Below are 60,948 nucleotides of genomic sequence, written 5' to 3'. Positions count from 1 at the left end.
TGTTATAATTGATCATGGCTGATTTATGCACTAATTGAATATAATCTATTTAATTAATTTATAAAAATACTTGATAGTAACTAATCTAATTGTTAATAGTTATTTGATTAATCGATTTAATTGATTGTGATATAATTGATCATATTTACTTAATTTATGATCTAATTAATTGTGTTACACTTAATTAATTGATAAAATATCCGATAATACTTAATCATGATGCAATTAATCATAATTAATTAATTTATATCTAATTGATTATGATACATTTGATTAATTAATAAAACATTCGATAGTACTTTATTATAATCTAATTGATCATAATTAATAGATTTAAAATTTAATTGATTAATCATTACTTGATTAATTGTTCTAATTGATTATAATGTAATTAATTATAATTACTTGATTTATGATCTAATAGCTTAATGGTTACTTGATTAATTGATCTAATTATTAATAATTACTTAGTTAATTGATCCAAGTGATTATGATCTAATTTGGTATAGTTACTTGATTAATGATCTAATTAATTGGGCAGTCCGATTTTCACAAAATGAAGGAAAAAAGGAAAAAAATATTATGTAATCTTTAAAATCGAACTGAATAAACCAAAAAATTCAAAACTAAAAATTGAACCGAACTGAATTTCAACAAAAATATAATCGAATTTTCAAATTAATTTGATTTGGTTAGTCAGTTATTTCAATTTGAACTAAATAATGCTCATCCTTATTAATTGTTTATAATGTAATTGATCATAATTACTTAACTTATAATCTAATTAATTATGATCTATTTAATTAATTAATAAAATATTCATTAATACTTGATTATGATCTAATTGTTAATAGTTATTTGATTAATTGATATAATTGATTATTATATAATTAATTAGAGTTACTTGATTTATGATCTACTTGATTAATTGATAAAATACCCGATAGTACTTAATTATAATATAATTGATCATAATAAATTGATTTATGATCTAATTGATTAATTGATAAAATATCAATAGGACTTGATTATGATGTGATTGATCATAATTACTTGATTTATTATCTAATTGATTAGGCGATTTGATTTTCACAAGAGGACAAAAAAGAAAAATATTATGTTGTTTCCAAAACCAAACCAAATATATCGAAAAATTTATAAATAAAAATTAAATCGAATTGAATTTCTATAAAAACCTAATTGAATTTCTGAATTAATTTGGTTCAATCGGTTATTTGGATTTAAATCGAATAATGCTCGCTCTTATTTAATTGATTAATTGATCATGACGTAATTAATCATAATTACTTGATTTATAATCTAATTGATTATAGTTACTTGATTTGTGATCTAATTAATTATGATTTACTTGATTAATTGATAAAATACACTATAGTACTTGATGATGATATAATTGATTATAGTTACTTGATTTATGAGGTAATTGAATATGATATACTTTATTAATTGATAAATACTTAATAGTATTTGATGATGATGCAATTGATTATGGTTACTTGATTATAATCTAATTGATTATGATATATTTAATTAATTGATAACATAACTAATAATATTTGATTATGATGTATTGATTATAATTACTTGATTTATATTTTACTTGATTGATTGATAGAATATTCGATTGTACTTGATTATAATCTAATTAATTATAGTACTTAATTTATGATATACTTGATTAATTAATAAAATACTCAATAATACTTGATTATGATCTAATTGATCATATTTACTTGTTTAACATCTAATTAATTAATTGATCTAATCGTCATTAGTTACTTAATTTATTTATCCAATTGATTATGTTATAATTGAACATAGTTACTTGATTCATGATCTAATTATTATTTACTTGATTAATTAATCTAATTGATTATAGCTGCAACTCCAATTTGCTAAATAAATGGATTAAAGCTCGAACCGAACCAGTCATTGACTTGGTTTTCATTTAAATTGATTTGATTAATTCGATTTGGTTTGATTTTAACACACTATATAAATTAATTGTGATTGATTAAATTTTTAGTGTGATTAAACATAATTGATTAAGTTTTTGGTGGGCTATGATTGGTTGACAGATTAATAAGAGCTCTTAATTGATTAAAAAATTGATAAGATATGAAAGGTTAAAAGATTGATAAGAGCTAATTCATAAAAAAAAAAAGAAAATTATAATTGATTGAATTTTAAAAGGGAATGATTTTAATGAGAAACTAAATTAATTTTGAGTATAAATGACTTAAATATAAAATAAATATTTTATTTTATTTATATAATTTTTATAAATATTTTTTTATACACGGAGCATTTTTCTTACTTCTTACCTTGATTTCATCGTACTTAATACACACAATTAATGGTGTTTTTTTTATATATATATATATTTTACGGCAAAATTGCACCAACATATGGGCTTTCGGCATGAAAAAGGAAAACAGGAGAGAAAAAAAGAGGGATAATTGTGAACCCCTCGATCCACTTACTATTGAGTGATGAGAAGGGCTGTCTTAGATTTTGACGAATCAATCACTCAGTAACGTGCACGTACGCACACTCTATCCTTTCCACCCTGTTACATTTCCAAAGGAAACACGCTCGAGTGGATAGAACATCAGTTGCTTGATTTTTGTTGGTTCTTGGAAAACACAGTAATGGCCTCAATACCATCATGTACAACCCATCTCCCATTCACTTCCAAACCTCAAAAGTCTCCATCTTTTTCTCCCAAATTCAGTTCTCAGTTTCTGGGTATCCAAAATAAGGTTGGTTGGGTAAGACCCTGCAGAATTGGACCCTCCAATGGGTCAAGAGTAAAGTGCTGGTTCAAGTTTGGTAAAAGTGGTGTGGATGCTAAAGGAGCTGGCATTTATGGCAGCCAATCCCGTGATGACTTTGATAGAGATGACGTTGAGCAGGTTCTCTCCAGCCCTCTCTCTCTCTACAAATGTTTGAATGTGTAAATTTCATGCTTTGGAATTTGGATTTAATTTTACAATTGGGGTTTGCTTGCTAGTTAAATTGTATTTTGGGATTGAATAGCTTTCTGATATATGCTGAAATTGCCATATTCTTCAACTCTTTGTCACCTTATGGTGGAATAGCTTTATGATGTATGCTTAACTAGAGGCATTAGAAGCTTGCTCGCTCTCTCTCTTTTGTAATTTGAGAAGAGGAATAATTCGAGGCTTAACAGAGTTGATGAGTGGCCTTTCAGTACCTTTCATCAACAAATCAAGACGTTTAAAACAAAAAGTAAAGCGCAATATGGGTTATGCAACTATCAATGTGCTCCCAGTAACATTTACTTTATGGGTTTTGCTTGATGAGATATGAAGAGCCATTACATATGTATACCCCACCCAAGTTATGATTTGTGAAAATACTGTCTTGACTGAAAAAAAAAAATTCATAATTTGCAGTACTTCAACTACATGGGAATGCTTGCTGTGGAAGGTTCATATGATAAGATGGAGGCTCTCCTAAGTCAAAATATACATCCAATAGACATCTTATTAATGTTGGCTGCTTCAGAAGGTGACAAGCCAAAAATTGAAGAGTTATTAAGAGCTGGAGCAAATTATTCTCTCAAGGATGCAGATGGACGGACGGCTCTGGATAGAGCCAATGAAGAAATCAGGGAATTCATCCTTGAGTTGTCAGTTCAAAAAGCATGATTTAGATAGATGCACCAATCCATTTGCTTGTTTATTCTCAAGCTATATGTAAGTTTGACCATCTGGTCTTGTCTTCTGCGAAGAAATATAAAGCATTGTTTTGATGGTAAAATGAAAATTGACATCCAAATGATAATAACACAATAGCTAAGCAAGAGTACATAATGTGAATGACAACACCAGGAAGATGTTCATAATGTGTACTTGACGATCATCTTTAAGAGTGAATCAGTTATTATTTTGATAAGCAAGTGTCAGGTTCGTTAAATTGTGAACTAAGAAGAGCAAACAATCATACGGGTTCCAGCAATTGTATTCAGAGCACATTTCTTTAATTTTCGTTTTATGCATTCTATTCCTGTACTTATAACCATATAAATTGGAAAAGAGTAGAAAGTTTCTAGGCTGAGTTCATGTAATTGCTGATCATACAAAATTGTTTTGAATCATATTCTCAAACAAATTTATAGCACGTTAATTTAAAAATCTACAAGATTCATGGCATCCAATATAAAACACTAAAAGACCAGCTTCTATATCAAGTTTTGTAGTTAACATGAACAGTGCAAGACGACAATCAGCCGGCTCATCCCAGGCTTCACACAGAGACCTCCTAATTGCTAAAGTTGTGCCTTTCACACGGACAGAAGAAGACCTACCAGGTAGTTGAGGTTAGAAACTTTGGAAGAAAACAAATACTTCAAGCTCAGCATAGGATGAAGGCAGCGGCCTTGTAACCACATTCAGTAATGTGACGGGTTTTCCTGTTGACCACGATACAAGGAAGATCATTGGTGCCAGCTCGAAAATATCACAAACAGTAGCGAAGATCACCAGCATTAAGAACAAATCTGTATCTGTAGCTCTGTATACAATACAAAAGCAGACTATAGCGCACATAATTTCATTTTCAGTTAGAAATAATGAGCCAACAACGCTCATAAAGGAGCTAAGCTCGATTTTAGGTCAGCAGAACATCAGGAACAGTTATTTCTTTAACATAGAAATCATCTCATCTAGTTGACTGTTAGACATTACTTTGAAACTTGTGGGCACTTTGAGATTTGTGGGCTATTGTTGATTTTGGATGGTCATACCCAATGTTCACCAAGTAAGCTTTCTGGTTTTTCTATGAATTCAGGTCCAGGGTCAGGTGAACGTCAAATATATCTGAAAAATGATGCCAAAACATATTTTAAGTTACAAATCACATTTATAGTCAGATTAATGAGAAATAAGAAACAGAAAAAATATGATTCCAAAGTTCTTTGACATTAAAAGCAAAATTAGCAACATTCCAATCCAATCAAACCACCTCCTGCTGCTACCTAACTAAATGCCCCCTGTACAATCTCCCACTCCAGATAAAAGAAAATCTTCACCAAGCAATCTCATCAGCGTCACTTATGTAGATGCATAAAACTTCTGAGGTATAATACCTGAGAATCTGGGACAAGTGATCCCTAGGAGTACTGGAATGATGCTAGGCACATTTACCTTTTGTTATTTGCCTTTTCTATTTATTCTCAGGTGTAGCTGTGTAGGCACACCCCAGCTCCTTTGAAATCTACACTTGAAACTTAGAAGACCTCACATTTTTTACTCTGTTGGACTTAACCAAAATCTTTAATTTAAAATTATTGTTTCTGCTGCATCAAAAAAATTTTTTTTTTGTCTGAACACAAAATAATTAAAATTGAATATTCATCAAATTTAACCTTCTAATATATAAATGTGCACAACAAATGATTAGATAAAATATGCAATGGGCTTGAATAGATCAGTTTTCGCTGGAAATTACAAAGTTGAGCAATGAAATCTGCAATTAGTTTGAAATATTCAAGGGAGGCCAAAAAAGCAACCTTTAGAAGGCTTGAAAAATATTACTAGCCGAAAACAAAATACAGTAACAGAATTTAGGGCATGCTCACCTGTAAAAAACTGGAGTTGTTTTCTCAAAAAGTTACAAAGAAATAAAGAAAACAGAGTTTGTATTCACGTGTGTCAGTTTTTCAAATAGAGAACTGAAAAACTAGTATTTTAGTTTTTCAAAATTTAACTAAGATTTTAAAAACATTTTAAAGTTGTTTTTCAATGTTTTCCAAATGTAAAACAATGACTTTCCTATGATCAAAATTATACTATAACTTTCTACAACTAAATTGAATAATTATTTAGGAAAATATTTATCTAAAATAATAAAAAATTAATCATATTATTATAAAATAAACGAATAGCACACATTTTAAAAAAAAAATAGAAAACTAAGCTTCTCAATGTATTTTACAATGACTTATTATCTAATTATGAAAGATATGGATTTTTTTTTTATTTTTTTAAATTAAAAAATTATTTTCCATTATTGATAGGTAAGTGCATTTTTCATGTTTTTCTTTGTTTTCTTTAGAAAATAAAAGGTTGAGTTTTATAAGAAAGTGAAAAATAAAAAAACAAATAACTATTTTTCACAAGTAAATATGCCCTAAAAGTTCCCAAGCCTTTTGGATCTTGTAGACTTGTACAACTAATTACCTCTTTGTAAATATAAAGAGTAGCACAAGCATGTCTAACACAATGAATTTTTTAATTGCATTTTCAAATTAATCACTCTTGAAGGTCAAACATGACTTTGCATGAGCTGTTCAATAAACCTAAATATTCAGATATCATCCAATACAAGAACTGTCTTACAACTACAGCATAAAGCAAAAATAAGTTCCATCTCAAAAACTATCAAATAAGCAACAATAGCAATAACAACACAACAAAAAGCAAATTCCTTGAAGATTGTAGAAAAAGTGAAAAGAACTACTTAAAAACAGAGCAAATCAAGCCAGGTATCCCATCCCAAAGTACCTATTGACAGCATGAACTGAAAAGCACCAGGAACATCAATAGCCAATGTAACTGGGATCTCCAATGTACTCTGCAATTTGTTCAAGTTTGACATTGAGTAATTCATGAGTATCAGCATCTTGCACAACCCCAGTCTCTTGGTCCAAATCCCTCTGAACCAAATTACCATACACCCCCTCATGCTTCCCATACAGAACAAGGACAGGACCCCCACGACGTGGTAATGCAGTCTCAAGAAGATCCTGATCTACCCCTTGTACCAACTCCTTAGTCTCATCCATGGATATATCACATGCATATGGACCAACCACATCTACCACCTCCCCCTTCTTCAAATAAAATCTGCCTCCTTTCAGGTCCTTGCTTATAATTCTGACTCGAATGTGATTTCTAAGCCATCGCTTTCCATCATCTTTCTCTTGACCACCGTCTCTCCTCACAGTCTCTCTGTTTTCTTTACTTGATTCAGTAATGCGCTTTTGATTATCCCTATACTTCGATTGCTTGCTTTCTATCTGTAAAGCTTTCAACTTCCTCAAGCACTTCTCTTCTTCTTTAGAGCCCAAATCAGCAATATCAGAAATATGCAGTTTAAGCTCCTCATCGCTTCCTGAAAGCTTAAAAACAACCCGACCATCATCTAACCTCTTTGAAATTCTACCCTTTAACCCCAAAATACCTCTTCCACCAGCAATAACTCTGACATCTTTACCAACGAAGAAACCATCACCATGATCATCTCTGACTCTCTCTATTTTCCTCTCCTTTTGTCTATCTCTATCGTTAATACTAGCACTAGTAGTATTGGAAGCAGGAGGAACAAAGCCTAATCCTTCTTTATCAGTTCTCTTGTGGTATTGCTTGACTTTGACATCTTCCTTAGCATTTCTTCCGATACCTCTGCCTTCATGCCAACCATAGCCAGCCAGCAAAGCCGCACCAAAACCTTCCACAGGCACATCCTTGAACTCCTCAAATCCTCGATCCTCCGGCAACCGCTGGAGATCGTACTTCAACTTCTCCAGCAACAAATTCTCAGTAGTTTCTGCTGTCTGATGAGCTTTGGTTCCTTCGACACCAGCGTCGAAACTGCTTTGCTGTCGGATATTGAGGCCGTAGGACATACTCTTATCGTCGTCGCCGTGGCCATCGGTGGCGACCTCGAAGCGAAGGCCTTCAGAGTCGGACTGGAGAGTGGGAAGGAGGTTGAGGTTCTTCATTCGCTTGTGGGGTCTCCATTCGTTCTCTTTTGGGGGGATAATGAGATTCCGATTGGAATTGGCTAGGGTTTTTGAGGGATCAAATTCTGTGACGTATTCTTTTACGGTGCCATTGTTTTGGGTCACGTTAACGCTATCGATTTCAGATGAGGTTTTAGGCTTAGGTGTGGGTTTGGGGGCTGATTTTGGGATTGAGAAGGAGAGTTTCATTGCCTCTATTATTTTTTATGAAGATGGTCAGAGCTCCGCTCCGGTCTGCCACAGTTCCCCTTCCCCGCTGATATGATTCTTAAAAAAAAAAAAAACTCTCCTTTACAGTAATGGGCCTTGTGCTGGTCAAAAACCCAATGGGACCACTATTAGTCCAAGCAAAAGAAACCGCCGAAGGAGGTGTATTACTACGGTCAACTATAACAGTCAATGGTTCAAAGGCTGAAAAATGAAAATTAACAAGAAATTTCAGCTCTCAAATTCTCACCACGCAACCAGATAAACACTTACTAAGCATGTTTGTTCTACTGTTATCGCATCTACAATTGTAAAATCGAAGTATGTTAATTACTTTTAAAACTAGTACAAATTAAAAAACAAGATTATTTACAGCTTTTGAAATAGATCATGATATCCAGAGGAGTAAAAGTGGTAAGAAATGATTCTGCATTTGTCTGCTGTATGCGCAAATAAAATCTGCCCACAATATACATAATTTCATTTTCTATTTGAAATAGAGTTCAAGAAGCTTCTTCAAAGTGTCAAACACACTTGTAAAGGGGTTAAGTTCAATAGGTCTCTTTAGTTCTAGATCAGGGAACTGATTTGTTAAGGCCTGTTGCATCCCGGACATAGACATCATGGCAGCTAACTGGCTGTTAGACATAACTTCACAGTCTTGTGGGGTGTCCTTGATTTTGCGTGGATCATATCCGAAGTTTGCCAAGTAAGATTTGTATTTCTCTATGAATTCAGGTCCAGGATCAGGTATCCTTGAATATATCTGCAACATTTATGCCAAAACACATTAGATTCCACTTATTGCTGCCGCGTCCCCGAGCTCTATGAGTATGATATTTGTAAACACCAAACAGCACTTTCTCATGGTTCCTAAACTTCAGTATGTCAATTACACAAACTGTTGTTTGCCAATGGCAAGAGTTCATATGATCAATAAAGCGAACTCAAGACGCACTTTCTGTTTTTACCAGAATATTATTATACTTCATGAACCACATGAACTCAGATGATCAATAATATCCCAGAACCCAGATATTACGTGCTATATCTTCTTCAAATGTGCAATTACCTGAATAAAACTGCTGTCCTTCGCTCCAGAGACAAGAGAGAAGTTGTCATAGTCAGTTGCAATCACATCATAAGGCTCCTTGGGGATAAACGGCAGTGTTGGAAACCGAAGGTAACACTTCGCTTTAATCATCTCTTGCTTTTCTAGCTCAGTCCCATTCTTCTCCAAATCTTCCTCTGCCAAACATTGGACCTTTCCCCTTATGCCAGTAATGTATCCATCAGGGCCTCCATGAACACAAAAAGTGTCTACCTGAATAGCTGGTGCCTGCATATCGAATGTATACACGCCCTGCTAGTTATAAATTACACATGTTAGATGTTACATATTTTTAGACATAAAAGATTTGAGAGAGAAACTCTAGATTAAACAAAGATGAGAAACAGCCATCATGTGTTTTGGACAAGGGCAGAATAGTTTTTCACATCCACCGCAGGAGACCAATCAGTAAAGTCCAATTGTTTGCCACAGCCTAATGTTATATAAAACACACATAAAAAGCATATCATCTGACATTGCCCACCACACAGTGCCAAAACTTTAAATACCAGGCATGCAATGTTATATGAAAGCTGAGAAATTAGGGTTTTCATTCAGCAAGTGAAACAGTTCAAAGGGATGAATATCTTCATTAAAACTAAATACCATTTATGTTCCAGCATTTACCTGCGTACAATGGCAGTCTTCTTGACCTTGTCCAGCAAATCCACGTTTGAGAGAAGCTACTTCAAACCACCTTCCAGAATATCTGACTGGATCAAAATCTTTAGCTGTCATACCTCTCATCATCATTAGCTTGCCACTTCTCTCATCAGAGCTCTCATCAAGTGGAAGGGTTACTTTATTGTCTGCAGCACTTGCAAGCTGGCAAATATTGTGGGAATGAGATATATTTGTTGCAACAGCCTGACAAGAAAAATAAGGATTTTTCTTAGAGGGAGCTCATGCTCATTATTGAGATTACTTGTATCCTTTGACACAGCAAGACCACAGAGAAATCACATCTTGGATGAGATTACTCGTTAGTTTTCCATGGAATGAACCTATCTCGAGTTTACCTCAAAGGAAGAGTAATGTGGAATCAACCTATCTCAATTCTACCTCAAAGGAAGAGTAATGTATTTAAAAGCAAGGCATGAACCAAACTTCTAGGAAGAAAAGAAGTAAAAAAGTCAGTTGAGAGGGTACGGAACCTACAATTTAAGAGTCCACAACATAAAAATGTTTTCAATGTAAACTTCTGATTTTTTAAGATAAAGTAGAGAAAAGGTATACAGACTCTGAACTATCTTAGAGTTTGGTTCTTGCTAGAGGGTTGACATTTCACCTGTAAGTATATGTTAAGTCTCTGACTACGCTATGTCCAGCGTCTGAAACACTGCATTTACGTAGTATGCCCTTAACCACATCAGTGATAAAGATTTCCTAGAAATTTAGACTGCAAATCATGATTGAAAAATGCCAAGGTAATAGCATAAAGTACTAAAAGAAATATAACCAACTAACCTGATTTGTTTGGGAGAGAAAAATTAAAGAGGAAGCAAGCCCGGATAGCACACGTCTAACCACAACCTTACTTGAGATAGGATTCTCAGGTAAGCATTTTGAGAACATTTTTCCAGGCTCTCTCCTATAGAAGAAAAGAACAAGAAAATCTGATAAATTAGGAATTACATATATGCAAACCAATGAATTCTAACGTTACAAGATCTCCAAATGCGGTATAATTTTGAGAGACGCAAAACTCTAGTAGGCAGTAGCATTTTTGTTCCAGAAAGGTGCATTAAAATGACTGAATATCATAGTCAGAGTCGTCCAGCCACACACAGTTGCAAATTATTTTCCCACGCTTTCTCAGCAACCAAACAGGCATAATGGCAACTAACCAAACCCCAGAATTCATGACGAGTAGACAAAGAAATTCTCATCAAAGTTAAAACCCACAAACAGACATCTAAGGAAAAAAGAAAAAAGGATAAGCCCAGTTCATAAAAGCAAGAAAACAAGCAATGAAATCCCCAAAAAACAATTCAACACGAAGTAACAATGAATGGGTCATGGGTGTGAGATTTTGGTACCTGTAACTGAGCATCTTAGGAGGAAAGGAGGAGCACCATTGAAGCAGAGGTGGCGAAGTTTGATGATAGATAAAATTGATAGCATTCACCATTGCTTCCTTCTCAACACTGCCCTGGCTCTCTCTGCTCTATCTCCTTTTCTGGGTCAGGGGACACTGAGTGATCACTCGCTAGTCAATTGATTCGTACCCACTGTCGCAGGGCACTACAAATATCCTTTCAACGTCACCGTTGAACTTATCCAGAAACAAACCAACGTTAGCAGTGGGAAACTGGGAACCGCACATCCTAGTTTTTTTTTTCTTTTTTATGAGAAAACATCAGCAGCACATCTTAGAGTTGACCTTGACATATAAAAACAGACCCAAATTAATTACTGATTTTATTTTGAACAACTAATTTAAATTAACTAATTCATCATTAGTGATTAAAGAAGGGAGGTCCTAATCTGTAATCGGTAAAATTCACCCTATCGAGATTTAAACCCTAACGATCACTTGTATATTATATTCACAATTGAATGTTAATAATTAAAGTAATCAAAATGACATAATAAATCGGATTCACTCTCATGAATCAAATTTCAACCATTTCAGCTTTGACATGTTCTGTTTTTCACTTGTAATGACAAAGAATAAGTCCTATTTAACCTTGTGTGTCAAGTTGATGAAATCTCCTCTCAGTAAATAACTTCGGCAATTGGAATTGTCTATTCTCACCTAAAATCCCATGCCCGTCGTGTAAAAACAAGATAAGCTAATCTCAGTTTGAGAGCCGAAAATGAAATAAAAGAAAACAAATCGAGATTTATAACAGTTTATTATAATTAAAAATAAATGCGCCACTTATTGAGTAATACAATGGCTGCTTACACTAATTAACATTTTCATTAACTTTCTGAGCAAAACTTTTTTTCTTTTTACTTTTCTGAGCATCCAAATATTATTTTTAACCTCAGAAACAAGAAAAATCCAAAAGAAGCAGAAAATTCAAACACCCCACCAGCTCAATAGAAGGGAACCTCACCCTTTCGTAACAAAGCAAAGCAACACAATACAACACAACATCACAAAGTTCTATTTTCTTTTTCTCAATTTTCTATACAGCAAACAAAAGCCAGCAATCATTAACATGAGAAAACAATACCAAACCGCACAAAAAATTTTGTAGTAATTCTTTTCCTTTAGGAGATACTGAAAATAAGAGCTTCTTCTATGCTGCTTTGCTTTGAGCTGCCCCAGAAAATATTTCAATCTCTCCTCTAGACTTTCTATTTCATTGCCCATTCTAGAATTACTTATATTGTTGATGAATTAAAATCGAATACTTAAGTTCATGTTAATTGATGGAGTTTAGGCGGATATTATAATTTTAATTAGGCCAAATATTAGAGTTTAATTTCATATTAAAATATAAAATTTAAATAAAATTAAACTTTCTCATTTTAATAATTAACTTTTTAGAACGGTAATATCTCAAGTCAATAATAGACTCATTGATTAGAAATTTCATATTTAATTTTTAGAACGAGAGCATTGTGAATTTAATAGTTGAATTATATTTTTAGAGCAATTTTTTTAATTTCATGAAGAGATACTTCTCCATTATATTTACATTATAAAAAAATAAAAAATAAATAAAAATAAAAATCCTAAGCATATATCTTGTCGATGCCTGGTAGAAGCCGTCGCTAATAGTAAGGTTTTGGGGGCAATGCTTACACCGTTCAAGTCGTTTTAAGGCTGTGAATATGACAATGTTGAGGACTAAACGATGCTCATAGTTTTGGTGGTCCTTCAAACGATTTGCCTTCTTCGATCACCTCAATAGCCGCCATCAACTGCATTTGAAAGCTAAGATTACAATGAGACTGGGTCTGATCTGATGTGTACTCTCACATTACCTTATTCATTAAAGGCTGTAAATGGCTTTGAAACTTCTCCCATTGTGTCACTCTCTTTCCTCGATGGCGCCATGAAACTATAACGAAGAGAGGTATAAATAAGCCACAAACCATATCTAGAGTGTCATAACGTCAATATTGAAACGATAAAAAATAATTAGAAATCACACACATCGACAATGGTTTCTTCATTATACATGAAATGAGTAACTTATAATTTAATTTTTTTAAAATATGATAAAATTATAGTTTAATTTTATTTTTAATAAAAAAAATAATTAATTATCGAATTGTGTTTTATTTTTTTTATTAATGAAATGATTTTTGTTAAATTTTTTTTGTTAGTTAATGACAAATCGAACAAGTCAACTAAAAATTTAAAATTATATTATTATAAATATTAAAATTATATGAATTAAACTATTATGAAAAATTAAAATATGATAAATTAAATTAGAATTTTTATCAGTAACTAAATTATAAATTATCCAAAACAAAAATTTCAGATATAATCCATCGCAGGGCCAGACTCGCTCCCTTAGGATTCATTATTGAACAGGTGATTAGCTGAATATTCAAGCTCCCAACTAATCTTTGAAAGCATGCATGGTTGTGAGAAAACTCAAATTTGCTTCCCCTTCTTTGACTAATGATATTTTATTTCACTGACCATATATCTCTTGCTTAATCTTCCAAATGGTAATTAGGCATTGTTGGGAATCATCGCCATAAACACCAAAGCTTTTGAAAAGCAAAGAAAATACCATTACTTAATCTAAACTCGACACCACCTTATTTTCTATATAGAAAACCAATAAAAAAAAAAAAAACCCTTATTCGCGTTCAACAACTTGATTTTGTTACTAAATTTTGTAGCTAGAGGGTCCATCACTCAATATTCATGTGTGGTGGCACCATGATTGATTTCGTAGGCTTTTTCATTCTCTTTTGATGTGCCAACACGTGTATTAACATATAAAAAAGAGTTAGGCAACAACAAAACTCTAAAATAATAAATCAATCAAAAAGAAAACCCACACCTAATCATACTTGGTTAAGATGTTTAACAATTTTTATTAATTTATTAATCAAAATATCAATAAGCTTTGACATTATTACACATACTTGCTTGATAAGAATAAAATTCATTCTTTAATCATTATTTTTATTAATATATATATATATAGTTTGGCATTACTTTTTCATATCCTAACCATAACAAACACCAATACCATTACCACCCACCCCAATGCACTATATATTAATTTAGCCACCCAACAAAATAGTATATCATAGGTGGTTAGGTGGTTTTAGTCTAGATGTCCACCTCTTAGCCTTCCCTACTAAATGAAATTGTCATAAATATTTCAATTAATTTTATTAATTTATATATTGTTGATAGAAAAAGGGGGATTGGAAGTATTAATTTGTGTGCTTGAGTTTGGAGTTTTGCAATTGAATACAAACTCCAATTTTGAGGAACATGGAAATTCTCAATCGTCAAAAGCGCTTTGGCTTACCAAATGTGAACTACAAACTTTGAGACCATTACTTTGTTCTTATCAAAAAGCTTAGTTTTATGTATGGTAGTGGGCTTCATGGAGGGTATTTTTGGAAACTAAGTTCTACCAAATGCTCGTGTCCCACAGATTTTCAGGGCAACGGCCAAAAACTGTTAGCCAGTTTGTAGCATCATCATAACTATCTAATAGGGATTCATTTTTAAATAGGTTGATTCATGATAAAGATTCAATCTTTCAATCCACCATAACCAACCTAATATGACCACCAAACTTCTTTCTTTATTATTATTATTTTTTCTTTTATAAATCATACGATATTTCTTTAGTATTCACAGAAGAATAATTTGTTCAAAATTTTTATTTTATTTTTAAGGGTATTTTAGATATGACTAGAATACGTAGTTTTAAATAATTATTTGGTTTTCAAATGAAATTCTAATAATATTTTATAAATAATTTTTATATTAATTTAAATAGTAATATCAAAAATTTTTTAATTTTAACTTTCTATAAAAATTGTGAAAATATAAACTTTCAAATATATAATGAGGAACTGTAAGTTTTCCGAAAAGTGAGCTTTTTTTTTCCATAATTCATGTCATTATATGATTTATTAAATTTTTAAATAAAAAATAATTTTACCTTTAATTTCTTAAAAAAATAGAAAAAGAATGCTTTTAATTTTAGAAATTTTTTGTGAACTAGACGGCTTTAGCTTTGGTTGTACTCTTAAAGGCTTAAACCTCTCCTCTTCATGCTTAAACCTCTTCATGCATGAAGAGGTTTAGGCCTTTAGGAGTACAACCAAAGCTAAAGCCGTCTAGGCCAAAAAAAATCTCTAAAATTAAATATATATATATAAAAGCATATACGAGTTAGCGATAAGAATGAATTACTGTTAAAATCAATATAATTTTAATAGAACTCTTATTTTTATAAAATTCACACACATGTACACTTCACATTAAATATAAGATTTCGAAGGATTAGTCATTGTGCAAGCCTGACTCACTCACGAACCTCAATTAAGACTACACTAGGACACTCAACTCTACCTTATTTTTATTCAGACACCTTCTTTTCTTTTTTTTTTATAAATAAAATATACGCACATATAAATTAGTGACAAAAATTGATAGCTATTGATAATTTTAATAGAGTATTTATTCTTATATAATCAACACACACTTTATATTTAATGTAAGATTTCGTACCACTAATTAAAGATAATGATATTGTACCACCCTAAAAATATCATACATATATTATCACACTAAAAAAATCAATAAATGATAGCTGAATGGATAAATTCTTATTTATCTTTTTACATTCATTGATCCATCACTGCTTTGTCATTTTATTATGTAAGGGTAAATATCACATATGATCATTTAATTTTATGAGTATTTTTATAAAAGTTATTAAATTTTAATTTATTTCATAAAAATCATTAAATTTCAATTTGATTTCATAAAAGTTACTGTTATTGAAAATTAAAAATTTTCATATTAATTTACTAATTTATCAATTATTTTACAAATAAAATTATATTATTTAATTAGTTTCCTAAAAAAAAGAAAATATAATGAATAAAACATATCCTGTTACCTCTCTCGCTATCAAACTCCTCCTTTTTTCTGTTTCTTCTTCATCAGTAATCAGTAGTAAGGTAATTTTATTTGTAAAATAATTGACAAATTAATAAATTAATTTGAAAACTTTTAATTGTCAATCACAGTGATTTTTATGAAATCAAATTGAAATTCAATGATTTTTATGAAAAAAATTAAAATTTAGTGGCTTTTATGAAAAAACTCATAAAGATAAGTGGTTGAGTTCTCCATTAGTAATCAGTAGTTAGGTAATTTTATTTGTAAAATAATTGATAAATTAATAAATTAATTTGAAAACCTTTAATTTTCAATCACATTGACTTTTATAAAATCAAATTGAAATTTAATAATTTTTATAAAAAAAATTAAAATTTAGTAATTTTTATGAAAAACTCATAAAGTTAAGTGGTTGCGTGTGATAATTACAATATTATGCAAGGATAATCCATCATTATTGGTGGAAAGTTGAGCACATCGCCACATAATTTAATTTACTCAAAATTGATATGATTATTACTATTTAAATTATCATCTAATAAATAACATATTTATTGTATAATCTAACAAAAATATTTTAATAAAGGAAATTGTTGCTGGATTGCAGTCAAAATTTTGAATTATTGAAATTTCTTTAATCCATAACTCTTTGTTTGTGTGCCATCCTCTCTCTCTCTATATATATATCTTAATTGCAAATAATTATTTTATTTCCTTAAAAATTTATGGAGTTTTTCATTTATACATTCAACCATTGAACCGAGATTTATTTTTTTATTTTTAAATGAGGAAAAGGATGAGAAAAAAAAATTCCTCTATTTTATTCAAAAGGAAAAAAAAATTTAATATTTTAAATCATTTTATTTTTGACGAAATTAAGTGAAAAAAAGAAAAACAGTATTAATTTTATAATACAAATTAAAAATTATGAGAATAAAGCATTATTAAAAAAATTATATTGCAAATAATTATAATAAATAAAAAAATTTTTCAACTATAAAATTGTACCATACTATTCAAAATAGTCTTTTTTTTAATATAATTTTATTTATTCAATACGAACATAAATAATAAAAGTTAATAATTTTCTCAGCTTTCTATTAAAAATATGAAAAATACACAAATCATTTCATTTATTTTTCTTTTATCATGAAATAGTTTTATAAGAAAAATAATAATTTTTCTTTTCATAAAGATTTTCCTTAATTTTCTAATTTTTCTTTATATAATAAAAATAAATAATTTTTTAAGAAAAAAATAAATATTTTTCAATCTTATATAACTAAATTGAATTCTTTCATGAGACATAATTATTCAAAATACAGAATAACGCATCTCTTTAATTTATTTACCAAAAAATGAAAACACAATCCATTGATATAATTATCGTCTAAAATAATTCTATTTCCCATGTTAGCAAATCAAAATTAATGCTCGCACCTTTTTTTCAGTGTGTAATTGGTGTACCCTAAAGATTCTTCCTTTATGATAAGCATAATCTCTCTCTCTCTCTCTCTCTCTCTCTATATATATATATATTTCTTTTTTTTTTTTTTTCTTCATCTGAAAACACCTTACAAGATGCTCGTGCTCTATGCATATAGACAAAGCACATCTTCCTAAAATACCCTTTTACCGAAATACCAAAAACACCCTTACCAATCACCCTTTAAATGACCACCATTCTTATCTCACTTCTCAGGGCCCCAAGATTGACCATGATGCCCATAGTGCATTAGAGAACCGAGAAGCCGGCAATTTGGACTGTATTGGCATCCACAAAATACCGGTCAACCGCCCCTCCTATAATTCTCTAGAGCTTGGGATAGTTACATAGAAAAAAAAACCAGGCCTCATCGATAAGAGACAGACAAGAACAACAGCAACAGACCATGACAAAGCTTCAAGCAAACTCTTTGTTCCTTTTTCATGGCCAAGATCGTTCGTGAAAAGATGACACAGCTTTGTCGGAAGATTAATGTTCATGTAAATATCAAGTGGAGTATACTCGAACGTGTATCGGTTTTTAGACAGTTTTTTCAGTTCATTTGGGATAGGATTCTCGCTTGCTCTATAGGGAAGCCTGTTAGGTATCGCCGGCTCACTCGCCGGCCTTCTTCTCCAACGCCGGAGTTAATTGAAGACGGTGGGTTGGAGTCATCGGAGGAACCCACCACCACGTTTTGTGGGTATAGCACGGATTCGGATTTAGTCACTTTGAAGATCAGTTTGTTGGGTGATTGCCAAATTGGAAAAACAAGCTTTGTGGTAAGAATTTTCTTTTTCTCTCTTTTTTAGAATTTTCAGTTTTTATGTTTATTTGGATAGATGTTGCACCAACCAACAGTCATTAATTTTTTTTTTTAATTTTTTTTAATTATGAAGATCAAGTATGTGGGAGATGAGCAGGAAAAGAAATGCTTGCAGATGACAGGATTGAATTTAATGGATAAAACATTACTGGTTCAAGGTGCCAGGATTACATTTAGCATATGGGATGTAGGGGGTACGTTGATTAATTAGTTAACCAAGTTAATTTGGATTGTTTATAGCTTTAAATTACACATATTATAAGATTTTATGATACTAGTTAATGAAATAATCAATCTGTTTATTTGAATGCAGGTGACAGTAACTCACTTGATCATGTTCCTATTGCCTGTAAAGATGCAGTAGCAATTTTGTTCATGTTTGATCTTACTAGTCGGTGTACTCTTAACAGGTAATTGTAATTAATAGTTCAATTGACTGTTTTTAGTGGATAATATCATATACTTTACTAAACTTCAAGACATGATTTCTGTGGCTTGATTTGCAGTGTTACTGAATGGTATAGTCAAGCCAGAAAATGGAATCAGGTACCTAAACTCTCAAAATTTGAACTCTTGATCTCATGTCCTATAGATTAGGTGCTCTGCCATTAAACTATTAGCTCAATGGCAACCAATCCCTGTCATTTACTCTGTCAAATGAGTAGCTAATTTATTTTTCTGGTGAGGCTTTAAATGTGGCCATTAGATCACAATGATTAGCATTTAAAGGATAAGAGTTCTTGTTAAATTAGTAGTACACTAGCACCATCAAACAGAAGAACACAACACAGGTGTCATATTCAATTTACTTGGCCCATGATATTTAGTGCTAATTTAATGAGTGGCCTATGTTACTAAATGATATCACCAAAAATCCAATTGAAAAGTGGTGCCCTAAAATTGGTGATGTTATATATTAGTTTTTGTGTGTGTTTTCTTTCACTTTTTATTTAATGTGATGGTCTGCATAGTAAATTGATATGGCTGAAAGACTTTTGTTTTTTTTTTTCCTCTGTTTCAAATAGTGGAGCCCTAAAGTTATTAGAGGATGGACCAGGACCACAGTGTTTTGATGTAAATGATGTTTCTATCTATAACTTTCTTTCTGTTTTGTTATGTTTCTAGACGGCGATTCCCATATTAATAGGAACCAAGTTTGACGATTTCGTCCGGCTTCCCCACAATTTGCAGTGGCCAATAGTGACTCAGGTGACCATATATTTCAATATGTTGATGCATCGTTTGATTAAGTATTTCTTTCTAAAGTTATGTATTGACGGAAGTTGATTGTCAGAGTTTGAACCCTTAATTTTGCTACATACAACACAGATTTGATCTGCATGTCTTGTGAAAGAGGAGAAGAACTTCATATTGAAGAAGACAATGAGTGGATTCCAAAAATAGTTTAAGAAAACTGTAGAGGTCATCAATCATGGCCTGCAGCTAAACCCAACAATTAATAACTTGATAGACTTTGGTGGTTAATTTTCATGAATGTGACAGACGTTTTGGCTGGCATGTGAATTAGAAGAATGTCCTTAGGATGACTCAGAGATGACCTTTATAACATGATCTGAGTCTTTTGAGTCTTCATTTGTCAATTTTTGGAAAATTGACATTTGTGACATTTTCTTCCCTCTCTCCGCGTTTAAAGATAAGCAAAGGGGGGCCACATAATATTGGAGACAGCTTCCTTTTTAAAGAATATAATGCATACTTTATATATGAAAATTGATAATTTAATATGTTTTTTTTTTTTTTAATTTTTATACAGGCAAGGGCATATGCCAAGGCAATGAAGGCGACCCTTTTCTTTTCAAGTGCTAAACATAATATAAATGTGAACAAGATATTCAAATTTATCATGGCAAAGCTCTTCAACCTGCCTTGGTCGGTAGAGAGAAACTTGACAATTGGAGAACCCATAATTGACTTCTGAAGCGTACTTTAGGCACTGATCATGTACATAGCCAAAAGAGAGACACACAAACAAATTTGAAAAAGAAAACAAGAAAGCAGGAAAATTCAAGCTCATCAGTAGATTCTTTCCTGAGGCATTTTCTTTTCTTTTCTTTTCTCGTTGTTTATTGTTTAATCTTTTCCTTTTCCTTTAACTTTACATTCCATGTGCAAGTAGCATGGCTGTCGTAGGGAGTTTCTTGATGCAAAAGAAGAAAAAGATGTGAAATATAAAAGAGTAGAAGCTGTTTGCTAGTTATATGCTTCACGCCAATATTCCTAATTCCAATTCAAATTGATGGGTTCCCAATTCTCTTTTCTTTTTGGAAAGCGGAGGAACCAATGCCCAGAATCTACCAGCATGGAAACTTGGCAATTTTAAATCTTCTATACACTTTTGAAAAACAGGAAAGAGAGAGAGAGAGAGAGAGAGAGAGAGAGAGAGAGGGAATAGATGAGCCCACATCCACCATTTTAGATAAACCCAAAGAATGAAGAAATGCAGAATCTACATTTATTCTTGCAGCACTAAAAAATCCCATCAGATATGCCTGCCTTGCCCTGCCTCAAACACAGCTAACCAATGAAAGTCCTACAACTATTTTAGATTATAGTATGAGGTTTTTAATAATATATGAAAATGTAAGATTTGGTGGTGAGATCACTAATTTGCTGTCATGCTTAGACTACTAAAAAACTATTCGCTAGATATATGTGCATTATTGTTAATGCCAATTTATATCCTTTTTGCCAGCAAATCATGAAGTTATCTGGCCATGATAATTAGCCTTACATGCTCCTTTATCAGGTAACCCAGAATTTTATATATTAGGGTTCTGTCGTATAATTGCATAGAAACAAAAATTACAGCCGACCATCAACTTAAGGACAAAGTAATTCTCTTCCATTCAGAGTCAGATCTGATTCCAGTACCCCTCACCTTCACCCATCATGACTTAAACTAAGCCATTTCATCTCTCTTCCCTAATTAGTCGTCAATGGTCTTTTAACATTTATTTTAAAGGTGAGCGGAAAAAGATCATATATAAGTTTAACCAGGGAGTGAGAGAATCAAACATCATGTTTGTAATATTATTGTCCATACCAATTATTGGGGTGGGCCGGGCTCAAATTGCTCTGCAGTGCCCAAGCCTGGCTCACCCAAAAAAAAAATTTATGTTAAATTTTTTTTTTTGTATAAAATAAATATTTTCAGGCAGGTCGGGTCCTGGTCTTGATATCTCCGCTCCGCATACTGATGTCAAACACAACCGATAGCTCCTCCTCTCAACGCCTAATAAAATATGGATTGTTGGGATCAAACACATGATGACAACAGCCATTAGTGTCAAACGACAAGCCGTTTCAGATTCTTGAAAGGACAATGGATGTAGGTAAATGAAGACTGGAAGATTGGTGAACTATACAAATCAACCAGGGAAACATCAATGCAACGATGCACTACAGCAATTTACTTGAAACATAAAGCTGAAATGGTAGAGAACAGTTACTTGAAAGATAAAATCTATGATGGTTAGATGAGATAATCCCTCTATTTGAGAGAAATAGTTTTTAGTTCTAACACATATATATAGTGCATTACTGCTGAATAGTTTCACGTAATAATTTTTAACAAACTCATATCAGAATTATCATATATATATAGAAATAGACTAATTCAGGAGACCAACATCTGCAGTTTCCTTGAGAAGCTTCGGAACTGCTTAACAAGGTGAGCTCTTGCCATATAACTCTCCCTGTTTTGTCCATTATCATCTTCTTCGTTGGCAAGAAAGAGATTCACTTAGTTTGTGACGGCAGTTGATTATGTGTCTCAGGACATACAGTTCATTCGTTGTGACATTAAATCCCTTGATGTTCACCACCTTCAAGCTTCTATTGATGCACCGTTGAATCATTGCGTTCCTTGACCAAAATTCATGAGGATTTAATTCAAAGGGAGGTTCATAATCCAGCAATCAACAAACCAAAAATACAAGATAGTATAACACTCTAAATATATTAAATATTTAACATTAATTATTACATTTGCCATATCTATTTATATTTTCGTGTAGAATAAGGTTTCTTATTATCTTTATGGTGAGAAAGAGAAAGCATTACCTTCCAATTACCCCTATTGTACAATACACCAGTTGTTATTCATACATCGAGTCTATTAAAAAAAAAAATACGAGCAAATAAGCTTTCTTAACTCTTATTGCATAGATAATTATATTTTTATATACTATTCGCTATTTACAAGAAAACAAGCACATAAACTCTTGTTGTATGGTATACTAACTGTTACTGAAACCATTGAGTTTTCATTTAATAATAATAATAAAAAAAAGCAAATAAAGGCTCTAACTCTTATCATATTAAACAATCACATAAGCACATCTCATGTGACAATTTTCATATGATACTCACTATCTTTAAGAGGACCGATGAACACATACAAATTCTATATGATAAACTCTCAATTATCATCACTTAATGTCCATAACAGATAGGAGATGTTACACCTTAACCATATATAAGGGGCAAACAAAGCTGGGCATTAATCAAGGTCAAGAGCTAACCCAATCCAACTATATATATATTCATACAGCAATCATGATCACCTTATTTGAGTGCAAGAGAAGTCAAATTGTGTAAGTACCCAAAGAGAAAATTTTTGCAGGGCCTATGTCAAAAGTAAGGGTCTCAAGTTTTGGACAACTCCTAAACATGAACCTAATTCCATAAAATTCACAGGAGTGCATTGCAGTTTTCAGAATCAGATCGCGGACATCAAGCGAAGCTTGCAAACTAAATGTTTCTTCTCCTAAGGAAACAACCTGCACTACCACATAAAATTTTGAGTTCCAAAAACTATGACACAATTGCAATTTCCGATTCAAATGGTGTGTGCAGTGTTCACGGATTATATATGATAAATATTATTAAATGAAGTATTAGATAATATAATACAATTCACCTTCTAAATTTATTTTAAAATAAACAAAACATGTGAACAAAAAATTATATGATTCTAGTATGATCACATTTTCTCAATCTAAACTATAATATCAATCTATAAAACTTTGAAATCTCAAACTTTCTTATTAGTATTTAATAAAGTTATGAAAAAAATAATCAGAGCTTTGCAATTTTTCAATATAAAATATGTAATCGAGGCGTCCACATGCGCTATAAATACCATTAAATGAAGTATTAGATAACAAAATAAGATATTCATTTTATTTTCTAAATTTATGATAAAATAGATGTAATACGTGAATGAATACAACTAAGATTTGAATTTTGTGCTTTTCAAATATAAATTATAATCGAAATATACATGCAATAAATAATCATAATACTCGTATAATGAACAATCATAAGTGAGTGATTGATCTACAATGATTTAATAATATGACATGTGAGCAAATAAGATCTACATAAAGAAATGGAAGGATTAAGAGACTAATAATAATAAATTATTATTATATATAAATTAAGTTGTCTCAACATAAGGGGCAGAGATGCATACAAGTTATTTTATAAGGGAAGAAAAAATACCTAAAGGAGTACACTGCATACAGTCAAAACTTTAGCAGCATAAAACTTTTGCAAGAAATCGTTAAGAAGTGAACCAAGTATATCAAATTCAAGCTCCATTCCAAAGTCAAGATCAGCCTCTACCATTTCACGCTGATTATACATGTGAAAGTGGCAAATTTTGCCTGAGTACTTCAAAAATTGTAAGTTTGGTCCCTTAATTCAGAAAATTTTGAATGAAATTGCATTTATGAATGGACAGATTCTATAGCCTCAAGTTTGGTAAACAAATCTCGAACCAATCGATGTTCCAACACTTCTTTAAACCCAAACTCTTTAGCAAAGGACAACCCAACAATAAATCCTTGATAGAAGTCAAACTTATCTCTATCCACCCTAAAAAGAAACCCCCTTCAAGACTGTAAAATTGTTGAATTTAGACACATCAAAATTGCATGAAATAAACTTCAATGGCTCAAGACTCACATGTTGATAAACCTGGAAAGGCAATTCAACGATTGCTAGATGTTTCTTAGCATCATCTTCTTCTCTTCATATAGGATAAGAGAAATTGAGTTCTAACTCATTCACTTTCTTGAATGGTGAAAATAACAAAGTCTTACACATCTACAAGGAAACCCTCTGGTTTTGAACAAGACATTGTAAATTTCTGAATAGCCCTTTGTGGGTAGCATGCAAGGAACTTCCTAACAAAATCAAAGAAGGAACTCCTTTAAATCCTCTGGTTCTTCTTATCAATTTCTTCAAGATCAATAAAGAATTTCTCATGAAACTCTAAGTTTGTTGTCTCACGCCAAACATTGCGCCATTGCTTAGATAGGATGCTTGTCCTTAATGCTTCTTTGAAAGGCAAATAATTGACAATAAGCACAAGACGAGAGCTTGTGAGTGTTGAGAACATATTACGATTATTGTTGTCCATGATTTTGAAGGATTTGTTGGTGGTGAAGAAAAAGATGAAGATGCAATAAGTTTTTTATATTAGTAAATGTGAAATGTTGAGACCATAGAACAGTTGCAGTTTGTATGTATTTTAGAAGGTGACAATTAGCAAATGGTGAGTATTTTTTAATTGGTCTATTAAAAAGAAAAAGAAAAATAGAAAAATTATTTAATACATAATTGTCTAAAATGGAAAGCTATCATACAGCCAAGAATTGTTGTGGCCTAAGGCTACTGGATTTCAAATGAAATTCAATAGCCTTCAATAAGAAAAATCCTGACAATCAATTCATTACCATAAATAAAAATAAGAAAGAAAAGAAAATACCATTGGTGCCTTGTGAATTTTTTTGGTCATTTCCTTTTTTTTTTTTTTGATAATTACCTTTCTTTGCAACAAAATTTATATCAAGGGCGGATTTGTCCTATGATGAGGGGGGTTAATTTTTTTTTTAATTTCATAAATACATTATATTTATTTTTTTATATATATAACCTTATTAAAATAATTTTTTGCTCCATTGAAATTTTTAAAATACATTACATTTAATAAATTTTGACTTATTTGAAAACTCTTGTATTTATTTTATAATAATTGGCATTTAAATTAATAATTATTGTACTTATTATTTTGATAATTTATAAGCAATATATGAAAAATCAGTGTATCCATTAGTTTGTTTATTTGTGAAATTAGCGTTAATATGATCTTTTGTAACTCTAAGTATTGAAAGTGTATTTTCTATGAAATGAGAGATTAATTGTTAAATGATTATTTGATTACATTTATTGAAAGATATTTTTGATAGTATTAATAATAAAATAATCAAGCAATGTTTTCAAAATTTGAAAACTCACAATTGTAAAATTAAATTACATCAAGAATTTATTATTTTATGGAATTATTTTTTTATACTTAGTTGCTGCTACATATTAAAATTTACATGCACTATTATTTTTTAGTTAATAATTTATTATTATATAAAATACTTACATTTTTTTCTGAATTGAGCAAAACAAAAATTTTGACAATATTAACTTAATTTTTTGGCTCCGCCCCTAATTTGGATAATATGTTTTTGACATATCATAAAAGAATAATTAATTAATCAAATAGGATACTCATTACCTCCCCAATTTTACGTTAAATACACTCCTGCTAGAATCTTGAAGAAATGAAATAAAAACTCCGTTTGTTCCATAGAAAATAATTTACTCATGAAAAATATTTTTTCATGAAAATTATCTTCTAAGAAAATGTTTTCCATAAAAATATTTTTCATTATTTAGTTGTAACATTAAATTAATAGTATGTGTTTATATTATATATGTATAAGTGTTTCATATTTTAATAAAATTGTCAAAATTCAAAAAATAATTTCTTTTTTCAAAAGAAGTCATTTTCCGTAAAAATGGCTTCACCCTTTGATCAAGAAAATATTTTTTGTTAACACATTTTTTGAATACACATAATGCTAGAAAATGAGAAAAAAATTTTCTAAGAAAATATTAATGGAGCTAAACTAATCGTTTTAAGAGAAGAAAGTGCTTAATTGCCTCATCGAGCTGAAATTACTAGTATTAGAGTTGATGAAATTTTGGGAGTGAAAATATGTGTAAAGAAAAAAAAAATCACATTTAAGCATGTAGCAAGTATGATATTTGTTGACAAAAGAAAGCAATCTTTTTCTATATAAAAAGGAAGAGTCGCTCTTGCGTTCGTATAGAGAAAAAAGAGTGAAAGTGAAAGAGAAAAAATTGAGAGTGAGCTACAAAGAAAATGAAAAGGGAAAGAAAATGTCTTTGTTTTATGCTTAATTATTACTTATATGTGACATAAAATAACACTACCGACCCAATGATTACACCACATGTCCCTTTTGATATTTACCTTCTGCATGTATACGACACCCTACATTAAGAAGAAGGGTTGTTGAGCTCGGATTAAAGGTCCCACAATGAATCTGAGTCATCAGGGCCCCAAGGGTAGAAAAGGTAGTCGCAAGGAGGTAAAAGGCTTATAGCCGTCCTTTGACACATTACCTAGATGTATTAAATATTTCTATGAGTTACAAACCTATTTAATGAGTGCTTTAAAGGCTATTAAATTTATATTCTAATGTACTCATCCTTTTGAGATGGTTAAACTCGGTTAGTTGCATTAAATGAACTGGCCACACTACTAGTTTATAAATAACCCATTTTGACCTAGCAACATCAAATGGATATATCCCAAGATAGTTACTTAGGAAAATCAATTTGACTCAGTGTGCAAGTAGGAATGACATGACAACCATTAGAAAACCTATCATACATTATTGTCTAACTTGCACTGACACTTCACGTTGAGTGACCCTATCGAATTTCTTGGAGTATATAATCTCTTTAGTACCAAGCATAGAACATTCCTCATTCAGATAACCCATCAATTAACTCACTTTCTCTCTACTCCTCATAAATCATTGTTGACTTAACCATCATAATGCCAAGTAGGAGAGTCCCACTAGGCTCTCTAACCATGTTTCTTTTGCAGATACACAAGCCCGCTAAAGAGCCTAGACTAATTGTCCAATAGCTTGTCTTGCCTGTATGTTGCTCGACTCATATTCTACAACCGCATACTAAACTTTCTTTGACACGTGACATCCAGCAAACTAACCTCGAGTTTCAAGATTATCAAGAGTATCCCTTAGTACATGATGTTTGAGGATGATATAGTTCTGATAGATGAGACACGAGGAGTCAATAGAAAGCTAGAGTTTTGGATAAGTACTCTAGAGTCAAAGGGCTTTAAGTTAAGTAGAACGAAGATAGAATACATGCATTGCAAGTTCAGTGAAGGCCGAACTGGTGATAGGGAATGAGTTAGTTTGGATAGAGTGGTATTGCCCCAAAGTAATCACTTTAAATATCTCGACTCAATCCTTCAAGTAGATGGGGGATGTAAAGAGGATGTTAATCATAGGATTAAAGCCGGATGGTTGAGTTGGAGACGTGCCACGGAGTTTTATGTGATCGCAAGATTCTCAATAAGTTGAAAAAAAAATTTTACCGTACAGCTATACGACCAGCCATATTATATGGTAGTGAGTGTTGGACAATGAAGGAGCCATGTTATATGGTAGTGAGTGTTGGGCAATAAAAGAGCCATATGTGTTTAAATGAGAGTTACAGAGATAAGAATGTTAAGGTGGATGAGTAGCCATACTAGACTAGATAAAGTCTGTAATGAGAGTATTAGAGAAAAGGTAGGAGTGGTGCCAATTGAGGATAAGTTAAGAGAAGGAAGATTAAGGTAGTTTAGTCATGTAAAACGTAGATATACGGAGGCTTCAGTTAAACAAACAGAGCACATTGGGTTAGAGGATAGAAAGAAAAGAAGGGATAGATCTAAATTGACTTGGAGAAGAGTAATACAATATGACCTAGAAGCATTACACATTTTCAAAGATTTAAGCCAAAATCGTTTAGAGTGGAGAAAGAGAATCCATATAGCCGACCCCAATAAATTTTGGGATAAAAGCTTAGTTGAGTCAAGTTGAATTTTAAACTTTCTTTACTCTATTTTTATGTATAACTTTTGGCTTGTTTTGAGAAATTAAAATCAAACTTTCTCATTCTCCATAATCCAACAACTAATATGTTAAGAAAACCTCATGATTTGTTCCTAACCTATGTTAATATATAAACTTGCAAATTTTCTTTAAAAAAAATTGTAGTTTATTTATCCGCTTGTCAAAATCTAATCTGTTATTCATATTTTTATTATTATCCAATTTCATTCACTCAAACATAGAATCTCCTAACTCAAATGGCGATTCACACATATATATATATGTACACTATTTTTTAGCACATTAAAAGCATCCAATAATTATATTCATATGAAAAAAAAGGAATCCACCTATAATTTCAAATATTGACTAGGAAAATATGGTTAAGAATAACTTTTTTATGTGCCAAGAATATCCAATAATTACATTCATACTTGCTCTAGGAACATAGGGTTGATTGAGTGCATAAAAAGATATAATTAGAAAACAAAAAGTGTACTAAAGATAAAATTAGAAATGGAAATTAGCTAGTGTTTTCTTTTATGCAGGGAGAGAGGGGAGTTGAATCTGGACATGCCCAGTGGGTAGTAGCGGAAATCAGCCAGTGTTGATTGAGCTGCATTATTGCCACTTATTTAGAAAGTGAATTTTGCTCTCCGATAAGCTTTTTGCTGTGACCAGGTGTGTCGTAATGCCACAGTTGTCTTCTTTCCATAATTTCCAAGGAAATCTGCCATCTCCATCTAATTAGAGTTTTTTTTCTTATAAAAAAAAAGAAAAGAAAATCAAAGATAACAACAAAGAGCGCAGTACTACTCTGGCAAAAGGGTGAAAACAAAGAGAACTTGCTGAATGCTCAATAGGACTGTTAATAAATTAGGATGAGCTTTGTAAAACTCGGGAGGCTAGAGAATGAGCTGCATTATGGCAACTCCTCTTAACAAAAGTGAAGGAAACTAACTCCAAAGACATCTTTAGAGCTTATTAGCCGCCAATTGCAAGTACCCATTTTTCTTCAAAAGACGATGATAGTATATAAACTACACAATTTACCTGGTGGTGTTGCGCAAATACTCTTAATTTTTAAATTATTAATAGAAAAAATAATGAGATGTAGTAGGTAAAAATTAGAAAAAAAAAATTAAAAATATAAAAAAAAGTTAAATTTTAAGAATAAACATTATGGATATTAGTTGAAAATTTTTGTTCATCATCTCCGAATAAATTTTTATTATAATTTTCAAGATGCATATATCTAATGATTTTAGATTTTATATAGGCTTCTTTTTCCATTAAAGTTCTAGAGTTATTTTTTCAATGGCAATTTTGCTTGATATTCATTTATTATTACATATTTGTGATTGCAACTTTTTATATACTACTATTATATTCATTAATTATTTTTCATTTGACTTGTTATTATCCTGTTCATCTTTCTATTTATCCACAATTAAGCTTTATTTGATCATGAGGCAATTTTATTTTGTAACCTTATTTCATATAACTCATCAGTTATATAATATTTATATAGATATTAACGTTATGTTACGAATTAGGTAATCGAAAAGTCACTAATCTCATGATCATAAATTTACTAAAACCAATAAATTTTATTTAATATATACATATTAATTAATTATTATCAATTAATGACAAAAATATAGCTAAAAAATATAGAATAAGATGCATTATGGGCAATCATTTAATTATTTGATTGTATTTTTAATTATTTATACTTACTGATTTCAAATTTAAGATTTTTTTTTTGTAATTATATTTTATAAATATAGATATATATTAATTTTATTTGCATTTTTATGTTAAGTATTAACAAATTAAAGCGATATAGGAAATTATGTTAAATGTATACTAAAACTACATGTAATATTTTATTTATATAAGATGAGATAGAGCTTGAAAAAACAAAGAGACAAAATGACATGTTGCAATCCAAGAACGGACGATCAATTTAATCAGCAACATGTAGTGAAATATTTCAATATATCTCTACTAAAGATCATGGAAGTAAAATGTTATGAAGGAGAGGAAATTAAATATGTGCAGAAACCATTGTAGTATTCCATGTGACCAAAAAGGCAAAATTTGTCATAGAGAGACCATCGAGTTGCGAAAGTAGTATCACAATATCTCAATGTCACATTTCTACCAGTATCACAATAGCAACATGTCATATAGGAGAGAGAGAAATTGTATGAGAACCATCGTTGTACTTCATGCCTTTTACATAGCTTGAACCCATGCTAGGTGAAACTGTAGCTTCTGGAATGCCAATAGAGTGACTGCTATCTTGCAAGTCTTTGCTTGCCACAACATCAGAATCAGTTTTCTCACACATTGTCTTGAGAGTAACATTCAAGAAAATTGAGGCACGCTCTGTTATAATACTAGACTCAAAGCACTTCCCTTCAGATCATATTAGCGCACATACGCAACAAATAATATCCAAGATGGAATATATGCATCCTTGATCTCAATACTAAAGCATAGACCAGAAGATGAACCTTGTATGGGTGGGTTTACCAATATCATTAACTTCAAATTCTTTTAAGGAAGCAGCAATATGATCAACTCTTTTCATCTCCACGCTATTTTATCTCTGGCGCGGAAAGAGTAGCATTTTGAAATGAAACACGTGAATACAAAATTTAGTAAAAATTAGGATTGCCTGCACCTTTGATGTCAACACAAGAGACTTTATAGCTTGAGCTCTCCATGAGACAACAGATTTTGGATCAGCCATCGCTGAAAATAAATAGGCATTTTATCTTGTAACATATTATAGAATTTGAATGGATTAGGAATACCAAAAGAATAACACATAGTAACTGAAATTTTAATTTATTTTGATTGTATAAAAAAATTGAATATCGAAATTTTATGATGCCAAGTGACAGTAGTATATGAAGCCACTTGTCAATATATTGTGCCCCTACTTCAATACCCAGCTTTATAATAATCATTTATATAGATTTAGATTTGAAAGGATATTATCGAAGCATTAATACTTCTTCTCGCTCCTATAATGATGTTTTAATCACATATCCCTGATATTAGAATTCGCATTTGAGAACCAACGTCAATGTTTAATTTGTTATTATGTCAAATAAAATAAGCCAGCAAAGATGAAGATAACCACAAAAAAAAAAAAAAAAAAAAAAAGGGGTCCTGAAGCGGAAAAGGTTAAAACACGCCCTTGAATAGATACCTAAGTACCAAAAACCTAATGAGCAATGGAGAGAGCAGGATTGTAGTATGAAAATATTCAATTTAGACCAAATGGTTGCTTTAGATTGACACAAAATATTTCCAATCCTAAATAAAGTCAAATGACCTCTATAACAAGGTATCCTATTTCTTAGAACAACGGTGTTGTAGACAAACAAAATGCTCCTGAATCTCCCACACGCTGAAGACAGAAAAACATCTTGGAGATGCAAATTGACAACCATCAGCTTGCTGAATTCTCGTGCAATAGTACATATTCCCGGCTGCAAAATTCAGGCATATTAACTACTTTGCTAAATTAAAAAAAGAAAAAGAAAAACACACACACACACACACACAAGAAACAAAGAGTACTAGCAGAACTGCAGAACTGCAGAACCTAGTCTTTTTACGATAGTTCTAAACTATCATCATAATATGCTTGTGTATGGGTTAGTTCTAAACTAACATGTTTCATACTTTCATTCATAATGCATGTTAGCAGACAATGCAAATTCAGCAACATTTAACTGTTTGACTTTATGACCACCTTATAATCAAAACATTTGGGGTCAAAGTACATGTTCTAAACCAACACAGCACCACCCGAAGATAGAAGAGTTATGCCTGAGATACAGACAAACATCTATGGGTATTACGAATATACAGCTGTTTCAAAGAGAATATAATCTTTTTTTTTTCTTCGATAAAAAAAGAATATAAGCTTTTGAGGAAGAAGATTTAGGACTCAACTTTCATATAAGCACAATGTATTCTTTATTATTTTGCAGACCATGGAAAATCAATGCCAATCACCTGAAGAGAGACACATTGAAGTTGCAGAAAAGGAACAACATGCAAATTCCAGTAAAAATTAAACTACTTTAACTGGTACAATCAGAGTGAAGACTTAAAAAGCAAGAATACTCTATATCATGATCCATGCAAGGAAAATGCAGAAATGGAACACTGACTAGCTGCCTACCTACTGTTACCAAATTTAATTGTGTCTTTTTCAAAAAGCTCATAATAACGTTGAGGTTCAATGGGATTATCCTGCAAATGCGGCAAAAAAGATTAGAAATAATAACTCTATAACAAAGTAATATAATAAACAAATAAACAAGAAAAGAGATGAATCAGCAACTAGATATCAAGATATGTTACATTGATGAAAGTTTTGTTTGTGCTTCCAAGATCCATTAAATAAGGCCTAAAATGGCATATAGATATCAAAAGGTTAGACAAGGGATCAAAATGACATGCTCAAAACTAATGCCAATAATTCCAGTGACCACAAATCAGCGAAATTCTCACCTTACTTGCTTAGATAAGTTACCATCATGCTGCTCCTTTTCTACTTGACTGACAAAGCAGAAATCAGAAATCAGAAGAAAGTCCAGAACATCAACTGGAAAAATAAAACTGCTGATAATAGAGCTACCGGAATTGAATGACTGCATGTTGCTTGCTACAGGATGGGTGGTCTGTAGGAATATCTGCAACCCTTCTTTCTCTCCCAAAAAGGTAACAGGTCTGACGATGTATATAGAGGGGCTCTGTTTATCAACACACACGTTAGCAACATAAATATAAGCCAACGGGATATATTAAAAGCTCTCTCTCATAATCCATAATTCTATGACTAAAATGGATCAACCATTAAGAAAATAAATAGACAGGTAACATAAGCACTTAAGGACTGCAAAAAGCTCCAAACAAACAAACAGAAACTTATACCAATTAAAGTTAACCATGATATATTATATGCTTAATTTTAAACAAATTCAAATTCTATATCTAATACCAAACAAATTGAATTTGTATCAACCACACTTCATAACGTAATGGGACCAAAGCATAAACACCTTTAATTGACAAAGAGAATGAAGTTATGATTTGAGAAAGGTAAGAGATGTTCTGTCATGTGTATAATATACAAATAAACAATGAAAGAAGATCTCCAGGATTTACCATTCAGCACATCACCATTCTTAAAGACATAGAGTCGCCATCTTATATCAGGTTTGCGAGCATCTGGGGGCTCATTGAACAGTAGTGTAACACCTAGTGAAGAAAAAACCATATTGGCATAGAAATGAATAAGAAAATTAAACAAAACAGAAACAGATATTAGTAAAAGGTTTTCCAGCACCACCAATTAATAAGAAAATTATGCAAAACTGAAACAGATATTAGTTAAAGGTTTTCCAGCTCCATCTAACCCACATCAAGTCAAGATAAAGGAAGCAAGAAAGGAGCTTTTAACCATATAAATATCAAACACAAAAGAAAATGACAAAGCAAACAACCAAAAACAGAATCTCCACTAGATCAGTAAATTGTCTAGCAAGATCAAGCTCACTAGCAATCACAGAGAATTACAAGCACTTTGTGCCTTATGTTCACATCCCAGAACAACCAAAATACAATATATCATATAATACCTATAAAACACTATAATTTTTTTTTTAAATTATCACATGTACAACATAAGCAGGGAAAAACCAAGGATAATTTTGTATTAAAAACAATGATATCTAACTTTTAGGTCAATAAATGATTTCAACATGAGCTGCTTCCCACTCATGCATTTTAAATTATTTAAAACATCTACTACTAGTTTTTGGCCAAAGGAACAGAAGAACTAAATGTTTAATTTTTAAATAATTTCTGTTTTCCTAAAAAAATTCATCAGTTTGTTCCTCAAAGAAACTAGAAGGCAATACATACACACAAACAAGAGAGAGAGAGAAGGAGATTCAACAATACCACCAAGTATGTAAGACATGCCAATTCTCTATGGTTAAAACAAAAGCAGCCAATATCACCTACCTCTAACTCTGTTGGTTTCAGCAGCAAGTTTTCCAGATAGCTCAAATGAAGGTTGTTGCTGCAGTTGCAATGATGATGACCAAAATAAGGCAACAGAATCTAGATAAAATGAACATTTTCACTGGCCAAACAGAATAATGTACACCACTTTAATGCTCAAAATTTAGCATAAGCAAAACAAACTCACAAGTTGTTCTTACCTTTTGCTTTGATTCCAAGGCCTCCTCAGCAGCCTTCATCTTTGCCACAGAATCATCATCGTCATTCCTGCCCAAGCATAAAAGCAGCCTCAACACTTGCTCGAAGTATCGGCAATGCTACCCCAGCATTATCAGATAAAGATTAAAAGTAAAAGCAAAACAAGAAAATTAGTGCAACACCATTGTTTATCCTCTCTCCTACACTTCAGTACAAATAAGACTAATGTGAAAAACACAAAATGACTGGGAAATTGTCACAGTGATTGTGCAAATGCCATCCTCACTTTGCCACATTTATCAAGTATAAAGCTAAGAAGAAAAACTTAATAGACCAATGAACATAGATTGCTTCTTTCCTGTGCTCTCCTTTTCATGGTAAAGACTATCAAAATATGACGAGGCTATCGTGTTATGTTGGAGAAATCATATTGCTTCAACTGACCCATTGTGCTTAGATTATTCCCATCCATAAAAATTGGAAAAATGTGCCTCCCCAACCTGTTGCTTTTGCTTATAAATTCATATCATTGTGGAATATGGCCTACAGAATCTAATGCAAAGTTCTCAGCCCACTATCATTGCTATTCATAAAAAGAGATGGCATTTCACACTGAACGTATGTTACCAACACTTAGGTGCAAATCTAAAGGGAAAACAAAGGTGAAGAAGCAGCTAACCATCGTTCTGTTCCTCTAGAGTTGGTCACCTGAGAAGATCAAAGTTTCATCAGGCACTTGAATTAAGCATCAATTTAAGCAAGAAATGTAACTCTTAACATGCATGAAAGAATTGAGAGTTTAGAAAATACAAATGTTCATCATTTTCCTGATTAAATTAAGTTCAAACTTCCTTCATGTGACAATGATTAAGGGGCCAATTTTCTGACAATTTTATAGAATTTTGACAATTTCCATCTAAAAAAGGAATTATTTTGCAGTTGTAAGTGATAACAGCGAACAACAGTTTTTCCATGCACCAAACAACTTAAGACACTCAAGTAAAAGACAGAAAAGTAATTAGTTGTGGATATCACCAGACACCTTGTCACGTTGTCTCCTATGGACATCTTGTTGAGGTGGTGATAAAGATCTATGTTTGCTCCTATGATGGTCATCTGATGGAGAAGTTGATCTCCCATTCCTGGCTCTAGAAGACTTTCCATCAATTTCATCTCTTCCTGACCTTCTCTCCTTTCTCTCAGCTCCACTTTCCCTATCTTCACCTCTCTCTCTATGAGTATTCTGGTCACTAACCATCCCAGGATTCCTTTCACGCTTTCTCTCAGTCATTTTCTCAGTCTCTCTTTCTCTACGATCACCTTTATCACTTATCCTGCCATGACTTTTTTCATGTTCTCTTATAGAAAAATTTTCCGTCTCTTTTTCCCTATGTGTACCATCTCCCTTTTCATGATTCCTTTCAAGGTCCCTCTCCACTACAGTCTCAGTCTCTCTCTCAGCTTGTTCCCTCCTTAACCGCTTTGTTCTCAGAGACGGAGAGCAAGACCTTTCACGACTAGAATTTTTCTCTCTTGCCGGTGCGGAGCTATCCCTCTGGGATCTCCTATGCTGTGATGGAGGAGAATGAGACATCTCATGCCTTGGAGATCTGGCGTAACTTGAGCGTTTCTCTCTTGCTGGAGAGCTATCCCTACGGGAGCTCCTGTGTCGTGCTGGTGATCTTTCTCTTTGATATGGGCTCGTCCTATGTGGAGAACCACGACTTCTAATGGGAGATTGAGAATGATTAGATGAATTACGCCTCATTGGTAATTACTGTCTGTGCAGTTATGAAGATACCTAAATTTTAAAAAAGCAAATGTTAGAAAAGCAGGGTAAAATTAGCGAATCTGATCAGAAATTCAATGCTAGAGCAGCAAGAACATTACTATTCAATGTCTTTAAGCATATAACTTAGTATTAAATAATTTTAATTGCAAGTTTGTGTATCAGTTGACTGATGAGCCAGACCAACTAGGGGTTTGCAATGGTGCGTTCAGTCCCAAAATCACCAAAACCAAAATAATGAAGTTAGTGGAAGAGGAAACCAAACTGAATTCTTTTATTGGTTTTCCCAATGTTGAAACAGTAAGTATATCGCAGCAAGAACACTGCTGGTTTTCAGCAAGGTATAATCCTCTGTTCAGCATTCAAAGCTCATATTCTCATCATTGAATTGAGGAAAAAAAATGCAGAACGAAACTAGTATCCAAATTACAAAAACAATTAGTAAATCGCAATAAAATTACTACACAATACAACACTGATTTGCAGGCAAATTAGTACACAAATCACTAAACCACAATCAAACGCAAAAGACCATCCATCGCATAGAAAATAAATTGAAGATAAAATTTAAAGAAAAACCTTATCTAGTAAAAATGGAAAGCAAAAATCAGAAATTAAGCAACAAGAACAGAATCAGAGCTAGGAAATTACACACGCCAAACCAAAATACAATAGAAGCTGAGCGAGCGAGAAAGGAAGAGGAGTTACGGGGGCTATCTGAGTAGTCAATAGAGCATTAGCGAACGGCATTGTCTGAGGTGCCGCAAACGGGTCTGAAACCATAAACCAGTAGTTGGCTGCTGAAAAAGAGAAGCCTCTTGTTGCCGCTAAAAACCTTTTCGGTCTTCAACCAATTGGGATAGAGAGAGAGGCAGAGTAGAGGGTTGGTCGTGACTGTCGTACGCGAGTCACAGAAGACGGACCAAGTGATGATTCAGGAAGCGAGCATGCTACAGTTTGACTGGCTGGCTGTGACACAGGCAGATAGGGTTTTCTTTGTACAGTAAGAAAAACGACATAGTTTTAAACATAATATAAAAATATGTTAACTAAATTTTTTTAATTTTAATTAAATTTTGTAATTTTATCTATTTAATCTTAAATTTTTATATTAATTTTAATTTTAATAATTAATTTAATTAAATAAATTATTTAATAAAAATAATTTAAATATTTATTAATATTAATTAACATTTTTTACAATTTTAACAAATATTCTCAAATAATTAAATAAAATATTATTTTACTAAATCAAATACTTATTATTTTATGGGTTCTAATTATATTTATTTTTTATTATATTATTTACTAATATTCTATGTTCAAATATTTGATTTTTTTTTATCTATTAGACTTTAAATTTAAGATAAAATAATAAGAAATATATGAATTAAAATTATAATTAAAAAAAAATTAAAAATTAAAATTACAATATTAAATAAATATTCAATTATTATATATATTTTTGTATTAATAGAAAGTTTATTAAAATTAATGAAAATATTAAAATTATTAATAATTAATAAAATTAAATAAATTAACTATAACTGAAAATATAAAAAAATATTAAATTAATAAAGCTAAAAGATTTTATTAAAATTAAAAATTGACATAAATTTTTTTATTTAGTCTAATATATTTTTATTTATATTAAATATTTCGGCTAGCTTTTTATTATTATTATTTTTTAATTTGATTCATTATTTTAAACTCAATATCACAAAAAATCTTTGTTTCCAGATAAGAGGTAGAATAAAATAAAACTTTTAAAGTAAAATTTACAAGAAGAGTTCTGTCACGACCTAACCTATGGGCCGGACCGGCACTAGGACCTGGGCCAGCCTAAAGCCCCCGAGGCCCGTAGTAAGCCTAACTGTTCATTAACCCAACTCTAAGGCCCATTTGGGCCCAGTATCAAGAAAACAAAGCGGGACAGTCGGCCATAAAATGGACTTTCCAACGGGGAGTTTTCGACTCACCCGACCTGTAAACACAATAAATACTCAATTGGGGAGCTCAGCTCACCCTCCACATACTCATATCCTCATAATAATAAATGGGAGCTCAGCTCCCTCATCCAATCCATCAAACATGCATATCATTATACGTTTACAGGTCCAACATGATAATAATATTACAGACCATAATCAATAAATACTTCTAACACATGCGGAAATTCTAGGAGTAAATAAAATTACACAAATATTGATAAACAACCTGCGAAGTAGAAAAGCAGGTTAACCCAGAATAAAATATCCTCCTGTGGCCTGTAAAAATTTTTGAACAGGAGTGAGCGTTCGACTCAGAGAGTAAAATATCAATTTTAACCATAATCTCTATAACTATCTAAAACTAATGCACCCTGTAGAGTGAAAAGCAACATCAACAACATTTTCACATCATAACAGCAAAAAGGTAAAGTTGGAGCACTCACGCACCTGTAACATCAATCATAATATATGGGAGTGATCTCTATCTGACTCTCTTAAATCCAACTGGTGCCGTGAAGAACTCATTTCGGACTTCCACTTAATAACCAAATCGAGGTCCCAGAAGAACTCAAGCCGTGACTACCCCTCGAAGGATCGGGTCCCAATGAAGAACTCAAGCGTGACTACCCGTCCTATCCATAGTCCACACCACATCACGCACGCTTTGCTCCAAATTACCGCAACAACATTCATGGCACTTTATGATTATCAATGCAACATAAATCGTGCCTAGAGTTTAACTACATAATTATATGCATATAAGTGATGCATGGGCATCTTGACATATAATAATATCGAAATTACAATTAAAATTAATATTTTACTCCACAGACTTGTGTGATCAACTTTGTGGCGGTGGGCGGAGGAAGAAAGGCATCTCGGCTCACGACAATTATATTACAATTATTTAATACAAATGACTCAAAACAAATCAAGAAAAGACCCAATACGTCCTAAGTCGTGCCGAAAATCCGGCGGAGTCTCCCTTATACCTAGGACCTACCCAACCTGCAAAAGGCCTCAAAACACACTTCTATATCCACAATCCATATATCCACAACTCATTCACATCACACAGCCCCTCCTGGGCCCATCAAATCAATCATTCATCACAATATGTAAAATTTCAATTTAGTCCTTATAATTAATCATTTTTGTAAAAACTGCTCAAATAAGCTCTAAAAATTATAAAACTACACTTGGTCCTTATAAATATTACTAAGCTATTGCAAAAAGATTCTTAATTTTCTAAGCTAACACGAATATTTTATGTATTTTAAATACTATTTTAGCACTATAAAATTACGAAAAAGTAAGTTTCGGGTTTACCTTTGCAGATTCCGACTTGAACGCTCGGGATGCTGACAATGGTGGGGTAGCCAAAACCTCGATCCAGTTCGGAGACTTTTTCGGTAGCGGGTATGTCTGGCCGGAAATTCACAAACCCGGACAACTGTCGAATTTTCGCGAATTGAGGATACCTACACGAAGCCCAATAATAATATATAAAAAAATCAGGGGTGTTACATTCTTCCCCCCCTTACAGAAAATTCGTCCTCGAATTTTACACAAGACAAAATTAAAGTACATGATTACACATTGAACAGATAAGGGTACTTGCCACGCATATCCCGTTCTAACTCCCAGGTGCCCTCTTCCACTGACTGACTCCTCCACAAAACCTTAACCATAGGGATCTGTTTTGATCTCAGCTGTCTCACTTGGTAGTCCACTATGGCTCTGTTGCTCCTCAAATGTCAAGTTCTCTTTTAGCTCTATCACATCCATTGCGATACATGAGAAGGATCGGGAATGTATTTCTGAGCATGGAGATGTGAAACACGGGATGAGCGTGAGAGAGGTTGGGTGGTAGCTCCAACCGGTGAGCAAGCTGCTCCAACTCTATCGGTAACCTCAAAGGTCCAATATACCGAGGTGCCAACTTGCCCTTCTTTCCAAATCTCATGACTCCCTTCATTGGAGAAACCTTTAGGAATACATAGTCGCCATCAGTAAACTCCACATCCCTCCGTGCAGTGCATAACTCTTACGCCTCTTGAAAGTTGTTTTGATCATTCCACTGATTAAAGGAACTATCTCTGAAGTGTCTTGCACTAGGTTTACATCATGCACCTTCGCTTCCCCATTTCTGTCCAACACAGAGAGACCTACACTTTCTTCCATATAGTGCCTCATAGGGTGCCATTCCTATCTTTGGAGTGATAAGCGTTGTTGTAGGCAAACTCCACCAAAGCTAGTGATCATCCCATTGACCTCCAAAATCCAAAACACTCATGCGAAGCATGTCTTCCAGATGTTTGGATTGTCTTTCAATTTGTCCGTGCATGCGAGGGTGGAAAGCCGTACTAAAGTTCAGCTGTGTGCCAAGTGCCTCTTGCAACTTTCTCCAAAACCAAGAAGTGAATGGGGCCCTCATCGGATATTATGGAAGCGGAACTCCATGCAATCGACTATTTCTCGAATGTAGAGCGGGCATCTTGTGCCACGAGTATGTAGTCTTCTGAGTAAGAAGTGAGTGATTTGGTCAAGTGTCTACAATTACCCATATCGAATCATATCCTCACGTGGTAGTGCGAGGCAACCCAGTCACAAAATCCATAGTGATCATTTCCCACTTCCATTATGGGATAGGGAGCTCTTGCAGCTTCCCTGACGGTCTCTAGTGTTCAAACTTCACCTTCTGACAAGTCAAGCACTTGGACACAAAGTCTGCTATGTCTCTCTTCATGCCATTCCACCAATAGATATCTTTCACATCATGGTACATCTTGGTGGAACCTGGGTTGACACTATCCAGTGTGTAGTGTGCCTCTCGCATGATTTCATTCCTGAGGTTGTCCACATCGGACACACATATCCTAGAACCTTGCACTAGGGCGCCATCATTGGCAAATCCGAACTCACCACCTTCACCTTCTTTGTACTCTTTCTATAATCTTCATCAATTGTTGGTCTCGTGTTTGGAAAACTCTAACTCTGTCCCTCAAGTCCGCCTCACCGAAAAGTGAGCCAACAATACCCCTCATCTGAAAGATCTAGGATTAAACCTTGATCCATCAACTCATGTACCTCTGAATCAACGGTCTCTTCTCTGTGAAATGTGCGCCAAGCGCGGAAGATTTTATGCTTAAAGCATCTGCTAATACATTGGCCTTCCCAGGGTGGTTCTGGATGGGGCAATCATAGTCTTCCAGAAGCTCCATCCATCTCCTCTGTCTCAAGTTTAAATCCCTCTGTTGGAAGATGTACTTCAAACTCTTATGGTCGGTGTATATCTCGCACACTTCACCATACAGGTAGTGTCTCCAAGTTTTTAGTGCAAAGACTACACCGCCATTTCCAAATCATGGGTGGGATAGTTACGCTCATGCCTCTTGGTGCCTTGAAGCATAAGCCACTACTTTTCCATTCCGCATCAAAACACACCTAGGCCAACTCTGGGCGTCACGAAGACAGTGTATCCTTCACCGCTCATAGGTAGTGTTAACACAGGCGGTGGTTAGACACTCCTTATCCTCATCATTATAACTGACTCTATCGAGCTCTCTTCCTGTCCTTTGCCTCTTATCTACTTCCCTTTTCCTATTTTTGGTATTGTCGGTATCATTTCAACCTGCTGTACTTATTCCTTAATTTTAGTCTTATCTCATCCTTACACCTTTTCCTTCAAAGATGTCTATCCCATCATCAACTTTAACTTTCTTTTTATTTCTTAGTCTTATCTTGAATACTAGTTTCATTACTTCAAGAATTCTAACCCTATGATTTACTCCTACCAGCACATTCTTCACCTTATGTAACACTTATAATTACTCATAGAAAATTTTTTTTTTCTTGTATCCCCTTTTTTCCAACTTAACTATCGAACATTATCATTCCCTATCACCTTAGTAGGAAATTGCTTATCTGGATGAATATGAGCCCCATAAACTATAAGTTCCATCTGAACTAACACGGCTTTAGGAAATATGTGTCATGCCTTAATTCCAAACAAGATACTTCACGTGTTCATTCTCCTTAATATAATCATATATACTGCCCATAGCTTTCTAAACTTCAACCTCAAATTACCCATCAGCAACAATTTCATCTATTGAATCTCAACCATAAATAGTACTTCCTCCGGCTCAGAGTTTAAAGCAGTTGCAAGCCTTAGTAGCTAACTCAATTTAACTCCTGTCATTACTCTGTTAGTCCTTTCATACTTAATACTAGGTATGCACTTCTTGTCATTCTCATATCAGGAAATTATGTATGAATTTGTGCCTACTAAACTCTCAATAACTAGGTCTCCTTGACTCAGTTTCTGTTCCTTATATAACCTTCTAGAACCAAAAGCACAAGCTAAACTTGAAAAGAAAGAAAATATCCTCTTATATTCAACTACACCCGATTGTCATATTATAACGTTTCACCTAAGTTTCTTGGTCTTTCTCTCCAAATTTCATCATCTCCTAGCACAATTATGCTCTACCTATAAGGTATCATCTGCATGAACCCTTTACCGTACCATTTTCCTTCTTGACATAATATTTTATAATTTATTAACTTTACTTATACTCGACCTATGATTCATATCTATCATCGTTTTTATTGTGCCCTTAACTTTTGTTGATTCCTGAAAGATTTCTCTCACTAATAAATTCTTCCAACACTAATTCCACCCTTATCTAGGGTCATTAATTTGATCCTTGAACTTTCTAGTGATTTATAACCATCCAGACTTGTCACTTTTCGTTCTACCCCTACTATTGTCCTGTCGTTATTGCTTCACTACAAAGTGATTATGTTGATCGCACTAAAAATGTTTGCCTAACATTCATAACGAACCTCTAACTACCTTCTCACTATCTCAAAAGTCTAACCTAAAACCTATGTGTCATTATCTATCATTCTTTTCCTCTCATCATACCTATTTGATCCCTTAGACTGACTTTTATTCAACTTACTGCTTACTAACTTATCTTTCTCTACCTATTTAGGTAGTCCGCAATACCATCGCACACCTTCTAACATTTACTCATTATTATTGTATTCCATACCTCCATCACTTTTCTCACTAATGTGGTCCCATTTTGGGTTTTCCATCCTTGTCATTCTCCTTGCCAAGAATAACACTTAGCCTATCCTATATCTTAACTTTGTTCCTTTTATTATGCGCTCTTTAGGTTGTCCTTTCATTTATTTCCTTTGTCTTACCCAAAATAGAACTTGACTATTCTATCCCTGGTTCCATTCTTCTTCCTAACATAATAGTTGTACTTGCTAACTATATCTTTCAGAGTCTCTATCGCGTTATCATATGTCTGTGCTACTCAGATTTGGTCCTTTGATCACTCTAGATAGTACTTCCACTAGCATTTAGATTATATTGCATCTGCAATCAATTGCCCAAACTTTCATTCTGCACTTTCTTTATCCATTGGCCTTCTGTGATTTATCTTCGCTAATTTATTACTCTTAACACTATTATAATTAGATTATACTATTGTTTTGAATAATTTGAAATTAGAAAGGAACTCGACAAATTACTGATCATACTTCTATTGTATGATCTCTATTCTTATCCTTTAGCTTACATAATACCCTTACTACCTCGAGAACTGATTCTGCAGTAATTTTATTTATTATTATTATTATTATTATTATTATTATTATTATTATTATTATTATTATTATTATTATTATTATTATTATTATTATTATTTTCCATGTTTACTCAATTCCAAAACTTAAGATTTCGGGCACCCAAACCCGTCATCCAATTCAAAGGATTTACATCCATCGTGATCTGATTATATATGATTCCTATAATGGAACTTGTATCCTCTCCAGGATACCGAGCCAACTACTCTCTACCACACTCTACGGTCCCATCCGGGACACTATTCCATAAGTCATCATTATCGGTAATAACCTTGATCCATTACGAAAAGATAGGACTATATCCTAACTTGCTGCAACAAAGGTACTACATCTACCACCTTGCCAGAACCATGTCAAGTTAATGACTCTTTTATCATATCATAGCTCTATAAATCATCAATTCATAGTTTCGACCTTCTCTAGGTAGTAGAGTTGTACTTTATTCCATACTGATACACACAAGGTATACTATTCTCACTCTATAAGTGTCACCTTTACTTTGCAACTAGTCCGAAACCTGGTCTGATGACAACTCTTGATGTAACTCTAGCTCATCTTTGAAGTAATGAGTCAATGACTCTAGTTATCACCCAACTGTGACCTTTAAATATTCTAACTCTAGACTCTTAGCCAGGAGTTCCCAACTCCTCTGAAAATATAGAACTGCGTTACGGCATAAGCTGTACCAAAGCGAAGCCATCTCAAACACCCTCATTATGGAGCACCACGGGGATGCACAGCTCTAAACAATAATCTCATGTCGGATGCGTAATCTGCGACTACGGAGCGGACATCGAGAACATTGTATAGTTACTAGGTTACGTGCTGACAGACTAGATCTCCTAATTTCTTATCTCTCACGAATCTTCTATTATCACAAACTTATTACATTGGGTCATCTACCGATGTTGCCGGTAGTGGTATCCTCATCCTTATCTAGGGCAATTGTACTTTTAAGACTCACTTTTATGTACTCGTGTCTTACAGAAATGGGCACACCATTTAAACCCATCTTGACAAAAATATAACATTTCTTGGAGTCGTATCCTCATGATAGATCTCACATGTCTACTAACTCTATTTCACATTTACATGTACTCCACGAAAATCAAGACACTAAGCGAGGTAATCTTATATTTCCCGAGGCATAATGTAGAATCTAGAAACAAAGAATTACAGGAAAAAGGCAAATAGAATCCTATACTCGCATATGACTCTAGTAGACTCTTCCCAACACTTAGATAATTTTCCCTATGAATGGAGCCTAAGCTCGATACCACATTTGTCACGACCCAACCTATGGGGCCGGACCGGCACTAGGACACAGGCGACCTAAAGCCCCAGGGCGTAGTAAGCCTAAGCTGTTCATTAACCCAACTCTAAGGCCCATTTGGGCCCGATTATCAAGAAAACAAGCGGACGAGTCAGGCCATAAAATGGACTTTCCAGCGGGAGTTTTCGACTCACCCGACACTGTAAACACAATAAATACTCAATTGGGGAGCTCAGCTCACCCTCCACATACTCATATCCTCATAATAATAAATGGGAGCTCAGCTCCCTCATCCAATCCATCAAACATGCATATCATTATACGTTTATAGGTCCAACATGATAATAATATTATAGACCATAATCAATAAATACTTCTAACACATGCGAAAATTCTAGGAGTAAATAAAATTACACAAATATTGATAAACAACCTGCGAAGTAGAAAAGCAGGTTAACCCAGAATAAAATATCCTCCTGTGGCCTGTAAAAATTTTTGAACAGGAGTGAGCGTTCGACTCAGAGAGTAAAATATCAATTTTAACCATAATCTCTATAACTATCTAAAACTAATGCACCATGTAGAGTGAAATGCAATATCAACAACATTTTCACATCATAACATCAAAAAGGTAAATTTGGAGCACTCACGCACCCTGTAACATCAATCATAATATATGGGGTGATCCCTATCTGACTCTCTTAAATCCAACTGGTGCCGTGAAGAACTCGGCTCGGACTTCCACTTAATAACCAAATCGAGGTCCCAGAAGAACTCAAGCGTGACTACCCCTCGAAGGATCGGGTCCCAATGAAGAACTCAAGCGTGACTACCCGTCCTATCCATAGTCCACACCACATCACACGCATGCGCCAACGCTGCTGCTCCAAATTACCGCAACAACATTCATGGCACTTTATGATTATCAATGCAACATAAATCGTGCCTAGAGTTTAACTATATAATTATATGCATATAAGTGATGCATGGGCATCCGACATATAATAATATCGAAATTACAATTAAAATTAATATTTTACTCCACGGACTTGGCAATCACTTTGTGGCGGTGGCGGAGGAAGAAGGCATCGGCTCACACGACAATTATATTACAATTATTTAATACAAATGACTCAAAACAAATCAAGAAAAGACCCAATACGTCCTAAGTCGTGCGAAAATCCGTGAGTCTCCTTATACCTAGGACCTACCCAACTGCAAAAGGGCTCAAAACACACTTCTATATCCACAATCCATATATCCACAACTCAATCACATCACACAGCCCCTCCTGGGCCCATCAAATCAATCATTCATCACAATATGTAAAATTTCAATTTAGTCCTTATAATTAATCATTTTTACAAAAACTGCTCAAATAAGCTCTAAAAATTATAAAACTACGCCTTGGTCCTTAGAAATATTACTAAGCTATTGCAAAAAGAATCGTAATTTTCTAAGCTACCACAAATATTTTATGGATTTTTAATCCTATTTAAGCACTAGAAAATTACGAAAAAGCAAGGTTCGGGTTTACCTTTGCCGATTCCGACTTCGGGAACGCGTTCGGGATGCCTGACAATGGTGGGGTAGCCAAAACCTCGATCCAATTCGGAGACTTTTCCGGTAGGTGATGCATGCGTAGGAAATTCACAGATCCGGACAACTGTCGAATTTCCGCGAATTGAGGATACCTACACGAAGCCCAATAATAATATATAAAAAATCAGGGGTGTTACAAGTTCTGAATTTTTATAAATTTTAAAGTTATTTAAACATTTTAAAAAGAAATTTTTCTTAATTTATTAATTTACTATGTTAAAAAAAATGTTTAAAAATTTTATTTAAAAAAATACAAATAACATTAAATAAATAACTAAAATTTTAAAACTTTAAAAATCCTCTTATTATTTTATAAAATTTTCTCTTAATTACAGGCTTAAAACAACTCAACACTGCTAATGCAATGCCGATTCATTAAAAAAAAAGTTAATGCATGGAGTAGGTTTATTCGCACATTTGGCAACCCATATAATCATATTAAATAAGAAAGAAATCTCCCACATTATTCTAATTGTTTTAATTTTATTAATAATATGTGATTAATTAATATAAAAAATTTTCCAATTTAGTGTTTTTTGATAAATATTTAGAAGCTAATTTGTCTATGAAAATAATTATAATAATAATTTAAAAAAGGAAATTATATTTAATATGGAAAATATTTGAATGATTTGCCTTAAATTCATTTATTATTATATTTGTCCTTGTTTCGCTATATTAGTGGTGGTCGGTGGGAAGTGACGTGTGTTTCCATATGCCTTGTTTCGACATTTTCACAACTATGTGAAAATGTCTTACGTAGACCAAGGCAAGGCAACGGAAGTAAAATGCCACGTCAGCAATGAAAGTACAGTGCACAAGAAATTGAAACCGAACTCACGTGATTGTAACTATAAATCCCATGTCGCATCCACCCAAAATAAACAAGTCACAACGCCGCCAACTCCAAAAGCTAATCCCTAATGGCCGCTGCTACTGCGCCGGTTTCTTTTTGCAGAGCTCACATTTCTTCTTCTTCTACTCTCTCCAATCCCTACTCTTCATCCAAGTTGCCCTTCAAGTTCGGCAAATTTACGCCTTGCCCATCATCCTCTTCTAAGTCTGCTGGATTTTCCGTCTCTTGCACTTTGGCTAGAGAGGCTCCTGTCAAGATGGAGGGGAAGGAGGATTCTGACCCGGCTCTGTGGCAGCGGCCCGATTATTATGGCCGTTTTGGTAAATTTGGCGGGAAATATGTCCCTGAAACCCTAATGCATGCTCTCTCTGAGCTCGAATCCGCCTTCGATTCCCTCAAAGATGACCCAGATTTTCAGGTAAATTCTTTTGTTGTTGGGCGTTTTGGTGTTTTTTTTGAGACTTATTGATTATTCAATTCAATGAATTGTTTGGAAAATCCGTTTGACTTATGTTTTATTTGCGTTATATCCACTTTTGGTTTTCTTCAAAAAGTTATTGCTTTTTCTAATCTTTCCAGAGGAAAGCTAGACGAGTTTTCTCTTCTTCGTAGACATATAATGGATCTGCTGCTATATTGTTATACTACATTTTGGATTTATTGGTCTGGTTGTCTTGTTAACTTATGTGAATTGTGAGTACACAAACCACTCTATGGTTGCTAAATAGCAGCCCTGAATGCAACCTAAAAGGAATAGCTCGCTATAATAAGAAGGGTCTCCTTTTCCTGATAATTATTTAGGGGATTTCTGGAGTTCAATTTTATTTTTTGGAAGCTGTTTTCTTATTGATGTTTAGTGTTCTCTCCCATAATGTTGTATGAAACAAATATTTATATTGCAGAATGAACTAGCTGGGATTTTGAAAGATTATGTTGGTAGGGAAACTCCTCTCTACTTTGCTGAGCGGCTTACAGAGCATTATAGGCGTCCTAATGGTGAAGGACCGCACATTTATCTCAAGAGGGAAGATCTTAATCACACAGGTGCACATAAGATCAATAATGCCGTTGGGCAAGTTTTGCTTGCTAAACGTTTGGCCAAAAAGCGTATAATTGCTGAAACTGGGGCTGGTCAGCATGGAGTTGCAACTGCTACAGTTTGTGCAAGGTTTGGCTTGCAGTGTATTATCTACATGGGTGCACAAGATATGGAAAGACAGGCACTTAATGTTTTCAGGATGCGGCTTCTTGGGGCTGAGGTCAGGGCAGTCCATTCTGGAACAGCCACACTGAAGGACGCTACATCAGAAGCTATTCGAGATTGGGTGACTAATGTGGAGACAACCCATTATATTTTGGGATCTGTAGCTGGGCCACATCCATATCCCATGATGGTTCGGGAGTTCCATAAGATTATTGGTAGAGAAACAAGGAAACAAGCAATTGAAAAATGGGGTGGGAAGCCAGATGTTCTGGTTGCTTGTGTTGGTGGAGGCTCCAATGCCATAGGACTCTTTGATGATTTTGTTAAAGACAAGGATGTTAGGTTGATTGGTGTGGAGGCTGCAGGTTTAGGCTTGGATAGTGGTAAGCATGCAGCAACTTTGACCAAAGGAGAAGTTGGGGTCTTACATGGAGCTATGAGCTACTTATTACAAGATGATGATGGACAAATAATTGAGCCTCATTCTATTAGTGCAGGGTAAGGGTTATAACTGACTTTTAAAGTTGGTTTTTGATATGAATATTGCAATCTTTTTTTTTTCCTTGGATTATATATTATCTTTGTTTTTGTATAGGTTGGATTATCCTGGAGTTGGACCTGAGCACAGTTTTCTGAAAGAGAAAGGACGTGCTGAATACTACAGCGTCACAGATGAGGAGGCATTGGAAGGTATATAAAATTCTATTATGGCTTGTGTTTTGAAGATTGGCCATTTCTTATTATGCTTACTGCATGTTGTTGATTGTCTATCTGTAAATTATGGCTTGTGTTTTGAAGATTGGCCTTTTCTTATTATGCTTACTGCATGTTGTTGATTGTCTATCTGTAAACTACGTGTTCTGTGTGCAAATAGTTTTGTTGTCATGAGGACTTGCTAGTTGCTATTTCATTTTTGAAGTTCCCAACCTAGGAGCCACTCTTTAGCTCTTTCCCAGCAGATTATAAGCTGTCTTCTGATCCATTTGCATAAAATCTTGACATAGATGTTTGATTATCTTTCTATGAGAAATATTACAAGGACAGGTTCTTTTACTTCACATAATTGCAATTTTTGGTACTCACAAGGTATGTTGGAAGGATTGCGCAACATTTGTAGTCCTCAGCTTCTCTATCTCGCTTCCATTTTGAAAAGAAAGAAATGCATCAATCAAGTGATAATTCAATCCCACTTATAAAATCAATGGAACAGGAAATTTATACTTCTGAGGGAAAAACTACTACTACCAGTTGTTTGATCTAGCTTATTGAGATTCTCAGGTTGTTACAATAATTTGCCATCATTAAAAGTGTAGCAGTTCATGTATTACAACTACCACAAACCAATGCTTGGAGTTGCTTCTTTCTATCACACATTTATACCTTTTACTAATAATAATAATGATAATATATTTAACAATTTTAACCCTTTCTAATTAGTTACCGTTTCGCTTTGTGTCTGCAGCATTCAAGAGATTATCACGATTAGAGGGCATAATACCTGCTTTGGAGACATCTCACGCCCTGGCTTATTTGGAGAAGCTCAGCCCAACTCTCCCAAATGGAGCTAAGGTTGTAGTGAACTGCAGTGGCAGAGGGGATAAGGATGTGCAGACCGCCATAAAATATTTGCAAGTTTAGTAATGGTGTTTATGGTGTAATTTATTTTATTTGACAATAAACTGATTAATCCCTGTTTTAGTGTTATAAGTATTAGATTTTGTTTCTCCTTGTTTCTTTTGTTTTCTTTTGGGTATTCTCTATCATATATGTTTATGGGACCAGACTACAGTTAATGGCAAATCCAGTTGCAGCATTTTCTTCTCCCTCTTCCAATATACATTTAGATAATGTAAAAGCTTGTCTGCTTTGGAATTAGTATTAATCAAGAAATTATTATAAAGCATACTCTTAGTCTTATATAGCAAAGAAATTTAGATGTAGCTAAGGGTGATTCTGAGTATTGAAAATTGAGTTTTCTGTTGCTATTTTTATTTTGGAAGGATGTGTTTGCTTGGATGATAGATGTGGACTGTTAAACGCTCATGCTTTTGCTTATTGAGAAATAATTTTTTTAGTCCTTAATATTTGTTATTAAAGACTTTAAGATGATTTATGTTTGGCTTTAGATATATAATTAACATTTTCATTTCCACTTTAATTTTAATAGTATAAATTTAATTATATTTTGGATCTTTAAAATTTTAATTATAATTATTTAATAATTTTTTTTATTCACTTATCATTTTATATTGTTTTGTTGGGAGCAAGGAGTAGGAGGACTATATTGAATAGTTAAATTTTTTGAGGAATAAAAGTTAAATTTTAAAATAATAATAATGAAAGTATTTAATAAATATTTAATTAAATAAAAAAAATTAAGATTTTAAGTAATTTACTCTTAGATTAGGGTGGAAATTGCTTCCTCTTCCGGCTCCTAGAAAATTAGGGTTGGGGGGAGAACTTCCCCGTTCCATCATGTGTGTGGGTTGGAGGAAAAAAAATAAACTCAACTCAACTCAATTAAATCTTTATCTCAAAAATTTGGAGTCGGTTATATGGATTCGTTTTTTTCACTCTGAACGATTTTGAGTTAAATCATCAGAAATGTGTAATGCTTCTAGGTCATGTTGTACTCTCCTCCAAGTCAATTTAGGTCTACCCCTTTTTTTTCTTTCTATCCTCTAACCTAATGTGCTCTACTTGTCTAACTAGAGCCTCCGTATGTCTACGCTTCACATGACCGAACCACCTCAATCTCCCTTCTCTCAACTTATTTTCAATTAGCACAACTCCTACCTTTTTTTTAATACTCTCATTATGGACTTTATCTAGTCTAGTATGGCCACTCATCCACATTAACATTCTCATCTTTACAACTCTTATCTTAGATGCATACGACTCTTTTAATGCCCAACACTTACTACCATATAATATAGCCTGTCGTATGGCTGTACGGTAAAATTTTCTTTTTAATTTATTGAAAATCTTACGATCACATAAAACTCCCATGACACGTCTTCACTTTAACCATCTGGCTTTAATCCTATGACTAACATTCTCTACTACTCTAGATATTTAAAGTGATTATTTTTATTTTTTTTAATTTTAATTTATTGTTATATAAATAAATTATTGATTAAAGAGAGATTTTTTTTTTCCTATCCGTTTCGCGTGAAGTCGAAGTCATAATGGAGCAAGAAAAATGGATTGGGTACGAGACCGATGTAATCGAATTGGAAAATAATTGCGGTAGATACCGCCAATTTGATGGCCGAGGTACGGGGTTAAATCGGGGGCAGTAATGGTACTGCCCGTAAGTACTGTTTGAGGTAGCCAGAAGACCAGAAGGGGCCAGGTGGGAGCTAATGTTTCATTAGATTTTTTTTTCCCTCTTCATTTCTCTTCCGAAAGTTTAATGTGCAATAGGCCAATAGTTAATGTCAACACTCACAAACATAAATAAAATAAAATAAAATTATCAAATTATAATTCATATTTAAAATTTGAGAATTTTTATTTTCTCTTTTTTTTTTCTTTAAAGACTAATATTAATATTTTATTAAAAAGGAATTTGAAGCCTAAAGCGGAGAATGAGGAGAATGAATTATGGTCATAATACAATTAAAAACTTAAAACAAGGATTAAAGGTCCATCAAATTAAACTCATGATCTAATAAGAAAGTCTAAAAAATCAACCCAAAATAACTCTAAACCCATACCCCTTAGCAAAAATCTTAATTGGCTTTCACTGAGAGGGAGATTGAAGCAAACTGAAACTCATCGCCAAGGCCACGCAAAGCCTTCCAAGAGAACCCAAAGCACAATAACGCCCTTGGAACCTAGGCAGCAAATCTTGAACTCAAATCAACATCATCAAGCACCAAAACCATGGAAGCCAAGTACACAAAGGCTTAAGGGAATAATAACAGAAGAAGAGGGAGAGTCTTGATGGCGTCTCACTATCGTATAACCAAAGGGGTAGCCACATAGATATGATAGCATTAACCTGCAAGATCCCTCTTCTTCTATAAAAAAAGATCAGATGAAGCGCAAACCCAGAAGCCAAGCAATAGAGGAAGAAGGGGAAAGATAGATCTGTTGGGCTATTTGGCAAGAAGGTTACCAGCTCACTAAACAAAGATGGATAGACCCTAAGAACCTTCCTATCCAAGCACATCAAAACGAATCATCATGCAAAGCTATAACTAGGCAGAAAAAATATATATATATCTTTAAGCTCCGGCTACCAAAAAAATCTATATACAACTCATCCAGTAGCAGGAATCTTGTTTGTCCTCTAAGGAGCACACCATATCATGGAAATTTAAAACTAGGAAAGTTAGTGGCAATTAATTCTGGTGGAACAGGAAGGTCAGGTGCTAAGTTATTTGTAATTAAAACATGAACTATAATCAGCTTATACTTGTGGGAAGAAACACCAGTGCAAGTTAGCCTTCTGTCATGTCCTCCACTCATTTGAGCTCAGGAGCAGTAGAGATTGAGAATTAAAGGTTGTCTGGAAGATGAGAAAGTAAGGAGGGGGAAAAACAGTTCATAGAGAGAATTGCAGAAGCTTTTCAACAAATTACAGACCATGTGCTTTTTATTCTTTTCCAATCTTAGCTCCAACTTCAAGAATTTTGTTCTTGATGTCCCAGTGGACTTTTTTTGTTTTTGATGTTTATGGGGACAGGGAATTAAATTAACCCGTTTGGAGCAAAATACTTCATATAACCTTTATGCTTTTGCTTGAGCAAGAAATGCAAGGAAATATGAATTTCTTAGTATTCAAAATGTTGTTAATGTTTGTCTTTGAAACAGACAAGATTTGGACATTATCCAAGTTTTATTGTAACATTTTCTCCTCAGCCTCACTAAAGTATGAAAAACCTCAGTAATAAACATTTTATAAGAGCAAATGTTGCTCATAATCACAATTATTAATTTTTTATTATTATTATCTACAGTAAGATGCCTGCTGGGTCATCCAAGCAAAAACCAGCCATCCTTCATCTTCAAAACAGAGCAACTATGAACCCTAAGCTGAACCTTCTTCATGTCTCTCATCATTTATGTTACATGATGAATCTTAATTCCCCGCCCCAAGCATCATCACTGCTTTGCCTGCAACAATCATACCATGCGAATCAGTGTTTATGCCCTTTTTTTTAATCAAAATTTTGTACATTAAGCACAAGGTAATTATTTTCAAGGAAGAAACCATAGAAGCACATTCTTAACGTCAGCCGTCAGCTCAACTGTGCAGGCAGTATTCTGACTTCACAAGGAGGAATAAACAATGAGAATATTCTAAGATTCCTGAAGTTAGGTAGACGATGATCAACATGGTCAAAATCCAACTAATCAAAAAAATGTTCGAATCACCTAACCCCAACGAGATTTAACTATCAGGGGGTGGCTAAGATCCAACCTAAAACTAAATACCAAGAATACAGTCTACATCTAGCATGCTCCATAGAGCGTGCATTGTTAGAGTATTTTATCACATCTTGATCCACGGTTTCACCTAACCTTGCATTCCACATCTGCCCATCTAAATACTATAATGAGCCCACATTTTGTCTTATTACCACTCAAAGCTTTTATTTTATTAAATTATTTACTTATTTTGATAAGAGGTTAGCTTTGATATAACTGCAAAATTACTCTGCTTGTGATCTGGAGGTCATGAGTTTAAGCAACAAATACAACCTCTGTGCAAATCTGCATATATCAACCGTCCACAGAACCCTTAAATGTGGGATGTTTCATGCACGAGGTCACCCATTTTTTATTTACTTATTTTGATAGGAAAAGACTAGATTTTCCGCGACATCTTTAACATACATACAAATAAAATTTGTCTGCATTCTGGATCCAAGATTTTTCCCAATGATATACTCATCTTTTTGAATATAGAGCCATTAGTGAATTATGTAGCATGATCACAAAATTCTTCGAGAGAAGGCAGTTACCTGGGAATACAAGAAGGTTCCAAGGATTGCGATGGCAGCTCCAAGAGCATTCACTGGCTGGACAGGCGTGTGGAAAATGATAATGGAAGAGACTATGACAGAGATACGTTTCATGGTATTACCAATGCTAAAGGTCAAGGGAGAGATCTCATCCAAGGACATGTATGACACCTGGTTGTACAGATGATAGAACACGCTTTGGGCCACCACCCACCTATTACATATGATAACAACCACATAAAATATGTTTAGTGAAAGATGAGAAGAAAACAGTAGCATTACAATCAACATGAAGACACGTAAGCAGACCATTTGCCTACTGAATTTTTTTGAAATTCAAAGAAGAATAGAGCATGTTTCAAAGACAAACACATGCAACATTGTTTTACAGGAGAATTAGAAAATGATTTGTCAGCATTGTGCTTCAAAATTCAAACATCTGAAAAATCCATTGCAAGAACATGGTTTTTCTAAGGCAAAACCCTTCAAGCATTGCTGTAATAGAAAATCAAAGGCAAGGAAGCTGGTGGGAAGGAAAATATATTTTCATTAAAACTGCAAAAAATGGCATTAAATTTACAAGTCACAACAATTATAAAAAAAATATATATATATTAATTAACTGCTTGGAAGCCACTCCAGCTAATAATCTTAAAGTGTAATACAAACGGAAACGTTAACTCCAGAAAGCAACATACTGTAAAAATGTGTAAAACTATTGTGTCGAAGCTCATCAGCAAGTGAGATGGTTTATGATGAGCTTGGACTTAAAATTCAAAGAATGCACAATTTCTCAAAAAAATCATCTAGGAAGAGGCCAGGCATCTAGATCCTTTTAATTATTGATCAAACACATCCTATAAAGATTTAGTACTACTGTATATTTCACTTTTCTACCATGTCAAAATGAACACATTCAGACAAATATTGAGTACTCTAAATCAGTGAAAATAAACAGTCTGTAGTCATCAAGCAGTTACCAAACAAAATGTGGTCCAATCTGAGAGACAGCTGTTTGCCATCCTGCTGCCCACATCTGCGGTCCCTCCACAGCAATAGCAAAAGGTGTAAGAATCAACAGAGACAACAAAGAGAGACATGCGTAGTAGTTCATTCCGCTAACAGATTTCCCTTTCATGCCCTTCTTTGAAAATATGTTCCGGAAAACAAATGCCAAGTTGGAGATCATGGCTCCCATAAAACCTGAAACAGACAGCCAACAACCAACCCATCAAGTACATGACTGAAGAACTCATAAAATAAACTTATTAAAGTACATTTTAACCTCCACCAACCACCAAAAAAAAAATCCATTAATACAGAAAAACGAGAATATATACCAAATCAATATCACAAGGCTTGCTGACTAACAACCAACTTATAATTTTTTTTTTTAAAAAAGGAAGAAAAGCAAGCAATATGAACAGTCTAATTCAGGGTCTATTTTTAAGGGCATCTAAAATTTTGTTTATCTAAATAGCTCTTCTTTGACCTCCCGATCTCAGCCTCAAACAGGGCCTCAATATTAAGCTTTTGCTTTGTCCGTTTCCAAGTTAAAAAAGTACAGAGGATCAAAATTTTCATATATCACGTGATAATTAAAAGATTACATATAATGCACTAATCAAATCCAATTTCAAGAAGAAAGAGAGAGAGAGAGAGAGAGAGAGTATGCTTACCAGTCATGTTGAAGTTGAGCTCAGTAACAGCAGCAAGTGCACAACCACCAATAATTGGAATAAGGGACATGTAAACCCCTGCAGGGAACGCCTCACCCAAGAGGAACCTTGAAACCAAGACACTGAAAGCAGGCTCGCCACTCTTAATGATATGGGTAAATGAAACGGCAACCTTGGACATGCTCACTGTTGCAGCTACATGCCCAATTGTATGTGCCAGAGCAACCTTAGGAGAAAAAGAAAAATTAGAGAAAGCAAAGAATGCAGCTACCAACCAAATTGACAACACATCTCAATTTTTTTTTTTTTGAAGCAATATCTCGGTTAAATATACCATTAATCCTAAAAGCCTTTTTCTTTCGTTTAATTGACCCAAAAAGATTTAAGAAATGCGAAAGAAAGTAACAATTTTAGACCGAATTTTCATATTCTGAATGCCTACAGACCAAAACCCAACAAGAATTAAATTTAGCTGAAGTGAAAACTAGAACCCGCAAATCATGCTTTCATTCCCCATACTCTTTTCAGCAAGGGCTAATTTTAGTAATAAAGATTATTTAAAAAAAATTAAATTAAATAAAGCACTAACAGCTACCCATCATTCATCCCTTCACTCATTTTCATCTGCAACCAAACAAAGGGCAATTTTCTGGTCCAAGAATTATAGAACCTAAAAAATTAATTGTGCAAACGAAAACAAAAACATCACTTTCCCATTATTTCCTTCACTTTTATAACACATCAAAAAGAACCCACAAATCGACTTACAGGGAACAGAGTCTTCCAAAACTCATAATCAGTTTTAGGTGCCTCGGCGATCCTTGTAGCCCAGGAAACTAGCATGATGAGAGACCCACAAGCTAGAGAAAGTGTAGAGGTCAGCCACGGATATGGAAACGCATTCAACACCTTCTTGTTGTATATATTGAACACCACATTCAAAGCCCACCATGTTGCAAAGTAAATCCCAATCTTGACCTTCCTCGCTACCTCTGATTTTGTCCCTTCAGCCTGTATTGGCTGCGAACGGTCTGCCTCATAGGCCTTGCATGTGATCAAGGATTCCTTTTGGGGTTTTGATACTGAAAATGACTCAATCGAGGAGACATGTAGAGGTTTTGACACACAGAGAATGGGTTTTGAGTTCTTCTGGACTGTTATTGATGGAAGACACAAAGATCTCTGCACCGTTAATGGACTTTTTCTACGAAAAATCGTGTCAGATCCATTGATCATGGGAGCTATAGCAGATTGCTTCACGGTACAAATCATGATGCCTAAAACAAATATTTTTCAAACTTAAGATCCTAAAGGGTCTAAAGGGTATGTCAAAATCACACAAAACTATCTGAATACAACCAATCCGTGAAGATGAAGATCAAAAAGGAAGAGAGTTTCACAAGAAATATAAAAAAGGTTGTCTTTTTACGACTCTTTCTCTATGTCAAAAGGTGAAAAAACCAAGATCTCGTAGGATTTAAACAAATAAAGCAAATCACAATCACAGAGCCAAAAACAATAAGATCACTGCATTCTACGGAGCTAACTATGGAGTAAAATATTAAAATATAAAAATACCAAATATTCTTGCTGTATATTTTAATATTTTAGTCGGTTTGGTGGGTAGAGAGAGAGAGAGAGAGAGAGAGAGAGGTGGCTTTGAAATCTGCGAAAAGGTAAAGAGAGCTTAAATTTATTCTGCTCTGAAATCTCAGTCCAAACACTACACGATCATGTGAATGAATGAATCTTTGTGCAATAACAGAATTTCACTCTTACTTTCCCTGCTAGAATATGAACTCTAGGAAGTTAGTTTTAAAGGAAGGATAGGTTACTGTGTGGTAGGATAGGTTACTGTGTGGTTGGTGTACGTAGCCCTCAGTTCGATAACCAATCAGGTAAATGTATTTTTGGTGAGATCTAGTCAAAGTCAAAACAAAAAATTGATAAAGCTTTTTTCGGTTAGTTTTGTTTTGCATAAATTTTGGTCTTTTCTCTAACCGATCATTTTAAACATTTTCTCTTGCGAATTTTTTTAGATATGTAATTTTTCAAAATATTTTTTTATTTTGAATTTATTTGATTTTTAAAATTTTATTGTTTATATATTTTTTTAACGTTGATATTGTTTTTAGTTATTTATTTTTCAAATTTTTTTTAACTCCTAAAAAAAAAAAAAAAACCTGTTTTGTCTTCTAGGTTTACTAAAGTCTTCATATATGGTGGAGGTGGATACTTGATAGTTGATACCATAAAGACCTCAGCCCCAAGATGACAGGCATGGAGCCTGAGCCAAATAGGGCCTCCGCGTTAATATTTTCAAAATTATTTTTTTAAATAAAAATATTATTTTTAATATTATTTTATTATTTTAATATTATTATAACTAAAATTTATAAAATTAATTTTAAATTATTTTTTAATACTATATAACTAATATATTTAAAAAAATAATTTTTTTAATAATAATTCTAGCAATGACACTAAATAGATCTTAATATTAGCTTGAATTTTATTGATAATTTCTTTTATTTGAAATATATTGAAAAACAAAAAAGGAAGGAAAAAAAAAAAAGCCACCGCACAGTTCACATATGTCGAGGGCCAGCTCCTTAAGTTTCGGCATAAATGAAGCAGAAATCAACCCACCTGATAAGTGATGAATAGAACAAATTTAACATATGGAGATCCCAAGCCTTCTTGAATCTTGATAGTGTGAGGCTCGAGAAAAGTTCATGGTGATGGAATTTATAACAATCTTATTTTTCCCAGGATGGTATTTAGGCAAGAATTAAATTTTAATTTATTTAGAAATCAGCTCTGCGTCATTATTCAAATTTCATCAGTTATTATTTAAATTAAAAATTTTTATAAATTTTTTTTAAAAGAAAAAAAAAAGCAGAAGGAATATTCTTTCATGTATAGTAATGAAAGAATTATTCTCTGCCATTGCTCATAAACATAAGATGCATTAGCTAACTAATCAATATAATATCCATTTAGAAACAAAAATTGACATCAAAAGAGACAAACTCAAAGAAGACATGACATTATACCACCAGCCCACAAACAGTCCTTTCCCTTTAAGTGAGCTGCAAGTATCAGACTGACCAAACCAATATAGGAAATCAAATGTTCTTGATTTAACACTGTATAAATGATCCAAGATATTTTACTCCAATATTGGTAACTAAAAGCACTTGCCCCATCATATAGCAGTAGCAGTAGCAACAATATCAGAATCTTAATAAGCAAAGCCTCGTACAGATGAGAAAAGAAGCATATATTCTAGACAAACTACAGCCAACTTCAAGCCAAGCCTCTGATATGGAGGGGCAAAACCAGAGGGGTCTAGACAGACTTGGCATTGTTTCAAAAGATAGGGCACAAAATTACAACTTTATATGATGAACACAAGTTTACAAGTACTGGAACGTATCGGGAAACTGAATGCCTCATCCCGAATAGATTCCATTTTCTTTCGCACTCTTGGCCTTCCACTAAAATCATAAGAGTGAATTGTCATTCTGTCCAAGACTTCAGCACGTTCCAGCAAATATGACACAAGATATAGCTCACCTGGCAATCCCACAAAGTTAAAAATTTCAATTGTCTTAAGATGCAGAAGCAAACATTCTGCCACAGACTCTGGCCGATGCCAATAGAAGCGATAGTAATGTCGTCCACTCTCTTTCGGCACCACAAGTCCCTAAGGAGGAAAATATTCAAAACTTCAGATATTCCTAACTTGAGAAGAATTCATAGTTTATATAAAACTATAACACAACTTGCCTCTGGAACGACGAGAGCTTCTAGTTTTGGAGAGCACATAAGTAAGTTTGGCAGAAATTCCCAGTTAACTGGCTTTCCAACGTGTAACACCATCTTCTTAAGATTATGGAACGTAGGGAAAGCATGAGCACGAATAATGATGTGTAGAGACTATAATAGAAAAACACAAATGATAGGATAATCAATCACGCCACTCTATAGGAAATAATCATCAACACAAGTCAGAATGCTATTCAGAAAGTCAATCAGTCATACCCACATAACATCACCATTCAGTGTTAAATGCTTGGCTTTGGAGATTCCTTTAAGAAGCCCAAAATCACATCTACCAGAGATACATGCC

The 60,948-nt window shown here is 33.4% G+C and overlaps 9 protein-coding genes across 22 annotated transcripts in view; 3 read left to right on the top strand and 6 right to left on the bottom strand.

The window, feature by feature from the left end:
• Positions 1-2,612: 2,612 nt before the first annotated feature.
• LOC110668802 (protein LHCP TRANSLOCATION DEFECT) lies at positions 2,613-3,942 on the top strand. The gene is made up of 2 exons (XM_021830172.2): positions 2,613-2,936; positions 3,441-3,942. The coding sequence occupies exons 1-2, from the start codon at positions 2,673-2,675 to the stop codon at positions 3,693-3,695; spliced, it is 519 nt and encodes a 172-aa protein (XP_021685864.2). The 5' UTR covers positions 2,613-2,672; the 3' UTR covers positions 3,696-3,942.
• Positions 3,943-4,131: 189 nt separating this feature from the next.
• Positions 4,132-8,065, bottom strand: LOC110668799 (protein MOS2). Of its 4 annotated transcripts, none has more exons than XR_009144347.1 (3): positions 6,552-8,065; positions 4,734-4,865; positions 4,132-4,560 (listed from the first exon to the last, which is right to left on the bottom strand). XR_009144347.1 is itself a non-coding variant. In XM_058136988.1 (2 exons), the coding sequence occupies exon 1, from the start codon at positions 7,979-7,981 to the stop codon at positions 6,587-6,589; it is 1,395 nt and encodes a 464-aa protein (XP_057992971.1). In that variant the 5' UTR covers positions 7,982-8,065; the 3' UTR covers positions 4,132-4,865; positions 6,552-6,586. The 4 variants fall into 4 exon arrangements, 2 of the variants coding, with proteins under 2 accessions (XP_057992971.1, XP_057992972.1); XR_009144348.1 differs by having other exon boundaries at positions 4,132-4,459; XM_058136988.1 differs by having other exon boundaries at positions 4,132-4,865.
• Positions 8,066-8,411: 346 nt separating this feature from the next.
• On the bottom strand, positions 8,412-11,427 carry LOC110668800 (chloroplastic lipocalin). Of its 3 annotated transcripts, none has more exons than XM_021830169.2 (5): positions 11,150-11,427; positions 10,578-10,701; positions 9,738-9,977; positions 9,072-9,362; positions 8,412-8,765 (listed from the first exon to the last, which is right to left on the bottom strand). In XM_021830169.2, exons 1-5 carry the CDS (start codon positions 11,239-11,241, stop codon positions 8,487-8,489), a joined length of 1,026 nt encoding a protein of 341 aa, XP_021685861.2. In that variant the 5' UTR covers positions 11,242-11,427; the 3' UTR covers positions 8,412-8,486. The 3 variants fall into 3 exon arrangements, with proteins under 3 accessions (XP_021685861.2, XP_021685862.2, XP_021685863.2); XM_021830170.2 differs by having other exon boundaries at positions 9,072-9,338; positions 11,150-11,386; XM_021830171.2 differs by having other exon boundaries at positions 9,738-9,935; positions 11,150-11,384.
• Positions 11,428-17,882: 6,455 nt separating this feature from the next.
• Positions 17,883-20,715, top strand: LOC110668816 (septum-promoting GTP-binding protein 1). The gene is made up of 6 exons (XM_021830201.2): positions 17,883-18,453; positions 18,571-18,691; positions 18,811-18,907; positions 19,004-19,043; positions 19,623-19,706; positions 20,272-20,715. The coding sequence occupies exons 1-6, from the start codon at positions 18,115-18,117 to the stop codon at positions 20,434-20,436; spliced, it is 846 nt and encodes a 281-aa protein (XP_021685893.2). The 5' UTR covers positions 17,883-18,114; the 3' UTR covers positions 20,437-20,715.
• Positions 20,716-23,104: 2,389 nt separating this feature from the next.
• Positions 23,105-24,946, bottom strand: LOC110668789 (putative F-box/LRR-repeat protein At5g54820). Its single transcript, XM_058137166.1, has 4 exons — positions 24,740-24,946; positions 24,489-24,552; positions 24,045-24,155; positions 23,105-23,389 (listed from the first exon to the last, which is right to left on the bottom strand). Exons 1-4 carry the CDS (start codon positions 24,943-24,945, stop codon positions 23,105-23,107), a joined length of 666 nt encoding a protein of 221 aa, XP_057993149.1. The 5' UTR covers position 24,946.
• Positions 24,947-31,608: 6,662 nt separating this feature from the next.
• LOC110668808 (FHA domain-containing protein DDL) lies at positions 31,609-37,552 on the bottom strand. 9 transcript variants are annotated; one of them, XM_058136293.1, is made up of 11 exons: positions 37,275-37,547; positions 35,820-36,578; positions 35,457-35,485; positions 34,780-34,846; positions 34,580-34,637; positions 33,719-33,811; positions 33,189-33,303; positions 33,062-33,109; positions 32,912-32,957; positions 32,730-32,800; positions 31,786-32,028 (listed from the first exon to the last, which is right to left on the bottom strand). In XM_058136293.1, exons 2-11 carry the CDS (start codon positions 36,543-36,545, stop codon positions 31,989-31,991), a joined length of 1,293 nt encoding a protein of 430 aa, XP_057992276.1. In that variant the 5' UTR covers positions 36,546-36,578; positions 37,275-37,547; the 3' UTR covers positions 31,786-31,988. The 9 variants fall into 9 exon arrangements, with proteins under 9 accessions (XP_057992274.1, XP_057992273.1, XP_057992272.1 ...); XM_058136294.1 differs by lacking the exon at positions 31,786-32,028 and adding an exon at positions 32,123-32,560 and having other exon boundaries at positions 37,275-37,548; XM_058136292.1 differs by lacking the exon at positions 32,912-32,957 and having other exon boundaries at positions 37,275-37,548.
• A 10,416-nt stretch (positions 37,553-47,968) lies between these two features.
• Positions 47,969-50,972, top strand: LOC110668804 (tryptophan synthase beta chain 1). Its single transcript, XM_058136348.1, has 4 exons — positions 47,969-48,373; positions 48,858-49,657; positions 49,755-49,849; positions 50,622-50,972. The coding sequence occupies exons 1-4, from the start codon at positions 48,023-48,025 to the stop codon at positions 50,795-50,797; spliced, it is 1,422 nt and encodes a 473-aa protein (XP_057992331.1). The 5' UTR covers positions 47,969-48,022; the 3' UTR covers positions 50,798-50,972.
• A 2,948-nt stretch (positions 50,973-53,920) lies between these two features.
• LOC110668815 (glucose-6-phosphate/phosphate translocator 1, chloroplastic) lies at positions 53,921-58,615 on the bottom strand. Its single transcript, XM_058136483.1, has 5 exons — positions 57,582-58,615; positions 56,814-57,039; positions 56,115-56,337; positions 55,135-55,348; positions 53,921-54,283 (listed from the first exon to the last, which is right to left on the bottom strand). The coding sequence occupies exons 1-5, from the start codon at positions 58,083-58,085 to the stop codon at positions 54,272-54,274; spliced, it is 1,179 nt and encodes a 392-aa protein (XP_057992466.1). The 5' UTR covers positions 58,086-58,615; the 3' UTR covers positions 53,921-54,271.
• Positions 58,616-60,213: 1,598 nt separating this feature from the next.
• LOC110668790 (F-box/FBD/LRR-repeat protein At3g26920-like) overlaps positions 60,214-60,948 on the bottom strand; it is an 848-nt gene continuing 113 nt past the window's right edge. The window contains exons 1-3 of the mRNA XM_058137165.1: positions 60,861-60,948; positions 60,606-60,755; positions 60,214-60,522 (exon numbers count right to left, since the gene is read on the bottom strand). The exon at positions 60,861-60,948 is cut by the window's right edge and continues 113 nt beyond it. Of these exons, the coding sequence (XP_057993148.1) occupies positions 60,214-60,522; positions 60,606-60,755; positions 60,861-60,948 (547 nt within the window). The remainder of the gene's footprint in view (positions 60,523-60,605; positions 60,756-60,860) is intronic.

Source organism: Hevea brasiliensis, chromosome 15 (genome assembly GCF_030052815.1).
Source record: "Hevea brasiliensis isolate MT/VB/25A 57/8 chromosome 15, ASM3005281v1, whole genome shotgun sequence".
In the NCBI taxonomy this organism is placed as follows: domain Eukaryota; kingdom Viridiplantae; phylum Streptophyta; class Magnoliopsida; order Malpighiales; family Euphorbiaceae; genus Hevea; species Hevea brasiliensis.
This window is presented reverse-complemented; position numbering and strand designations above follow the sequence as displayed.

Bases quoted from the DNA above. Each gene is read 5' to 3' on its own strand.
- LOC110668789 (XM_058137166.1), bottom strand. From the start codon at position 24,945: ATGGACAACAATAATCGTAATATGTTCTCAACACTCACAAGCTCTCGT. The intron at 24,156-24,488 runs GTGAGTCTTGAG...ATGTATAATCAG, and splicing joins CTTTCCAGGTTTATCAACAT to CGTGAAATGGTAGAGGCTGA. The intron at 23,390-24,044 runs GTATGCAGTGTA...TATTTATCATAT, and splicing joins ATGCTGCTAAAGTTTTGACT to ATAATCCGTGAACACTGCAC.
- LOC110668804 (XM_058136348.1), top strand. From the start codon at position 48,023: ATGGCCGCTGCTACTGCGCCGGTTTCTTTTTGCAGAGCTCACATTTCT. The intron at 48,374-48,857 runs GTAAATTCTTTT...TTTATATTGCAG, and splicing joins AAGATGACCCAGATTTTCAG to AATGAACTAGCTGGGATTTT. The intron at 49,850-50,621 runs GTATATAAAATT...TTGTGTCTGCAG, and splicing joins AGATGAGGAGGCATTGGAAG to CATTCAAGAGATTATCACGA.
- LOC110668808 (XM_058136291.1), bottom strand. From the start codon at position 36,545: ATGAGGCGTAATTCATCTAATCATTCTCAATCTCCCATTAGAAGTCGT. The intron at 33,812-34,579 runs GTAGGTGATATT...TTTCTTCACTAG, and splicing joins TGAAACCAACAGAGTTAGAG to GTGTTACACTACTGTTCAAT. The intron at 33,110-33,188 runs GTAGCTCTATTA...CTGCTTTGTCAG, and splicing joins CATGCAGTCATTCAATTCCG to TCAAGTAGAAAAGGAGCAGC.
- LOC110668799 (XM_058136988.1), bottom strand. From the start codon at position 7,981: ATGAAACTCTCCTTCTCAATCCCAAAATCAGCCCCCAAACCCACACCT.
- LOC110668800 (XM_021830169.2), bottom strand. From the start codon at position 11,241: ATGGTGAATGCTATCAATTTTATCTATCATCAAACTTCGCCACCTCTG. The intron at 10,702-11,149 runs GTACCAAAATCT...TTTCTTCTATAG, and splicing joins CCTAAGATGCTCAGTTACAG to GAGAGAGCCTGGAAAAATGT. The intron at 9,978-10,577 runs GTTAGTTGGTTA...TTTTCTTGTCAG, and splicing joins TTCTCTCCCAAACAAATCAG to GCTGTTGCAACAAATATATC.
- LOC110668802 (XM_021830172.2), top strand. From the start codon at position 2,673: ATGGCCTCAATACCATCATGTACAACCCATCTCCCATTCACTTCCAAA. The intron at 2,937-3,440 runs GTTCTCTCCAGC...CATAATTTGCAG, and splicing joins ATAGAGATGACGTTGAGCAG to TACTTCAACTACATGGGAAT.
- LOC110668815 (XM_058136483.1), bottom strand. From the start codon at position 58,085: ATGATTTGTACCGTGAAGCAATCTGCTATAGCTCCCATGATCAATGGA. The intron at 57,040-57,581 runs GTAAGTCGATTT...TTTTCTCCTAAG, and splicing joins TTTGGAAGACTCTGTTCCCT to GTTGCTCTGGCACATACAAT. The intron at 56,338-56,813 runs GTAAGCATACTC...TGTCTGTTTCAG, and splicing joins GCTCAACTTCAACATGACTG to GTTTTATGGGAGCCATGATC.
- LOC110668816 (XM_021830201.2), top strand. From the start codon at position 18,115: ATGGCCAAGATCGTTCGTGAAAAGATGACACAGCTTTGTCGGAAGATT. The intron at 19,044-19,622 runs GTACCTAAACTC...TTATGTTTCTAG, and splicing joins AAGCCAGAAAATGGAATCAG to ACGGCGATTCCCATATTAAT. The intron at 19,707-20,271 runs GTGACCATATAT...ATTTTTATACAG, and splicing joins AGTGGCCAATAGTGACTCAG to GCAAGGGCATATGCCAAGGC.